General features: G+C 41.9%; 1 protein-coding gene and 2 long non-coding RNA genes across 3 annotated transcripts; 1 reads left to right on the top strand and 2 right to left on the bottom strand.

Moving 5' to 3' along the window:
* Window positions 1-2,818: 2,818 nt before the first annotated feature.
* Window positions 2,819-10,722, top strand: LOC308396279. The gene is made up of 3 exons (XR_013971541.1): window positions 2,819-2,970; window positions 3,848-3,928; window positions 4,419-10,722. It is a non-coding gene; the product is annotated as an uncharacterized lncRNA (long non-coding RNA).
* A 4,912-nt stretch (window positions 10,723-15,634) lies between these two features.
* On the bottom strand, window positions 15,635-27,748 carry LOC308395017 (perforin-1-like; the record flags this gene model as incomplete). The annotated part of the gene is made up of 5 exons (XM_080879672.1): window positions 15,635-16,218; window positions 16,316-16,396; window positions 19,604-19,742; window positions 19,827-19,963; window positions 27,476-27,748. 5 exons carry the CDS (start codon window positions 27,746-27,748, stop codon window positions 15,718-15,720), a joined length of 1,131 nt encoding a protein of 376 aa, XP_080735798.1. The 3' UTR covers window positions 15,635-15,717.
* Window positions 27,749-45,719: 17,971 nt separating this feature from the next.
* Window positions 45,720-47,341, bottom strand: LOC308396277. The gene is made up of 3 exons (XR_013971539.1): window positions 47,116-47,341; window positions 46,689-46,971; window positions 45,720-46,561 (listed from the first exon to the last, which is right to left on the bottom strand). It is a non-coding gene; the product is annotated as an uncharacterized lncRNA (long non-coding RNA).
* Between the last annotated feature and the right edge of the window lie 12,323 nt (window positions 47,342-59,664).

The following is a 59,664-nucleotide window of genomic DNA, read 5'->3' as shown; positions in this document are numbered from 1 at the left end:
ACACCCTATATCAGGTGTGCATAATTATTAGGCAACGTCCTTTCCTTTGGCAAAATGGGTCAAAAGAAGGACTTGACAGGCTCAGAAAAGTCAAAAATAGTGAGATATCTTGCAGAGGGATGCAGCAGTCTCAAAATTGCAAAGCTTCTGAAGCGTGATCATCGAACAATCAAGCGTTTCATTCAAAATAGTCAACAGGGTCTCAAGAAGCGTGTGGAAAAACCAAGGCGCCAAATAACTGCCCATGAACTGAGAAAAGTCAAGCGTGCAGCTGCCAAGATGCCACTTGCCACCAGTTTGGCCATATTTCAGAGCTGCAACATCACTGGAGTGCCCAAAAGCACAAATGGCCTGTAAATGGCCTGTATTTATATAGTGCTTTACTAGTCCCTAAGGACCCCAAAGCGCTTTACATATCCAGTCATCCACCCATTCACACACACATTCACACACTGGTGATGGTAAGCTACATTGTAGCCACAGCCACCCTGGGGCGCACTGACAGGCTGCCGGACACTGGCGCCACCGGGCCCTCTGACCACACAAGGTGTGCAATACTCAGAGACATGGCCAAGGTAAGAAAGGCTGAAAGACGACCACCACTGAACAAGACACACAAGCTGAAACGTCAAGACTGGGCCAAGAAATATCTCAAGACTGGTTTTTCTAAGGTTTTATGGACTGATGAAATGAGAGTGAGTCTTGATGGGCCAGATGGATGGGCCCGTGGCTGGATTGGTAAAGGGCAGAGAGCCCCAGTCCGACTCAGACGCCAGCAAGGTGGAGGTGGAGTACTGGTTTGGGCTGGTATCATCAAAGATGAGCTTGTGGGGCCTTTTCGGGTAGAGGATGGAGTCAAGCTCAACTCCCAGTCCTACTGCCAGTTTCTGGAAGACACCTTCTTCAAGCAGTGGTACAGGAAGAAGTCTGCATCCTTCAAGAAAAACATGATTTTCATGCAGGACAATGCTCCATCACACGCGTCCAAGTACTCCACAGCGTGGCTGGCAAGAAAGGGTATAAAAGAAAAAAAACTAATGACATGGCCACCTTGTTCACCTGATCTGAACCCCATTGAGAACCTGTGGTCCATCATCAAATGTGAGATTTACAAGGAGGGAAAACAGTACACCTCTCTGAACAGTGTGTGGGAGGCTGTGGTTGCTGCTGCACGCAATGTTGATGGTGAACAGATCAAAACACTGACAGAATCCATGGATGGCAGGCTTTCGAGTGTCCTTGCAAAGAAAGGTGGCTATATTGGTGCTGATTTGTTTTTGTTTTTGTTTTTTAATGTCAGAAATGTATATTTGTGAATGTGGAGATGTTATATTGGTTTCACTGGTAAACATAAATAATTGAAATGGGTATATATTTATTTTTTGTTAAGTTGCCTAATAATTATGCACAGTAATAGTCACCTGCACACACAGATATCCCCCTAAAATAGCTAAAACTAAAAACAAACTAAAAACGACTTCCAAAAACATTCAGCTTTGATATTAATGAGTTTTTTGGGTTCATTGAGAACATGGTTGTTGTTCAATAATAAAATTATTCCTCAAAAATACAACTTGCCTAATAATTCTGCACTCCCTATAGTGCACAGAGGTCGCCGACTTTCTGCAGAGTCTACAGATCTCCAAACTTCATGTAGCCTTCAAATAACCTCAAGAACAGTGCATAGAGAGCTTTATGGAATGGGTTTCTATGGCTGAGCAACTGCATCTAAGTCTTACATCACCAAGCACTATGCAAAGCCTCAGAAGCTGTGGTGTAAAGCACACCACTACTGAACTCTAGAGAAGTGGAGGGACAGCAGCACATTCACCACTGTGTTGCATCACCTCATCTTTCAATAACACTCTTTGTTTAGTTGGTTTTGTCATATTTTCTGAAAGGGTTTCTGCTGCCAGATAGTTTGGCATCTCCTCAGTCATTTTTTGCATTGCTTTGGGTGATAAGTCTGGACTCCTGGCAGGTCCATTTGAAACCCTGAGTCTTTCACTAAGAGTCATGCTGTTGTAATCAGTTCAGACTGTTCTCAGCTAAAGCTACAGATAACAACATTTTATCTGTTGTGAGCCTAACATTGCGTGCCAGAACAAAAACACTTGGCCCAAAGACATGGAGCCAGGTCAGGCCAAGTTGGCATATGATTGGCTGAGAGGTAAGTTTGCAGTGCTGGCCGGCAGATCAAATGTAGAAGACTCGGCTGAGTGTGGAGCGAAGGATTTGCCTGTGGTGTGATCCACTGGTGCTTTGAGTCCAACAACCCACCAACAAACCTGAAACGCACTCAAATTCCAGGTTCAACTCGTTAGCAGTTCTACTGGAAGGCAAAATACCTTTATTTTGTTAATATCCTTCCACTTGCCCCAGAACCACTCAGAATGAGATTATGTGTGCTAATAAATAAATAACTTATAAATATAATTAGTACTTACATTCTCATGAACTGGTAAGCCGTTATAAAAAATGCATCCAAATGCAAAGTGAAATTCTGTTTGTGAACTGCAGCAGCGACAAAATTTAAAGTCTGTCACAGGTGTTAAAGTCCAACAGCTGCCTTCGAATTAACTCTTGCATCTGTAGTCCAGATGAAAAAAATCATATTTACACCAATGATAGAGAAGAGAGTGTATTTATTCTCTTTATTTTAACTGTCCACATCAACAAAGCATCATATTTCCTATGACCATTGAATGCACCTCTCAGTTCACCCCACGTGAGGGCACCTAGCTCAGCAACCAATCAGAGCCTACCCAGGCCGCATTGACCCTGTCAGCCAGGAAGTGAGGTGAGGTGCATGGAGCTCCCGGGTTTTTTCTCATCTCAGCAAGAGGAGTGGAGGCATCTGCTACTCAAACCCGGACTAAAGAGAGGAAAAACCCAGAATTGAGAGGAAGGGAAGCCAGCATACTTACCTGCTGGAAGTCTGGAGTCGAGTGGCTGGATGAACAGTGTTGGGTAAGTTACTTTAAAAAAGTAATTAATTACTATTACTAATTACTTAATCAATATTGTATTTAAAATACTTATCTAATTACTGTGTCTGAAAAGTAACTCAATTACTCAATAAGTAATTTAACTAAATACTTATTAAAATCCCCATAAACCTTGAGTGGACAAACAATAGAAATTAAACTCTTTAAATAATAAATAATTTAAAAAAAAAATACGAGTCAACATGAAATAGTTTAGCCTTTTTGCTTCCTGAATCATCTTTATTACATTCTATAAAAAACATTCTTTAATAATTACATTTTTTAGTAAGGAATGTAACTTTCTTTAGCTAAGAAACACAATTCCACAATAACAAATATATTTTTCTGCAACATATCTGAATAACAAAAAAGCTTAACTTAAGAAATGTTATACATGACATATTTCACACAGTAAACATTAAAATTTTTACATTTTCAAAGCAATGAGTAACATATTCATACATAATGTATGTAATCATGTCATGTGATTCAACAAAGTGAAGTTAACTCTGAACTTTGGTTAACAAATAGAATTCCTCTGAAACTTCCTCAAACCAATGAGCACCATATTTCCTGCATGCACTCATGTTTTCCAAAACATTTTTTGTACTACTTAGCTGTGTTGTTTTTGAAAAAGTTGTTGTATCTCATTAATGTAAGTCTCTCAAAGCGTTCACTTAACAGTCTGTTCCTTCTGGGTGTAAGCACAAGATTGCCGAGGCTAAAAAGCCTTAGTTACTTAGTAATGTGTTACACCCAACACTGTGGATGAAGGAGAGAAGCAAGTGTCATTCCAAAGGAAAAAAACTTGTAGAGACTTACTGTTGTGATCACGCTAATGCTAGCTCGGTGTCTCACAGGCTAACCACTCACCTTTCATCCGGAGAGCTGCTGCAATTCCAACACCAGTGTGTGTTGGGCTTTTGTGAAACAGAGCAAAAGTGAGTAACATGTTTCTTAGCTGCTCTAAAGCTAATTTTTGTCAGTTCACTGTGAGTTTAAAGTAACCTAGAGGGTAATCTTTAGTGCATTTCTCTCTGACGAATAGGCCTATAGTGTGGAGAAATTAAGCCCACTGCTTTAATGCCTCTGAACTGAACTCACATGTATATTTTGTTGCTTATTTGCACATAGTTCTGAAATTGTTATGGTGTATTGTATTTTGAATGTCAATGGTTACTTACCATAAGTACTGTTTAATTGATGTTTACATGAATAGAGAAATATTTGAGCAACTTAGATGTTTAGTTCTCATATTTGATATACTTGAAAATTGAATGTTGTACAAGAGAACTGTGAGATTTGATAAGATTTAAGATGTTGATGCAATGAATATGAGGTTGATGCAATATTTTGATATTACATTTTAACCTTAAACAGTGCATCTGAAACAGGCTGATTAGAATGTACATTTTATGACCTGGATTATAGGTCAGGTTTTTTTGGAGAGGACAGAAAAGTCCAAGGACCAGGACGATATTCCGGTTGTGATAGATGGTGAGCCAACCACTTTGAGGACGATCTACCCCAAAGAAGATACACACCCACACACTCATACATTCCAGTTACACTCACAAGGACCTTTGAAGTTGGCTATCGCCAGCTTAACTCTAAATTCTTAAAGGGCCTCAACGAGTACTTTTATTTTGTTTGAGTGTGCACACTATTTATTTTATACTATCTGTACAAATTGGACAAATATCTGTTATACCTCGTAACAATACAAGAGTGGCTACTCAAAAGTTAACATTGTGTCCAGGTCATTATTGCTGCTCAATACTTTGGTTCCATATGAATTTGGTGTCTTCTGATTCTGGCCAGGGTCTTATTACGAGCCCAAGTAATTATTGTGCTGTAATTTACCCTTATACCTTAAAGTTGGTTACACATCACTCAGGATATCCACATTCATTGAATTTTATTTTAAATTTTGTAATAATTTTTGCTGTCTCAAAGTTGCTCTTATTTCTTCTTAGATATTAAAATGTTTTAAAAAATTTAATAACAGGCCGATGAACACTGAACATCTTGTTTAAAAAAAAAAACTTTAAAAAAAAACTGTGTATGTGTCTGTGCCACACTTGCTCTTTCATTTGCACTTGTTAATTGGTCTTTCATTTAAGAATAGGACACATGATCTGATGAAAACGATCGTCATGATTTTGTCTTTTCAAAATCGCCACCATTTATTATAATAATGATTATAATAAAAATAATAAGAAATAAACTTGAAATGTGAAAAAAAAACATATTAATGAACTAAAATAAGAACTAGACTTTTGAAAAATGTAACTAACTGAAACAATTTTGTGAACTCAGAAAGCTGAAAAAAATAAAATAAACGCAGGAAATATTCTTAGTTTTAGTATATGTTAGTTTGATAAAGATTTTATCACAACTTGCCTAATGAGGCTGTCATAAATCCGTTCATTGAGACTTTGGATACAAGACTGCAAGTCAACTGCTTTCAAGATGTAATGTCTGTACTGATTTTTCAAAATCTTACCTGTCACACAAACTCTTCCAAGTCATCCAATAATAAAACACATATCAAACAAAAAAAAACTAAACTGAAACAAGAAAATCCACTTTGGAAACTACCTGAAACTAAACCGAATTAAAAGCAGAAAGTCAGAATGAAATAAATAAAAAATCTAATTAGTAAATACAAAACTTTAATAAGTTGGGTTTTAACATTTCCATTTAGGGAATACTGTATTGTACCAACTTATTGTCATGCGTGAACCATTGTGTGATCAGCTGATAATCAGTCAGCAGTCACTTGTCAAACTCTTTCTATCCTATCTGAAAGTACTAAGTTTATATTTCAGTGATATGAATAAAAAAGTAACTGGAAATCTCTCAGCTATCATCACATGTGATGTAACAGTAGATAGCTGCTGAACTGAGATGGTCGTGACTTTTTCAGTGTAAGAACAATGCAATGCCTACACACTGAGGATCGCCCTCTTTCATTTCTTAAGTGTATTTAACACAATTCATCTTCTGCTTGTGAGAGAAAAGCTACAGGAAATGTGTAGGAACTAAACCCTCCACCTACATCCAGAGGCCACTGTCATAAGAAAAAAATGCAGATTTAAGACATTTTAAGTAGACTAATGTTTCAGACCTGAAATCTATGCAAACAGACCAATTCACCCTCTAAAAACAGACCTTTTTGGAGGGTCTCTGTGTAATGGTTTTCAATGGCCTGATTAGTTAGAAAAAATAATTTGGACCTCACTTCATGCATACATTCATATGCTTCATTCATCATGCATACTTAAATATGTAAAGGGAATGTTACGGCTGGGTAGCCGATGAGTTGTGGCGTGGACCCAAAAGCAGATGCACTGGAGGCAGAATTGAATCTAACACAAGGCAAGTCTTCATTTTGGCCAACAATACACATGAAAATAAACAACAACAAAAACAGAACGAGAACTAACAAAACCTAGACTGGAAGAAAATATAACATGAAACCCAAAAATCCTGATAACACTAACCTTTGAGACACAGTGAGATGGGAAATGACTTGACAATGAACAAAGGGAGACAGAGGACTTACAGTTTTTTCTGATTGCTTAAGCACATTTTTTGTAACTATTGGCTAATTTTGCAAAACTCTTCACACAAATAAGAAAACCTGTCACCCAATAATCAAAACATTGTAGTTCTCTTGCAAAAGCAAACACAGCTAGATTAACTCTTCACACCTTCGTAAAAATAGTGTTTCCGTATCAAACAGTACACACAAGCCATCATCTACTAAGCACACAATGCGCCAACTGCACACTGATGGTATGAATACAAAACACATCTGGCTTTTGCTTTCTCTGTGCACAAGGTAGGCTATGTCAGTTTGAGCTCATACTTCTGTCATAGATCCATAAGCATAGAGGGATCCAAACTTCAAGTACTGGTGTTTATTCAAACACATCAAAACGAACACAAGTGTCTATTTCCAAGTATAGGATTATTTGCAATCGCCATAATGACTATATGGGTTACTTGGTCTGCAGTGAACATGCTTCCTCTGCCCCCAGCATCTGGTCATCTAGCAATTCTGTAAAGTAACAATTTCAGTATTTTTACATCAATGGTATTGGTGTGTTTCTCATTGGCATATGGCAGTGCTACAAATCTTTGTGCGAAGTGACTGTACTAACCGATTCTCATTTCAAGATGTCCTTATGGTACTTGCTACAGTGTAGCGGCTCGAGTTAGGCTGGACCCGTTGGCCAGCTACCCTCAGGGTCATTCCACGGTTGATTACATGGTCCACTATTGTAGCTCTGATGTCATCAGCAATTCTATTTTTTACTCTTCCTACCCTTCCTCTCCCCCCTCCTCATCTTCCTCTTGCTCCTCCTTGTCCTTGTCGTCCTCTTCATCCTACTTCTTCACCTCCACGTCCTCTTCCTCGGCCTCCTCTACTTCTCACTCTTTCTGCTCCCTCCATTGTACTCCGCACACACAGCTTACCTGTATTATAGTGCTTAGGCTGATTGCAAAGTGAACTAATTATCTAAAAAAGTTTTCACATGTGAAAGTGTGCCAGACAGTTGGCAAATTAGTGTTAATGATAGCCATACATGTGTATACTTTTGCTAGGAGTGTGCTGGAAATTTGGTAATTGAGTGTTGTGCAGTGGATTGTGCCTACAGTTTTGCAAAGTGTGTGTTACAAAATTGCAAACTGAGTGCAAAGCAGTTTTTGTGCTTTTAGTTTTGCAAACTCAGTGAGTGGTTTTGCTATAAGTCTGAATAGTTTTAGAGATTGTGCTACAGGAATCACAGTTAGGGTTTAAGCATTCAGAAAAAACTGTAAGTATACTTGTATAGATAGCACATATATACATCATACTATTTCATTTACAGAACTAAAATTAGTTTGTTGTATAAAGAGAATCTTTGAGCTTGATTCAATGGTTAGGCCTCATGAATACAGCTTCGTGGATGAAGCTGTATTCAATCTAGCAAATAGCAGAAGAAGAGGTTGCAACATGGGTTTTCAATTTTGAGTGGTAGTGTGTAAATGATGAAAGCAGTGTGTTAGTTGTGTTTAACTTCTGTAGCCTGTGTGCACCGTTCTGGGTACAAGTGCACCACACTGCTAAATGTGTTTTGTGTTTGAGAATGTGTTTAGAGTTTTGGTAAATGGGAGATTCAGAGTTACAAATGGTGTCCTAACCAGATGAATAATGTTTAAGATTTTGGCAACTGTGAGATTGATTTGATGAATGAGTTTTCATAGTTGACAGTTTAGTTTTCACAATGGGATTTAGTGTTTTAGCAATTCAGAAAAACTGTAAAGTCAGTGAGGAAGGGATTCTTCTGCTCACTTGATGACCTCAGTAAACCTTTTGGATAAGTTTTTTTCTCTCACTTCCCAGATTCAGTGTTTTTCAGTACAGCATATTCATTTTTACAATCATGGTTTAAACCCTAAAAAGTAACCCTTTTCAACAGAGCTTTGGCTATTTATACGATTTGAAACTACAGTTGTCCCTTGCTATAACGCGGTTCACCTTTCGCGGCCTCGCTGTTTTGTGGATTTTATTTCAGGACACAGTGCACTGCGTCCTGATTGGCTGTAGACCAATGTCAATCAATCTCGTGCCGTGTCTCCTGTACAGTACACAATGCTTCCAGCTTGTCAAATTTCCATAAATCTTTGATCGCTAGCAGTATGACTCTGAAGTGCTGTACTGTATGTTTGTAACAAACACAATGTCGACGAAATGTTTTGCACCGCCAAAGGCACCTGGGGGTGCCTTTTTATTTATTCTAGTCTTGGTGTCTACAAAAAAAAGAAAGAAAAAAGTTATTTATGGCCATTCAAACACCACCAAAGGTTTAATGAGCCAAATATCAATTAATCAGAACTCACATTTATTTCTTTATAATCAGCATTATTATAAATGATACATTAAGTCCCTAAATATGACCCATGCAAGCATTGCTAAACTTAATGTTTTATATACTTGTTACAAATCAAAGAACTGAAAAATATACATAAAATATTTGCATGTTATGAAGGCTTTTGCAAGAATGACACACAAGAATGCATTTGTAATCATACTTATGAAGAGGCCTGACCATTTTTACACATAATTCAGAAAATAATCACAAGTGTCTTTAATGAATACACAAAGTGATTTGAATGTGGACCCACCACCAAAATCAAATGAGGATTAAACAAGATGACTGTCTGCCTCAGACTATATGACACATCAAATTAGCTGTAACTCTAAGTGCATGGTATGTGTTAATTTTGTGCCCAATTATTATTCTTTATATATTGCACATAAAGAATGTTATCACCCAACCTGACATGATACTTGATTAAAGATAAGCTACCAGCATTTCCATAGTGTGTGCCAGCCAGAATGCGTTTTCATTGTGAAGATGGTTGGTATTGGTTACAGGTGGATCCAGTCAGGTGTCTGTCACATGTCAGAGTATACTGGACCTCAACAGTGCCGCCTTTTTGAAGTGAGCATCTGATTGTGTTTGTACCTTGAGTCAGGTACTTCACACACGATCCCAGGTGGTCATCAAAGAACACATCCTCGTCCCAGACTTCAATCATCAGAGGCGAGCTTGTTGCCACCTTTTTAAAAAAAAGTCAGACAAAGTTAAACCAAAGTGAAATAAAATTATGTATGTTGTGCCCATTTAAAGTAATGTTTCATTTTATTACAATAATAATTTAAAAGAAAAAAAAACTCCAGAAGGAAAAAATAGCATTTCACCAGTGCTTCATTATTATTTGTCTTTAATATAAAGATATAACAGTGTGATTCTTTTCTTTATCTGAGAAGATAATTATGCAAAATCTTGAAAAAAAAGAGCTTTTTAAAATGTCCTTGGTTTTACTTGTTGTAGTGGATAAAAGTGAGATAGAAGTGCTTTGTACTGACATTTTCCAGAATGTAATTGGTGGTCCAGGAGGGGGAGTTAGATTCGATCACACTGGTCTGGAATTTTTGCGATTGAAACTGGATCTTAACATATCTGTGAAATGGCAAAATGTGGAAAAAGAACATTACTGTATTAGGAGGGATATTATACCCCTTATGTCAAACAGAGTGATTTGTGGCCCCAATAAATGATTTGTGACCCTAGGAAGTAATAAAGGAAGTAATAAAACATATGGTAGCCATAAAATTATTATATTCATAAAATTTATGATATTCATAAATTTGTGATATTCATCAAAATATGCTAGTTCATAGCTCATTAATTTTTTCCCCAAAAATAAATGATTTGATTTTTTTTTATATCAAATAGCATTCTTCATTTTTAAGCCATTAAATTTTTTTTTACTCTTTATGCTTAAAAACTGCCATCTGGTGGTGGGTCAGTGCGTGTGTGCGCACGCGCGCGCCCCCCGTGCGAGTGTGTCTGTGCGCGCTTGTGCGCGTGCCTGTGTCTGGGCCCGTGCTCGTCTGTGTGTGTGTGTTAAACCAGAGTAAAAGTGCTTAGTTAAACTTGTGTTTTTGTAACGTTCAGTATGGCGGGAGATACAGGCTGCATCCCTCATTGGAAAACTTTATTTCAATTTATTTGCATTTGTTTAATCTGAACAAGGAAAATGAGAATCCAAGTCCGATTCACAAATGCTGGAGATCCCCCCAAAAAAACCACCCCAAGCATAAGCGCACCGCGGCTCCCAGCAAAAACCTCCTGAAAAACCCTCCGTCTTTCTCCAAAAACGCACAACAACAGCAAACCCCCCCCCCCCCCCCCCCCCCCCCCAGAATAACTCGATAAAACTCTCGCTATCCCCCCCAAGCATAAGCTCACCGCGGCTCCCACCCAACCCTTAGGCAAACAAGCAGGAAACCTCCAGAAAAAACCCTCCGTATTTTTATCGAAAACACGCGCAAAAAACCCCCCCAGGAATAACTTGTTAGGGGGAACCCTCTATTCCCAAAACTTATATTCGATAACAGGGTAAAAACTCCTGAAAAAATCCTTAGTCTTTTTTCTTCAAACCAGCCCTCTTACTAGCTCCATCTCAAATTCAGCGCACAGCCTAAGTTCTACCTCGCACTGAGCCGCAGCCAGCGCACAATTTTTTCCCTTGTTACTCTCGCTATATCTGCTCCTTATTAATGATTTCGGGCTCTTCGAGACGTGCCTAACTTCGCCCCGCTGCCAATGACATAACAAAAGAGCGGCTCCCCGTGCACCCCGGTTAGCCAATCGCATACAGGTCCGATTTTTATGATCTCTCGCTGAGAGAAAAATATCCGTCTGTCCAATCGGGAGAGATCTGTTCTTAGCGCTAGGTCGTCCCGCTTCTGCCGGCCACAGCTCCATCCCCACCGGCGCTTCTTCTCTCCCGCGACCCTCGGGGAAAAATATTCGTCTGTCCGCCAAGATTTGCTCTCTGCGGTCGGTCCTCATGCTCCTGGCTGCCGGAGCACCATCCCCACCAACGCTTCTTCTCCCCCATCAGGCAGACGAAATTCACGGCGCCTGCTTTTGCGAGCTAAACACGGTCAGTCTCTCTATGTTCTCACTTTTTTTCTAATTTTATAAAAACTATCCTTTTGTATTTAACATAACTCACTGTTTTGTTTTGTTTTGGGGGGGGGGGGGGGTTATCCTCAAATTGTTAGGTCTACTTAAACATCTCAGGAGCAACAGAACAAGCAGCAGGACCAGAAGGATAAGGAGCACAAGGACAAAGCGCAGACGACACCAGCTCGCTTCTATCGCTCTTCGAGCAGTATGTCTCATTGCTGAATTAATTCGCTCATCATATAAAAAGCTGTTTTTTTTTCTTTACTTTTTCAACAACTGTGCTTTTAGATATTCTTGTCACTCAATAAAAATGGATAACCAGGAACATGATATTACAGACCCATTTCTTGCTTCTAGCGTTAGCTAGGTTAAATCAAAATACTGTTCATTCACAGAATACACCTCCACAAAGCGGTGAGCAACCTGATGTGATCAATAATAATAATAATGACCCTTTAGAAATGCTTAATTTAGCTCTAGCCCGATTAGCGCCTAGTGAAAGTGTCTCGCAAAATAGCTCTCAATGTTTGAGTGTTGAGCATGGTGAGATCCAAACAGAGTCAGACGCGGCTCATTCTCAACTGAGTCTGACACAAAACATTTCCTCATCCGATCCGTTTATAGCGCTTAATCAGGCTTTAGCAGCCTTGGCAGAAATCTTTATCTATCTATCTTTATCGCTCATAATGCCAAGAGTTTTGATGCTTACATTATTCTCAGGGCTATGGTTAAGCAAAGCTTAAAACCAAAGTTAATCAGTCAAGGCTCGAAATTGATCAGCTTTACAGACACAGACTTAAACCAGCGCTATATGGACTCGTGCTGTTTCCTTCCGATGCCGTTGTCAGGTATCCCAAAAGGAATGGGGTTTTCAGACAGCATTAAAGGCTTTCCCCCCATTGTTTCAGTTCGAAACAAACATCACTTATCCTCCCCCTCCGCCTATAGTCTCGAGCGTATGACAACACAGGGCAGGAAAGAATTTTACAAATGGTATGATTCAGTCAGCTCCGGCACCTTCAATTTCATGAAAGAGGCCCTTTTATACTGTGAAAACGATGTTGAAATTCTAGCTCGGGGTTGCACATTGTTCAGAAACGGATTTATTGAAGAGACAGGAGTAGATCCTTTCAGCCGCAACACCCTTGCTAGCGCGTGCCTAAAACCTATTTAACAAACTTCATGCCAATGAATTCTTTAGCAATACCGTGCCCTCTAAATTACCATAATCAGGTCAAATCATTTTCCTCATCCTCAATTCATTGGCTCCAATATCTCTCTTACACACAAGGTGTTTTTATCAGACATGCACTCAATCAAGGGGAAAAACAGCTCACTAGTTATTATGTGGATGGGTATGGTCAGATTAACGGTAAAACATACCTGTGGGAATTTTTGGGTTGCTACTTCCATGGGTGTGTTACGTGTTTTTCAAATCAGGCCGATGTTAACCCTCTGTTAGGGGCCTCTTTTTCAGACAGTAACATGGCCGCTCAAGACAGGCTCGCTAGATTGAGAGCTGAACATAATGTGTGTCCTGTTATAATCTGGCAGCATGAGTGGACCAAGTTAAAACGTACTGATGAGAGTGTAATCAACTTCCTCAGACGTTATGATCCACCAGAGCCTTTGAATCCTCGCCATGCCCTCTTCGGAGGCCGTACAAGCCCAGCACAGTTGCGTTGCAGTGTAGCGCCTGGTGAGAAAATTAGATGTCACCTCGTTGTATCCGTTTGTAAATAGCACCTGTCGTTACCCCTTAGGCCATCCTCAAGTAATTTTTCGAAATTTTCAGCACCCTAAAAACTACTTTGGGTTTATCAAAGCGGTTGTATACCCACCCAGAGGACTCTATAAAACAAAGTCAGGCAAGCTTCTCTTTACTCTCTGTCGCACTTGTGCTGAAATGAACAACCAAGAGGGGAAAGACCTTTTTCGTGAAATCTGTATTGGAAAACTGTGTACGTTTCGAACAAGTTTGTTGACAATGTTGTGTGGGTTTATACATCCTTTCAGCCTCTGTATTCTGAGCTTCAAGAGAAAAATAAAATCATTAAATTCATTGAAGGTCTCCCTGATTCTTTTGACGATGAGAGCTTGTTTCCCTCACACCAGAGTCATCTCATTGTACTGGATGATGTTATTTTTCAAGCAGCAAATCATCCAAAAGTGGTCCGGATTTTCACAAAGTACAGACACCATAAAAATACGAGTGTGATGATGTTGAGCCAAAATGTGTTTCTACAAGGTAAACACAGCAGGACGATCAGTCTGAACAGTGTTATTTAAAAACCTCACGATAAATTACAAGTTAATACACTAGCTAGACAAATATGTCCAGGACGTCTGCATTTCATCTTGGAGAGTTTTGAAGAAGCCACGAGAGAACCACACGGATATTTATTGATAGGTTTAACCCCCACCTCTCCAGAGCAACTCAGACTGAGATCCGGGATACTACCGTCAGAACAGCTGTGTGGAAATATTCCAATCACACAATGCCAACATAAGAAGTTGAAATGACATAAGAGAAAATCAGACAAATGGCCAACAGACGTGACGGTGTCAGGAAGAAAAAGAAGGTAATGACTCAAAAAGGCAGCTTCCTCTTACCACTACTCACAACAGTCTTACCCATCATAGCTGATTTAGCTATAGGCGCCATTCGCAAATAAAAATGCAGAAAATGTATCTGATCTCGCCTGAGCAGATCAAATGCTTACATGAAACGCATGCAAATGCTTCTCGACCAAGCATCAGAGACAAAGCCGAGGATGAACTGGACAGTCAAATGAGACGTGTATTGGAGACTCAGGGTCTAAACCCCGATGAGAAAATAAAAAAAGTATAACATGCTTTTACAAAAGTATCTCATACTAGAGAGACAAAAAGTAGATGAAAGCAAGCAAATAACACTAAGGCTCCCCGCTGCGCGTGAAGAGGGACAGAGTGAGAGATCACATGATGAGCGCGACTACCAGCAGGAAGAAAGCGAGGAGGGGGAGCAGGTGGCAAGTGTGAATAAGGTTTTACATGCCGTTTTAACCCACATAAACCCTCGCTCAAAGAGAAACACTGAATATCTAATGCGTAGAATATTAGCATCAAAAGGTCACAGCGGATGGACTGAGGACGGAGAATTGATGCATAGAGAAAAGCCTATACCAGGAAGTCACGTGCTTGACTTGATGAAGTTTTTAGCAAGCTCTTGGACAAGTGTGAAGCCAACAGGCTGGCGTTCACTTGCATGAACTCTGGCGGACCTAAAGCTACCCCTGTCCACTATTGGAAACTTGTCAGCCAGAAGGGAAATAGCAGCGCTAAAAGATTCAAGAGAAACAGGAGAATACCACAGATCATCCGAGGAAGATATTATTGTTAAGCCAAAAAAAGAAGAAAAGCAAGACAATTGCCTTATCACCCACATGGTTAAATTTCTGATGTAATCAAAAACCAAAAATAAAACATTATTATTATGTTTTTAAGTGAATTATCTCTCATGTTTTTTATTTAACAAAAAGCACATGTTACGACTGTTGTCGTAATTATCATATGTAAATTTGAGTGTGCAGGTGCTCCTCCGTGATTGGTGCATCCAGGGTGGCTGGATTGCACCGATTGGCTAAGGACCGGGAGGCAGCGATAAGAAGACACCGCCAGGGACTGCCAGGTCATTCATCCTCAGCCCAACCCAACCGGCAGACCGTTCACTGTGTCACTATGTTGGTTAATGTAAGAGCGTGTAGGGGTGGACCGCCTTTTTGTTTGATCAGTTTTCTCCTGTTTTTGAGAAAGTCCACACACACACTGACCCACCACCAGATGGCGTTTTTTAAGCATAAAAAGTAAAAACTTTTTATGCTTAAAAATAAAGGATGCTATTTGATATAAAAAACTTTTTTTAAATAATGAAATCATTTATTTTTGGGGGAAAATTAATGAACTATGAACTAGCATATTTTGATGAATATCACAAATTTATGAATATCATAATTTTCATGAATATAATAATTTTATGGGTACCATATGTTTTATTACTTCCTTTATTACTTCCTAGGGTCACAAATCATTTATTGGGGCCACAAATCACTCTGTTTGACATAAGGGGTATAATATCCCTCCTTGTGTTAATGTCTATGATTCATCTGTTATGTTTACAGTGGCTTTCCTTTGAAGCTTATCTTGTTCACTACTCACCCGTCAGTCTTGTCCCAAAAATCTCCTTTCAGACCAGAGGCTTGGATCATTGTTATCCTTAGTGTTCCTTTCTGAATCTCTTTAGGACAACAGTTGGAATCCAGGTTGGGACCACTGCTGCTACAGTACGACTGTGTGTTTGATCGACTGATGCTGTTGTCTTTTAAGTACTGCTCTATTGCAGCCTTTAGTCCTTTATTCCGTGCTGACGTTTGCACCAGTTCATACAGTGGTCTTAGAGAGTAGCAAACCACATCAGGTTGATCTATGAGGGTTTTTAGCCAATTCTGGTAGCCCAGTGAGTCATTTCTGGTGAGTGAAAACTCCCCAGTCCAGCCTCTGCCTCCTACCACTTCTGAATAATGACCGTGAAGACCAGAGGCGTACATAACAGAGACACCTTGGTTGTTTAGGACTGAGGCGCATAAGTTAAAAGAAGGACCCAGATTAACATTCCCCAGGCCTACCTTGACACCCAATGACAAGCAGTCGTGTACCTGTGTGAAAGGAGGTAACACTGGATATTGCTTTTGTTGGTACAAAGTGTATGTACATATGTTCACTGCTTTAACCAGATATATGTGCTACACATACCTGGGATGAAGTAAGATGATTCAGACTGGACAAGCAGGTACGTGTAGACGTGACTCGCCTGAACTGCCCTCCAAGATCAACCTGAAAAAACATTTATTAAACATTTTTAAAAAAGGGTTTAGTCCATGGGGCCCGGCCGGGCACAGCCCGAAGAGGAGACATGGGCCCATCCTCCCGCAGGCCCACCACCCGCAGGAGGCGCCATAGGGGTCGGGTGCATTGTGTGCCGGGTGGCGGCCAGGAGCGGAGGCCCTGGCGGACTGACCCCCGGCTGCCAAGACTGGCAATAGGGACATGGAATGTCACCTCTCTGGTGGGGAAGGAGCCTGAGTTAGTGCGTGAGGTTGAGAGGTACCGGCTAGATATAGTCGGGCTCACCTCTACGCATGGCTTGGGCTCTGGAACCAGTCTCCTGGAGAGGGGCTGGACTCTGTCTCAGTCTGGAGTTGCCCCTGGTGAGAGGCGGCGGGCTGGGGTGGGTATTCTAATATCCCCTCGGCTTGCTGCCGATATGTTGGGGTTTTTCCCGGTGGACGAGAGGGTTTGTTCCCTGCGCCTTAGGGTCAGGGAACGGGTCCTGACTGTCATCTGCGCTTATGCGCCGAGTGGCAGTTCAGAGTACCCAGCCTTCTTAGAGTCCCTGGGGGGGGGGGGGGGGGGGTGCTGGAGGGTGCTCCGCCTGGAGACTCTGTTGTCCTGCTGGGAGACTTCAATGCTCACGTGGGTAACGACAGCGAGACCTCGAGGGGCGTGATTGGGAGGAACGGCCTCCCTGATCTGAACCCGAGCGGTGCTTTGTTATTGGACTTCTGTGCTAATCACAGTTTGGCCATAACTAACACCCTGTTTGAACATAAGAGTGTCCATAAGTGCACGTGGCACCAGGACGCTCTAGGCCGTAGGTCGATGATCGATTTTGTAATCGTATCAGCAGACCTCCGACCATATGTTCTGGACACTCGGGTAAAGAGAGGGGCTGAGCTGTCAACTGATCACCACCTGGTGGTGAGTTGGATCAGGTGGCGGGGGAGGACGCTGGACAGACCTGGTGCACCTAAACGCGTAGTGAGGGTGTGCTGGGAACGTCTAGCAGAGGCCCCAGTCCGCGAGATCTTCAACGCACACCTCCGGCAGAGCTTCAACAGCATTCCGAGGGAGACTGGGGACATTGAGTCCGAATGGACCATGTTCTGCGTCTCCATTGCCGAAGCTGCTGCATTGAGCTGCGGCCACAAGGTGGTTGGTGCCTGCCGTGGTGGTAATCCCCGAACCAAATGGTGGACACCAGAGGTGAAGGGAGCCACCAGGCTGAAGAAGGAGTCCTATCGGGCTTGGTTAGCCTGTGGGACTCCGGAGGCAGCCGACAGGTATCGACAGGCCAAGCGGAATGCGGCTCGGGCAGTGGCTGAAGCAAAAACTCGGGTGTGGGAGGAGTTCGGAGAGGCCATGGAAAAAGACTTTCGGACTGCCTCGAAGAGATTCTGGCAAACCGTCAGGCGTCTCAGGAGGGGAAAGCGGTGCTCTACCTGCACTGTGTATAGTGCTGGCGGAGCGCTGCTGACGTCGACTGAGAAAATTGTCAGGCGGTGGAAGGGATACTTCGAGGACCTCCTTAATCCCACTGACACGTCTTCCGAGGAGGAAGCAGAGTCTGGGGATGAGGGGAATGACCCGCCAATTTCCGGGGGCGAGGTCACTGAGGCAGTTAAACAACTCCTTGGTGGCAGAGCCCCTGGTGTTGATGAGGTCCGCCCCGAGTTCCTGAAGGCTCTGGACGTTGTAGGGCTGTCCTGGTTGACACGCCTCTGCAATGTTGCGTGGAGATCAGGGGCAGTACCTGTGGACTGGCAGACTGGGGTGGTGATCCCCATCTTTAAGAAAGGGGACCGGAGGGTGTGTTCCAACTACAGGGTGATCACACTCCTCAGCCTCCCTGGGAAAGTCTATGCCAGGGTGCTGGAAAGGAGAGTTCGTCCGCTAGTCGAACCTCGGATACAGGAGGAACAATGCGGTTTTCGTCCTGGTCGCGGAACACTGGACCAGCTCTTTATCCTCTCCAGGATACTTGAGGGTGCATGGGAGTTTGCCCAACCAGTCTACATGTGTTTTGTGGACTTGGAGAAGGCATTCGACCGTGTCCCTCGGGGTGTCCTGTGGGAGGTGTTGCGGGAGTATGGGGTGTCTGGCCCATTGCTACGGGCCATTTGATCCCTATACAACCGTTGCAAGAGCTTGGTTCGCATTGCCGGCAATAAGTCAGACTCGTTCCCGGTGGGTGATGGGCTCCGCCAGGGCTGCCCTTTGTCTCCGGTTCTGTTCATAATTTTTATGGACAGGATTTCTAGGCACAGCCAAGTGGCGGAGGGCTTTCGCTTTGGTGGCCTCAGAATCTCATCTCTGATTTTTGCAGATGATGTGGTTCTGTTGGCTTCATCGGGTGAGGGCCTCCAGCTCGCACTGGAAGGGTTCGCAGCCGAGTGTGAAGCAGCGGGAATGAGGATCAGCACCTCCAAATCTGAGGCCATGGTTCTCAGCCGGAAAAGGGTGGAGTGCCCACTCCGGGTCGGGGATGAGTTCCTGCCCCAAGTGGAGGAGTTCAAGTATCTCGGGGTCTTGTTCGCGAGTGATGGGAGAAGGGAGCCGGAGATCGACAGACGGATTGGGGCTGCAGCTGCAGTAATGCAGACGCTGCACCGGTCCATCGTGGTGAAGAGGGAGCTGAGTGTAAAAGCGAAGCTCTCAATTTACCGGTCGATCTACGTCCCTACCCTCACCTATGGCCACGAGCTGTGGGTAGTGACCGAAAGAACGAGATCGCAGATACAAGCAGCAGAAATGAGCTTCCTCCGAAGGGTGGCTGGCCTCTCCCTTAGAGATAGGGTGAGAAGTTCGGCAATCCGGGAGGGGCTCAGAGTAGAGCAGCTGCTGCTCCACATCGAAAGGAGCCAGCTGAGGTGGTTCGGGCATCTGACAAGGATGCCCCCTGGGCGCCTCCTGGGTGAGGTGTTCCAGGCATGTCCCACCGGGAGGAGGCCCCGGGGCAGACCCAGGATACGCTGGAGAGATTATATCTCTCGGCTGGCCTGGGAACGCCTTGGTATTCCCCCGGATAAGCTGGAGGAGGTGGCTGGGGAGAGGGAGGTCTGGGCCTCTTTGCTTAGGCTGCTGCCCCCGCGACCCGGCCCCGGATAAAGCGGATGAAGATGGATGGATGGATGGATGGATGGGTTTAATGACTTCTGAATGGTATAAAAAAAATTAAAGGGATGTGTATATTAATTTTATCACCTGGCGAATATAATGTGTGCCGTATGTGTCTATGAAGTGTCTGTACTGGGCTTTGGTTGCATTGCTGTAGGTAGCTGGGAGTCTGGCCACATCTTTACTGAACTCAGCACTGAGAGGAGGGCTGTTGGACACACGGTAACTAAACACACAAAAAAAATACAGATTAATAGACATCAAACTTAAATTTAAAAAATTAGATGTTGTAGTAGTCTTTAAACTCTACCTATAATGTTTACAGGTGATTATATGTGTGCTGAAGGTGTAGCGATCCTCTCTCTTCTTGGTTACAGCAAAGTTGTATGCTGTAGATCTTGTTCCTCCAAACTCCAGGTTGCCAAGCTTCTCAATATCCAGTCCAACCTAAGAGAAATGAAGGCATGAGCTACGTGATTTATATTTTGATTGAAGTGTGATTGTTAGTGAGTGAATTATAGGACCACATTGAATTAAGATGACAACTCACCTGTTGTTCAACTTTTATTTGCAATAGGCCTTAAAAGTACCTTTAATTGAAAGCAGCTAAAAAGCTTGTTACCATAGAGAGTATAAAAGATGCATGTAGCTATTGTGATGTCATATGTTGGTTTATGAAGTCTCATTTTGAAGTGTGCTGATTGTAAACCAGACACTCAGTGACTGACTTGTAATTAACAAGTTGTTGAGCAATGGGTGTGTAGTCCTTTATTGTCATTGTAGAATGTACAATGAAATTGTGTGTGCTCCACACCAACTGTGCACAAATAAAATATAAATACAGTTTTTCTCAAATGTTAAAACACAAAAGCCAATCCTGTAACCCAAATGACCAGTAGTCTAAACACATTTACTAAATGTAGCCACCATATTCCAGTACCATAAACACATGTCACATGAAGACACAATTCACAAAACACAACCCTCTGTACTCATAAATCTAAACACATTTGTCCTTGCTAAAACACATGTTGCAAAACAACTCTGCTCATATTCACAAATGAAAGCCCATGTGATGCAAAATGCTTGCCACAGTCACCAATCTTTGAACACAGGGAACACACCTGGCATCAGTCACTACACACAACGACTCAAAATTGAAGACACCTGTTGCTAATGATGTGACCCCACCTATAAAAGCATAGTTTGGTGAAGATGCCAAACAATCACAATGGATGAAGGCATTCGAGCGTGCGGAAGGAGAAGAGCTGCAGGCCAAAGAGGAAGAGGGGTTGAGATCAGAGGAGGAAGAGGTGAAGGCCTAAGAAGAAGAGGAGTTCGGAGTAGAGGAGGAAGAGAAGGAGGCCAACAAGAGAGAGGAGAAGGTCCAGGTGGGAGAAGAAGACAACCTCGCACCATCATAACAGATGATATGCGAGCAACAGTAATTGATCATGTCATTGTCCATGGCATGACAATGGCTGAAGCGGGACGAAGAGTACATCCAAACCTGAGTAGGTTCACCGTGGCCACCATTATCAAGGCATTTAGACAACACAACAGATATAGTACGCTATTGCTTTCTTTGTCACACTACAGTTTTACAGGCCTGTGAAAGTGGTCTGTTACTTTACATGTAGTTTTACATATAAATCAGTCAATTGACAACACATGTTTCTTTCTTTAGAGCTGAAAGAATGCCACATAGAGGTGGGAGGGTTGCCATATTCACAGCGGCACAAGAAACCCTCATTGCAGATATGGTCCGTGAGAACAACTGCATTAGACTCCGAGAGATCAGAGACAAAGTCATTGCAGATAATGTAAACTTTGAGAACATTGATGCTGTCAGCGTGTCCACAATAGACCGAGTTCTCCGGCGCCAACAGATGAGGATGAAACAGGTCTACAGGGTTCCCTTTGAGCGCAACTCTGCGCGACACATAGAACAACGTTACGAGTATGTGCAAGTACGTATACATCCATGTCCACAGTACAGTTAGTGGACATACTGTGTTGCTTAGTGGCCTACATTACTTCTGGACAATACTGTGCTACCTGATTGACCGTTCTGAACACCTGTACGCTTTTCCATGTTCACAGAGGATAATGCAGTTGGACGCGATGGCCAGACCCCATGAATACCTCTTCCTGGATGAGGCTGGCTTCAACCTCCAGAAACGAAGGCGAAGAGGCCGTAACATCATTGGCCAAAGAGCCATCACTGAGGTTCCTGGCCAACGGGGGGGTAATATTACTCTTTATGCAGCTATGGGTACGGAGGGGCTTGTCCACCGGCATGCTGTCCTTGGGTCTTACAACAAACAACGTCTCCTCACCTTCCTAGAGGAGCTAAAAGACATCCTCCTGGACCGTCAACAACACCATCCTAGGCTAGCACATCACATGTATGTGATCATTTGGGACAACGTCCGCTTCCACAAAACACACCAAATCAGAGAGTGGTTCACCACCAACAGTGACCACTTTTTAAACGTCTGTCTGCCACCCTACTCCCCTTTCCTGAACCCTATAGAGGAGTTCTTCTCATCATGGAGATGGAAGGTGTATGACAGACAAGAGAGAACCTCGTACGGGCAATGGAGCTGGCCTGTGCTGACATCCCAGTGGAGGCCTTCCAGGGATGGATTCGCCATTCCAGGGCGTTTTTCCCGCGGTGCCTAGCAAGGGACAATATAGCCTGTGATGTGGATGAGGTGATGTGGCCCAATGCAGCTCGGCGACATGATGCCGCACAGTGACTGTGTGTAATACTGTAAAAAGACCGTGTAGACAATAAAAAAGACTTCACACCCTGATCATGTTTCCGAGAGTACTGTTGTGTGCGATAGATTCTGTTTTTGCATTGAGTTGTGTTACAGTAGTGTACGTACATGCAGGATGTTTTTATAGATTTATAGTCTTCATGTGAAACTCACAAATCTAAATGCCTAATCCTCTGCAGGGTTCTATGATGATCCGTTACTGTACAGTTTATAAAAATATGCATTGGCAGTTATGAACCAAAGAACCTTCTCACAAATTGAGCATTGTGTTTTCAATTGTTTTTCTGTAGTGTGTAATGCTGTGTATAGTGTTTACAGTTTTGACAGCTTCGAGCTGCTTTCTTGGTGTGGGAGTTTGAGTTTTGCAGTGGGAAGGTGTGGTTGTGTTTATGTAGCTTTAGAGAAGGGTGTTGTGTTTGGACATTGGGGGACCTGGGGCCTGTTCTTCGTACGTCGCTTACTACATCCAAGATCAAATGACACATCCAAGACCAAACCATCGCGCTAACCGTGAGCTCGCTAATCCGGTTCCCCGAACACACCTGCTGTTGACGATTAGTACAGCTGGACGCAGTAATGTGACATCACTGGGTGTCGTAAAAGGGGCTACGCATCGATAGTAGAAACATTGATCGGCAACCCGCTGATTGGTCGGCGAAAATGTCGAAGGGGCGTGCTCGGTATTTTCCGGCAGCAGAGCAAGAACTCATGAGTGAGGGATTTCAGGAGTTTCAGAGTTTAATTAAAACGCAAGAGAAAACTGCAAAGGCTGCAGAAGCAAGGAGAGAGGGCTGGCAGAAAGTTGCTGACAAATCAAACTCGTAGGTAATTTAATAATAATACTAACAATAATGGATTGGGTTCATATAGCGCTTTCCAAGGCACCCAAAGCGCTTTACAATACCACTATTCATTCACTCCCACATTCACACACTGGTGGAGGCAGCTACGGTTGTAGCCAGGCTGCCATATCGCGCCATCGGCCCCTCTGGCCAACACCAGTAGGCGGTAGGGTAGATCTATCATATGACACTATATTGTCCAATATCATATGGCATTATATTATATTATAATATGTTATATTATATCCCCTTTCACATTAGAGCCACAACAGGACCCACAAGAACATGGGAACAAGTAAAAGTGGAATACAGGAGTATTCTACAGAATGGTAATATTTATCTCTTAGATTGCTTTTCGTCTCTTGGCAAGGTAATACTGGCCTGTAATACTCTGTTAGTTTGTTCATAACAGCAACCAAGAAAAGGGCAGAGGAAAAAAAGACAGGTGGTGGTCCTGCACCCCCTCGTCAACAAGTTGGTTAAGTAAATAATACCCTCACGGGAATATCGATATCTCTCAATGAGCACACTGTCACGCTGAGCTAAAGGATCCTGTCTATCCCGCAATATACGCTGAATTCTGAGGACTCTCCTTATCAATCTTGCACCTTCCGCAATGGGTTGGTCGCGTATACGGACAGGACATGGCTGCGACAGGCTTCCCAAATCCACCTTCGCTTTTATAGCCGTGGTCTCTCATCTTGATTACACGAAGTAATTTACAATTACTACTCTGAAATATGAATTACATCTGTAATAATCACATACATGTAATAGAATGTTAATAGTACATTTCCCTTTTTTAGGAAATGACCTGTATGTATCTGTGTGACATCAATAAAAGGATCAAGTGCTGCATTATCTTTAGTTATATTGATGTTATTTATTTATGGTGAAACAGTGGTGGAATATCGCTGTTGCTTTCGTATAAATGAAGCGGACATACCTGCGTGGCCGCGATCTAATCCTGTTTACATAAAGTAAACCTGCTCCCGAGCAGGTTTACGCTTACGGCTCTGTTGCTATGACAGCAAGTCCCGGATGAGCTTCGGGGAACCGAACGATCCAGGATCACGCGAAATCGTCAACAATCTAATCGAGCTAACTTACTTAGCGAGGTACGAAGAACAGGCCCCTGGTGGTAACGTTTGTGCACAGCAAATCCAGCATGTCCAAATTAACACTGTCGGATTTGATTTCAACGCTATTAAAGTGTCTATATGGGTCCACACCAGAGAGTGTTAATTTAACACTTTTTGGAGAGTTGGTACGTTAACTCTGATTTAGTGTTAAACACCAAATCTGTCTGGAGTTGATAATTTAACACTTGGTGTTAAGAGTTTATATATTAACTCTCAAAGAGTATTTTAGTTTAACTACGTAAGAGTTATCTTCTAATTCATTCTAAAAAGAGGGAATTTTACTGTTCTGAACTTCTAGAAATTTCTTTTGGAAATAAACATTTACTAAAAAGATGCAATGGTTTTTGAAAAACATTTATTCTGAACTGTGCAGCACAATTTCAAAACATTTTCTGAAAGATGTAACAGTGTACATGTTCTCACTTTCATTAGAATTTTGTTTATCAAAAGGTCTGACATGGTAAATGCAAATAACAGCATTCTCATCACTTATTTCTTCAATACAATATGTATGTCCTTCATTCATCCCTTTGTGGAACTTCAACGCACTTCTGCTCTCCCCCATATTCCATCTTCACAAGCATATCCTGTGCGGAGATTGCATAAAAATTAGTTGACACTAATTAATGGCACAAATAATCCAGTAAACAATTGCAGCACAGTAAAAAAAAAAAAGAGAAAAAAAAGGAATCCTTTTTGAGCCATTACTTGTGTAAAGTATTTTCCCAAAAGACAAGGACGCAGGCAACAGGTAATACTGAACTAAATGTAAAACCTCAACCTTTTGAATTTTTACTTAAACCGTGTGCACAAAACTCTGGAGGGATCTAAATGCTACCGTAGAATCCAGTCAGGACGTCAGCTACTGCTGTTTGCTCGTGTTTTGTTTTGTTTTGTTTTGTTTTGTTTTTTTGTTTTTTATGGGCGATCGTTTTCAGGCTTCAAGTAGCACCATTATACCAACATTTCACATTCTACACATTGTTTTAGGTGTATTTGACCAAAAGTTTGACTGAAAATTCACATGCAAGCTTTTTTTCAAGGCTGTGGTATTTGCCTGCAAACAATACCTTTCAGCTAGCTAAAGCAGAATGTTATGCTATCACCGAGCAACATGGCTAATGCCTTTCACACAGCTTTGTCTCAACTCCAAAGAGCCACAGAAGTAAAAGCTCATAATAATAATTGAAACAATCTTTGAAAAAATGACTTACCAAGCATGGCAAACAACTCAAATATGTAGTGCAAAATGTTCTGAAACGGCTTCACTTCAGCTTCGATTGGAGCCGTGCTGGGGGCGGAGTCTGTGAATTTACTCTATTGGTGTCATAGCCCCTCTAGGAGTTCAGAGTTAAGAGGTCAAGAGTTAATGTTTCCATTGTAACACCTCCAGATTTGAAATAGAAACACTCATTTTTAACACTCGATTTTAACTACTATCATTTTACACCTCAGAGTTACATTAAAAGAATGTGACTCTGCTTAGAGTAAAATTAACTCTACTTTTGCAAGAAGACTATTAACACCAAAACATTTAACACTTTTGAATTTCCTGTGTGACATGTGTTTTAGCATTTGAGAAACACTGTAATAAGACAGCAGGAATAAATAACAAACAGGAGAAATATATAGTCAAGAGGAATATTTACAAAAAGAAGAGAAAGGCTCACATTGGAGAACAAGTTGCAAAGTTCTTGGAAGTAGTGCCAGCTTAGACCAGCTTATTGTCCATGTCCAAACAATGCATGGTCATGTTGTTGTTGGCATGATGACATTGTTTATATCATTTGAATTATTTCTTTATCTTCTCAAGGTCCATGTCATCGTTGTAAATTGTTTAAGCTTTACATTATTTATGCTATGCTATTTTATGTAGTTAAACTTATTGTGCTTTTATTTTGAAAGTCAAGCTTGCTTACAAGTCGCGCTGTTTCCTTTTTGGGAGAAAAAAGGAGAAAACTAAGTGCGGAGCAAGAATGAGGCCGTTCTTTAGTGAAAGTCACACTAAGTGGAATGGGCTTTAAATACACACTTATAAGGAAACTTCAGAAGAATGGTGACTAATTCCCTTTTTGCAGCATGCAGCCAACGAGGTATTTATTGATATATCTCGTTTTGTTGTACAGTGTTATTTTAGGTGCTGTGTCTTACATTGAGTTTTTATTTTGTTAATGGTGTGTAGTTTTCACGGTGACGTTGGAGAGAAGTCTTCAAATAAACCAGTGACGGAAAACCACTTGCGTCTGCCTTGCTTCGAGGGAATTATAGTCATAGCATTTAAATTATTGATTGTTATAAAAAAAAAAAAACTAGGAGAAGTACTAGTCTCACTCTAAGGACTCTTGAGAAACACCTGACAAGGAAACGGGATTTTTGGGAGAACGAAATGTTTCTTTTTTAAGATCCTTCTACAAGTTAGAACACCTTCTCGTTACTTTTATAGGTTATACATAGACACTGTTCTCACAACCTTCTGTTACTGTGTATTACTGTGCGTGGTGTGTGTGTATGTTATTGCAGGCAATTCTTTCTTACCTAGAGCTACATATTAAAGCAAAAGTGGGATGATTTTCCTCAATAAACAGAGGGGTTCCACACTGTATGATGTTTATATGCCTTGTTACTGTATTTCTCTTCTCTTTTTTTCTTTAAATAATGTCCTTACAATGCTCAGTCATAGGACTTTTTAAAACATGGAGCTAGGAATGATTACAGGACTAGATCAACAGTTTGCAGTAATAGTAACATTATATCCATGTTTCACTCAACATGAATGTTTCCTACCTTCCAGTCGATGCTGCTCTGGTCGGTGTATGTGCTGACCAGTGAACTGTAGAGAAATTATTTTGCTTAATTCCCCAAAATATTCCAGTAGGAAAAAATGATTTGCAATTATTAAATGATTGTTTGATAAAATTAATTAATGTATGCCATGTGGGTGGGATGACATCTATGAATATGTAAAGTAATGTATGAAACCTGTCAGGGCACAATGAGTGATTATGTTTCTAAGTCCTAGAATACCTGATGGAGGTGTGTTCACTGTCCTCGAGACGAAAACTGCAGCGGTTGAATGTACGCCAGTCCAAAGTAGAGACTGGTAGCTGGAAATATAATTAATAACAGGTTTATGGTATGCCAAAGTAATTTTTGACATGTTTTTTATTAATTACTATAATATTTAGTTACTTTCTGCAGTTGGCCGCCTTTATGAGGGTTGGTGCAGAGTGTACAGGTTTTTCTTGGAGTGAGGTAGGTCTTCACATCAATCACATAAGCTCCTTTTCGCTTAAGTGTAACAACATCAAAGCCCTCCCCTGCCAGGTCATAACCAGGCACAAAGGGAGCAGACATACACTGGCTCTGAGTCCCAGTCTGACAAGAAAGAGCAGGGGAGAGGCACAACAGAAAGAGGAGGAGGAGGCTCAGGTAGAGAGTGGTGGGAGTTGAAAAGGAGAGCATGGCTGGGAGAAGGGAGAACAGTTGCTTTATTTTAAGCTGTAATATAATGTATCAAAAAGAAAATGCAAGAAATACTATTTTTGTTTTATTTGGGTTTTTTTTAATCATTCATCTCTCTTAAGTAGATATGACCCGGCTAAGATAAGATAAGATAAGATAGAACTTTATTAATCCCTCGGGTGGGTTCCTCTGGGAAATTCGGTTTCCAAAAGCACAGCACCGACAGAAGTTACAGAGTTACAGAATATTATATATATATACACACACACACACACACACACACATATATAAATACAGAGACAAATATAAATAAAATATACGAAGGGGATAAATAGAATAAATAGGAATAAAAATAAAAATACAAGTGAATTGCACATTTCAAGTATTGAGGTCTATTTGCACCATTGACTATTTACAAAAGTATTGCACAAAGGTATTGCACAGTGAGGTGAAGAGGCTATTCACATTGTCATAATATATAGGATGGCTTCTAGTGATTATTTTAAATATTAATTAATATGCCGCTGGTTTTTTGTTTGTTTGTTTTTTAACAATCACTAACAACTGACAGACCACAGTACGTCAGGCTGAAGGACATCATGTCTGACACTGTGGTCAGCAGCACAGGAGCACCACCGGGAACTGTGCTGTCCCCTCTTCTCTTCACCCTGTACACCTCTGACTTCTGCTACATCTCTGAATTATGCCATATTCAGAAGTTTGCAGACGACACAGCCATCATAGGGTGTATCTGGGATAATCAGGAAGAGGAGTACAGAAGTCTGTTGAGGAACTTCGTCACATGGAGTCACACAAACCACCTGCAACTCAACACCTCAAAGACCAAGGAACTGGTTGTGGACTTCGGGAGGTCCAGAGAAGGTCCACTGCCGGTTCAGATAGAGGGGGAGGAGGTGGAGGTGGTCAACAAGTACAAGTACCTCGGGCTGTGGGTGGACAACAAACTGCACTGGTCATGCAACACAGAGCACCTGTATAAAAAAGCCCAAAGCTGACTGTACTTCCTCAGGAGGCTGAGGTCTTTTAACATCTGCAGGAAGCTCCTGAGGATGTTTTACCAGTCAGTGGTTGCTGGAGTACTTTTCTATGCTGTGGTGTGCTGGGGGAGCAGCACAGCAAAGAAGGACTCATCCAGGCTGGAGAAACTGATCAGGAAGGCTAGCTCTGTGGTCGGCATGAAGCTGAACACTCTGGTGACAGTGGCAGAGAAAAGGACACTAAAAAAACTGCTGGGCATCCTCTGCACACAGCCATAAACAACCAGAGGAGTCTGTTCAGTGACAGGTTGCTTTTCCCAAAGACAAGAACCAACAGACTTAAAATCTCCTTTGTCCCACACGCCATCAGACTGTTTAACTCCTCTCTGGAGGGGAGAGGGAGGGGAAACAGGAGGACAAAGGAGGGGGGAACAAGTGCCTCTTCACTTCACTGTGCAATACGTTTTGTTAATAGTCAACGGTGCAATAGACTTCAATACTTGAAATGTGCAATTCCCTTGTATTCTTATTTCTATTTATTCTATTTATCCCTTTTATATATTTTATTTATATATGTCTCTGTATTGATATATGTGTATGTATATAATATTCTGCTTACGTTCTGTAACTTCTGTCGGTGCTGTGCAATTGGAAACCGAATTTCCCAGAGGAACCCACCCGAGGGATTAATAAAGTTTTATCTTATCTTATCTTATCTTATATATACTCAGAATACTGCATTCCATGTTGAAAGGGTCCATCATTCCATTGAAAGGCTTGTTTCATTAGATCAACAGCTCAAAAAGCTACATTTGTGATATTTATTTATATTTATATTTATATTTATTTACCTGTGCTAACAAATCAAAATGATGTTTGGCATTGGTTGCGTAGTACCAACATTTAATGTGTTTCTGCTAGTTATGTTACTTCACACACAATCAGTAATTTAGATAAATTTATTAAATTAATTTGTTCAGCCTGAGGTGGCAAAAAATCAGCAGGATCATTCATAAGTTTACTGTAAATAATATAAGATTCATTCTTTGATTTGATTTAAAATATGTGTTAAATATTTTTTAAATAAAAAACATCAGATTACCTGTTTAAACCTCAGCAGTGAATGTGTCAAGAGATGGAGATGGTGAGGGTATCATCTGAGGATGTCCTGTGACTGTTCAGGCAACAGCACTTTTATTCTTTGTCCCAGGTCATGTGACCTACACGCGACAGTTTTTGTTTTGTTTTTTAACACATAAGCATGGATGCTGAGAAACAGCATGCTATGAACACAAACATATTTGTGATTTTGGAGCTCTGAAAAATAATGCTTTATTACTTAAAAACAAAAAAATTAGCATTTTGATCACACATTATAAATACATGATAACATGGTATGAGTTTTGATTCCCAATACTATATTTTTGTTAAAAAATATTTTTGTGATCTTTATGTGAAAATCAGAAGGTGCACAAGACATGGTGACAGTAAAAAAGAAAGAACTGTATTGTCACGGAGCTGGAAAGACTCTCATATAAGAAAAAGAAAATGACATTTCACATTCACCCGAGGCAATACATCAGCTAAATTCTTGGCATTCAAATGACTTACAGGAAATGAAACAATCCAACAGGTTAAACACTATTACTCTTGTCTGTGAAGGTTCTCAGTCATCCAGGTCATCGTAGTCTAAGGAGCTTGGAAAGAAAAGTGTCTGGACTTCTTTAAGTTTCTTGAATATGTTTCACCTCTCATCTGAGAAGCTTCTTCCGTTCTAGGGTCAAATGGTCCCAGATTTAAGCCCTGTGTGAGTGTCCCCCCCCCCCCCCCCCCCCCCATGAGGGACAGTGGACCCCCTAATGATCCTCTACCTAATCACATGAGCCAAGGTGTGAAAACAGGTGTTGGTCACAATCAGCCAAGGTTTCGGGTGAGCTCATTGTGAAACCTGGTACCACCCTATCATGTGATTTCCTGAGGTCAGATGGCCCAGGATGTGAGTGGGCGTTAAGGCGTCTGGGAGGGGATCTCAAAACTGGATTATAGATGGCAGACAGTTGGTGTCGTAAGCCACCGCCTCTGTTCAAAGATGGTCGCTCACAGTCGACATAAATGGCTTCTTTTACCCCTCTTTCAAACCATCTGTCTTCTTTGTCCAAAATGTGTACATTGGCATTCTCGAAAGAGTGACCTTTGTACTTTAGATGCAGATGGACAGCCGAGTCTTGTCCTGTGGAGGTGGCTCTTCTATGTTGTGCCATGCGTTTATGAAGTGGCTGTTTGGTCTCTCCAATGTAGATGTCTGGGCATTCCTCGCTACACTGTACAGTATACACTACATTATTAAGTTTGTGTTTAGGAGTTTTGTCTTTGGGATGAACCAGTTTCTGTCTGAGCGTGTTGCTGGGTCTGAAGTAAACTGGGATGTCGTGCTTGGAGAAAACCCTCCTGAGTTTTTCTGATACACCAGCTACATAGGGGATGACAATGTTGTTGCATTTGTTTTTCTTATCCTCCCTAGCTGGTGTCTGATCTTTATTTCTGTGCCTCTTTGCTGACTTGCTGAAAGCCCAATTAGGATGTTTTAAGTGCTTCCTTTACATGTGTGTGTTCCTTCTTTTCCCTTCAGCTTAGAGGAAACATTTTCTGCCCGGTTTTGTAGGGTCCTGATTACTCCAATTTTGTGTTCCAGAAGGTGGTGGGAGTCAAAGAGGAGGTACTGGTCCATGTGTGTGAGCTGCCGGTAAACTTCATTGTTGAGGTTTCCACTCTCTTCAATGCACACAAAACAGTCCAGGAAAGGCAACCAGTTGTCCTTTGTGTCTTCCTTGGTGAACTTGATGTTTTTATCCACAGTGTTAATGTGAGCAGTGAAGGATTTGACTTCTTCTGTTTTGATTTTGACCCAGGCGTTGTCTACATATCTGTACCAGTCGTTAGGTACTTTCCCTTTAAAAGAGCCAAGAGCCTTTCTTTCCACTTCCTCCATGTAAAGGTTGGCTACAATAGGTGACACCGGGGAGCCCATGGCACAGCCACTTTGCTATCAAAAACATTCACTCCTCAGAGAAGAACACACACCTGAGGACAGACAGGAAAAATGGGTGAAGAACTTTTCAGACCGGAATTTCACTAAACCTGAAGTAGACATACAAATACTTTGTTACTGTTTTTAAATTAGATGTTAGTGTTGTCAAAGTTAACATGTGATTAGGTAGAGGATCATTAGGGGGTCCATTGTCCCTCGTTGGGGGAATACTCCCACAGGGCTTAAATCTGGGACTCTCCTCCATTTGACCCTAGAACTGAAGAAACTTCTTGGATGAGAGGTGAAACGTCTTCAAGCAACTTAAAGAAGTATAGACGCTTTTCTTTCCAAGCTCCTTAGACCACCATTACGCTTGTTGACCTTCTGGCATCTCTCTCGCTCTCTCTTTTTTTTCCACATTATCATAGCTACAAAATTGAGAGGTAATTAATTTTATTGCATTCACCTTATCATGGTGAAGGGGTTTGAGTGTCCCAGGGATCCCAGGGGCTATGTATTTTGGGGCTTTTTATCCCCTAATATGGTCTCCCATGGTAAATTGGCCCTGGATGTAGGACCAGACAGAGAGATTCAAAAACCCCTGTGTGTGCAAGAACTAGGGAACAGCTACCCCTGCCAGGGTAATCCAGGGTTACTGGGGCCCCACCCTGGAGCCCACAAAGGGTGCCTGAGGGCAAGCATCTGGTGGCCAGGCCTTAGTCCATTGGGTCTGGCCGGGCACAGCCTGAAAAGGGGGCATGGGCCCATACTCCTCTAGGCCCACCATACACAGGGGAAACTGTAGGGGCCGGGTGCAATGTGTTTTGGGCGGTGGCCAGGGGTGGAGACCCTGGCATACCAATCCCCGGCTACCAAGACTAGCGAATTGGAATGTCACCTATCTGGTGGGGAAGGAGCCTGACTTGGTGTGTGAGGTTGAGAGGTATGGGCTAGATCTCTAATTCAATTCAATTCAATTCAATTCAATTTTATTTATATAGCACCAAATCACAACAATAGTCGCCTCAAGGTGCTTTATATTGTACAGTAGATCCTACAATAATAGATACAGAGGAAAAACCCAACAATCATATGACCCCCTATGAGCAAGCACTTTGGCATGGTAAATGGTAAATGGCCTGTATTTGTATAGCGCTTTACTTAGTCCCTAAGGACCCCAAAGCACTTTACACTACATTCAGTCATCCACACACTGGTGATGGCAAGCTACATTGTAGCCACAGCTGCCCTGGAGCGCACTGACAGAGACGAGGCTGCCGGACACTGGCGCGACCAGTAGGCAACGGGTGAAGTGTCTTGCCCAAGGACACAACGACTGTTGGAGCCGGGGCTTGAACCAGCAACCTTCCAATTGCAAGACGAACTGCCAACTCTTGAGCCACGATCAAGATCGTGGCGACAGTGGGAAGGAAAAACTCGCCTTTAACGGGAAGAGACCTCCGGCAGAACCAGGCTCAAGGAGAGGTGGCGACTGGTTAGGGTGAGAGAAGGAAAACAGGATAAAGACATGCTGTGGAAGAGAGACAGAGATTAATATCAGGTACGATTCAATGCAGAGAGGTGTATTAGCACATAGTGAGTGAGATAGGTGACTGGAAAGGAAAAACTCAATGCATCATGGGAGTCCCCCAGTAGCCTATGCCTATTGCAGCATACTCCCACCTCCGGTAAAGCTTTGGCAGCATTCCAAGGGAGACTGGGGGATATTAAGTCTGAATAGACCATGTTCAGCACCTCCATTGCTAAAGCTGCTGGATTGAGCTGCGGCTGCAAGGTGGTTGGTGCCTGCCATGGTGGTAATACCCGAACCAGATGTTGGACACCAGATTTTAAGGGAACCTTCAAGCTGAAGAAAGAGTCCTATCGGGCTTGGTTAGCCTGTGGGACTTCGGAGGCAGCCAATAATTACCAACAGGTCAAGTGGAACGCAGCTTGGGCAAAGGCTAAAGCAAAAACTCTGATATGGTCGGAGTTTGGAGAGTGTTGGGTTTGATTTTAATTTGGAATTAATAGAAACTTTAGTTTCTTACTGATTGAATAATTACTTAGAAACCTGCAGCTATACCAGTATAAAGAAATGTGCATGGGCAGCTGTAGACACGAAAACTTGCACCTGATGTCAGTCACAGCCACCTCTTAGCTCAGTGCCTACAAAACAAGCAGCTTCTCCCCACCAGTTTTAATCGGTTAGATATTGCACATTCTCATATAAAACTCTGAACTGCCAGGGGAGTTACATTCTTTTGGGAAGACTGAGTGCTCTGGATGTTGTAATGCTGTATTGGTTGACACGCCTCTGCAATGTTGTGAGGAGATCAGAAACGGTACCTTTGGATTGGCAGACCAGGGTGATGGTTCCCATATTTGAGGAGGGGGATGTTATAACTATGGGGGAATTACACTCTTCAGCCTCCCCGGGAAAGTCTATGCCAGCATGCTGGAAAGGAGAGTCTGTCTGTTAGTCAAACCTCAGATACCTTGGTATCTCAGGGTCTTGCTCACGAGTGAGGTGAGTGGGAGATTGACTTTCCCTTAGAGATAGGGTGAGGAGTTTGGCCATCCAGGACGGGCTCAGAGTAGAGCCGCTGCTCCTCCACATCTAAAGAAGCCAGTTGAGGTGGTTCGGGCATCTGACAAAGATGCCTCCTGGGCGCCTCCTGGGTGAGGTCTTCTGGGCATGTCCCACCGGGAGGAGGCCCCGGGGAAGACCCAGGACTGGAGAGATCATATCTCTCGGTTGGTCTCGGAATGCCTGGGTGTTCCCCTGGACAAGCTGGAGGAGGTGACCAGGGACTGAGAGGTCTGGGCTTCTCTGCTTAGGCTGCTGTCCCTGCTCCAGATAAGCAGAAGAAAATGGATGGATGGATGATCAACTTTAGCCTAAATACTACTTTAATACTTTAAATTATTTCAGCTTAAACCATTAAAATAATACATACACAAATAATAATAAGAATAATGTAATACTGAATATATATCAGTCTCTTTGTTTTAATAAATGCATCTGCTGAATAATAATAAAAACAGTATGTGTGTGTGGGCAGGTGTATACTCCATGTTTTCTTCTTATTTAGCATGAAAAGATTTACAATACATTCAAAAGCAGAAACCAACAGCAAAACAGAAAACGAAAGTTGTTTTAGGCAGGGAACAAACTTGCATTGACGCATTTTTTTCTCGAGCGCACATCAACCTATTATTTACATTTCAAGGTGTCCATCATCAAGAGCAGGTTCACAGTGATGTGTGACAGAAGAGAAGTTGTCAATCTTTTCTGCCATTTTACAGTCATCTTATTGTCAGGCATATTATTGGTTGTCTGATGAACCACTGGAAGTTTAGCCTTAAAGATGAACCTTGCTTCAGTTTTGCTGTATTTGGCTGAATCTCAGCTGACAGTATGGCTCTGCATGCTTCAGAGCCATCCTGGTACTTATATCAGCAGTAAAATCTCATTACACTGGCAGCCATATATGTCCATGGTAGAGCCAATGTCAAACATGGTCACACACTGATGTCTCTTTGGGCCTCATATTTAAAATTACAGTAAAAAGGTATAAAACTGTCATTTATCATTGAGTAACAAGGGAACAAGCCCCACCTGTCCATGAACCTGTTTTACTGTCCACTTATCCACATAATGTTGAGTCTGAAAATTGAGGAGTACGTATACAAATGGCCGTAATTACTGAACTTTTAATGTAATACTTTTTTAAAAATCCTTTGAATTAAAGCTGAAAGTCTGCACTGCAGGCAAAACAAGAGAAACTGTTTTTTTGTCCAACAAATTATGACCCTAACTGTAGATGAAGGCATGAAAAGACAATTACAAAATACATTTTTTGGTGTGGAGTCCAAATACATTGCCCTCTGAAAATTATGATAAAATAAAGCAATGGCAAAGTTTATACTAAGATTTTGTCATAAGCAGTGATAGAGAGGCAAGCCTTTGAACTTACTATGCTTTAGATCTAGATTAGATTAAGCTTTAGCCTTCAAACTGAGAGTGGAAAAAGAATTTATAGTATCTCAATCGGCTGCCCACTGCTTCACTGAGTGAATGGAGAGGGGAAATTCCCCCACGGGGATCAATAAAGTATACATTAATCCATTACTTTTTGTTGAAAGCTACAATGCAACTATATATTTATGCAAATCACAACATAAGTTCTGTAGAAAACTGATAATAACTCCAGAGAACAGATAGCTACGAAGCAATCCTCTTAAATTAATAAACTTTGTGCTGTGGTTAAAACCCTCTCTCTGAATATACCAAAACAGTATCATTAGGACTGAAAGTCACATGATAAATGCAAATGGAATCTGGACAGGCAAGAACAGTGCTTCATTTATCTGAAATCTCAGGCATTCAAGATGTTGGGAGTTTGAAGAAAACAGGAAGTTACTGTAAAAGGTGATGAATGACATCCTTACACAACAATACGCACTGTACTGCTACTAGACCATTCAGAAAGAAAACGAGTTTACATGTCAGTCAAGAATCTTTCTAGTTGTCTAGTTATCCCTTTATTGTTTGAATTACAAGACAATGAACAAAATAATGCAGATAACCAGAACATTGTGTGCTTTTGGATGAGGCCACATGACTGAACTCATATGCTAGCAGCTTACCAAGTGTTGGGTCTGCGCTTCCACAGGCCCCGCTAGTTTAGAAACTTATTCCTCATGAAGAAAGCAAGACAATCAGTGATCGATTGTTTGTACTTGCACAAGGGAGGCCCCACTTCGAATCCTATCACAAAATGACCCCGACTTAGGCCTCCGCTCGTTGCCTTTTATTGAAAACACAGTTACAACACACACAACAGTTTACACAAGTTGGGAAATCGCCACAGAAGAAACCTCTTTGGACCTCAGGACGTCCTGTGTTCAGGTCCTGTTTTCCTGTAAACCTGACCAAACAATCCAGCCAGATACAGACCCAGCCCTAGCCCTGTTCAGTGCCTTCTGTCGCTGCAGGGGGACCAACTAGAGCGCCACAAAGGAATGCTCCAGCACATTTCCAAGGAACAGAGCTTGCTGCTTCATGGAAATGAAAGGTATGTTACAGGCCCGCACACCCTTAACAACAACAACCTTTATTTGTCACATACACAGAGTACAACATGTAGTGAAAGTGTGAGTGCCTGTGTCTGAGCTGCGGACAGGCAGTAGATGTAACCGCATTGGGCTTGTTGTGTTGTTGTTTTTTGTTTTTTTGAGCATCTAGCCACCCATATGGAAAAGATAATTATCAATCTTATAAAGTTTGTATCTGTCTTGTGTGAAACTTGTATGATAAGCATATAAGAGTGAAAACAGACATAAGATCCCATGAAAAATTATATGATGAAACTTGTATGTTTTGGATACTTACTAAAAGAATGTATGAAAGTAATGAGAAAGTGGCCACTTTCATGAGTAAATCATATAAGCCTTATATGATTTACTCATGAAAGTGGCCACTTTCATGAGTAATCACATATAAGTTTTTACCATTTCTTTTCCATATGGGCAGGACCCTTACTGGACACCGAGTGGGAATCAAACTTGCGAATCCGGTTCCAAAGGTGTATAGTCTTACCACTACACTATCCAGCTCCTCTGTCTCTTAGTGCCGTCGTTGCCGCCAGCCGTCTTCCTCCATTGCCACCTACCCCAGAGAAGTTTGCAGGTGAGTTAGATCAGCGGTCCCCAACCCCCGGGCCTCGGACCGGTACCGGTCCGTGAGTCGTTTGGTACCGGGCCGCGAGAGTTGAGGCTCAGGTGTGAAATGTATGGTTTTCAGGGTTTTTATCGGTTTTCGGCGTTATTTTGTTATCGTTTTTATTGTTAACTCGGTTTTCCTGGGTCTTTTCATGTGAATAAATCTTCTTTTTTTTGGTACCGGTACTAGTTTTATTTTGTTGTATTTATCCGCGACACCGTAAAAATAATGTCGGGCATAAACCGGTCCGTGGCGCAAAAAAGGTTGGGGACCGCTGAGTTAGATACAAGTGGAGGATTTCTTACCCAATTTCCACTTGTTTTTCACCAGCACAGCAAGCACTATTCATCCGACAGTGAAAAGATTTCCTTCATAGTGGAGCTACTGACTGGATGCCAATAAAATGAGCACAAGCGGTATTAAAAGCTCACCCTGACTAGTCATATGATGATTTTCTAACAAAATTCCACTGTTCTTGATAAAGCTTGTAACCCCACGCAGCAGCACACAAGATGTTTACTCTCAAGCAAGGTAAGAGGCGCATATCTGACTTCTCCATTGGTTTTTGGATTAGATTGGGAGACAGGGAAGGAGGAGAAAGCCCTTTGGGGGGCTTTTACTTCATAGCCTAACTCACGTCTTAAGTCGTGAGTTAACTGTCAAGAATTTACCTAGTTCTCTAATGTCCATGTGCATTAGAATGGATGACCACATGCATGAATATGGCAAACCAAACTACGGCTAACAGCAGCCTAGTGGGGGATTCTCATCGAGCGTTCGAGCCACTTCAAGGGAACGGAGTCCAGGAGGAAGCGAGCCAGCAGATGAAAAAGAGCCAGAGAGGGAGATTATGAAATGTTGCATTACAGACTCCCTGGCTGCTGGGATAATTTGTCCGTCCACTTCCCACTCAGTGTTGGCTTCCATATAGAGAAGAAAGACAAGCCTCTCAATCTCTGTATTGACTTTCAAGGGCTAAACAAGATCACTGTTAAAAACAAGTAGCCCCTGCTGCTGTTGTCTTCAGCCTTTGGTGAACACCGTGGGTCCTTGTAGTAACTCAAACTTGATTTACAGAACTCATAACATCTAGTCAGGATAAGGAAGGGGAATGGAAAATGGACTTTAACACTCACCTCAGATATTTTGAGTACCTGGTCATGCCATTTGGACTCACTAACGCCCCTGCATCGTTTCAGGCTCTGGTCATGATGTCACAACTTGTATAGTGGATTAGATTTTGTAGGAGATGTTCTGTTCATGCATGGTGTCTGTGAACGCAGCATGAACATTTACTCTTCCCTTAGCTGTCTAATCAGAAGCTGGTTCTAAGGAGCAGCTGTGGCCTACTCAGTGACTCCTGGCATTTGGCACTCATTCCTTCCGTAGCCATATTGCTTAACTATTTTATTGAAGTGCTTTTTTTCCCTTTTTTCTTTTTAACTAGAGCAACATAGTGGCAGTGAATCTCATTCTTTTAAGCAATGTTTGTTACTAAAGTGTTTTAATTAAAGGTTATGTACTGCAAGTCCTGCCCCCTAATTTTCTTTTCTTCAGCTCTATATTATTTGTAGTTATTTTAATAAACTTTTTTTTATGAAATTGATTTGCCATGCCTCTGCCTGTGTTTTCTTTTCAGACAAGAAACAAGGGTTTTGTTTGTTTGTGTGGTTGTTTTGTTTTGTTTTTGTTGTTGTTTTTTTTCTTGAAAATCCTTTTTTTGCAGTGCATCCGAGAAGCTTTTTGTATCTTATGACCAAGTGGGAGAAGTCACAGATTTTAAGCCCTATTGGGAGTGGTCCCTTAAGAGGGTCGTTGACCCACTGTTGATTGGGTGCCTAATCACACGAGCCAAGGTGTGAAAATGGGTGTGGGTTATTATCAGCAGAGGTTTCTGTCAAGGTCAGTGATACAGCAGGCAGAATGAAGGACCTAAATTGCATGACTCGTAAATGGAAAAGTAAACTCAAGGAGGCAGCTTTATTGCTGTACATGCAAGAACCAACCACTAAACACTACATACTGAAAACTAGAGACTGGGACCAAAACAAGACACTAGGAGGTAGGAATAGTGAGAGGGAAACGAGAAGCTCAGAGATAACAGTAACACTAACACCTGAACACACAGCAACATGGGGTAATACAAAGCGACAACAGACAGAGGAAAACACAGGGCTTAAATACAAAAGGGAGCAACGAGTGGATGGGGAAAAAGGAGGGAACCACAGCTGGGACTAATAAGACAAAACGACACAGGGAGGAAGCAAAACTGAAAACACTGTGCATGGGACACGAGACTTTCAAAGTAAAACAGGAACCAAGAGACCAAGAGAAAGAGGGAATATGGAGACAAGCATGATTAAACATAGTAACAGAAACCTAAAGACTAGGCACTAAGAATATAACACATGGATAACAATAAGGAGAGCCAAAACCATGAATAACATTAAATCAAAGAATATAAATTAATCAACAAGCAAAACACTGGGTCACAGACCCAGTACCGCAACAGCTTCAGCTGAAACCTACAAGACCTTGCCTCACTCTGTCATGTGACTTATTGAGATGAGCTGACACATGGTCTGAGTGGGCGTTGAGGCATCTGGGAAGGGATCTCAAAACTGGATTATAGGTGGTGGACAGTTGGTGTCGTACGCTACCCCCTCGTTTCAAGGATGGTTGTTCAGTGTGGACATAAATGGCTTCTTTTACTCCTCTTTCAAAACATATGTCTTCTCTGTCCAAAATGTGAACATTGGCATCCTCGAAAGAGAGACCTTTATCCTTTACATGCAGATGTGACCTGTATCACTTCAAAAGAACTTTATAAGAACGCTAATGTAAGTAGGTACCTGAAACTTTGTTAAATTTCTATTGAATGTATTTTTCCCCTAATTTTGTTTTTATTTTTTATTATTGAACTAATAAAACTGAACTAACAAAAATGTTCCTACTAAAACTGCTTCTATGAAGATACACTGAAACTGTCATGCTGAAAAGGTGTAAGCTGTTTTGTCACACAGAGTAATTATATAAGGAATTTGGGTCACACAGTTTCACTTTCTTTTTCACTCTTGTGTGCCTGTAGGTCTGTTCAACTCATTAAATCTTCAACCTGTCCAACAAGATGCTTCACGTTGTTGTAGAATCAGTGAAACTGTCCCACTCAATATACAGGTTAATACACTGTGGGCTTGCAGTTGCACTGTTGAGTATTCTGTTAGTAATCTTCATGCTGGCTATGATATTTTCTTCATGTTTGTTTAACTGTTATGATGCTGCTCTGTTGGCCACGACTTTCCCTTGAGAAACTTTTGGGTTGCTTTTGAAATTCCACCAGTCCCAGGTTCACTGGCAGCCATACATGCCAATGTTATGTCAGTTTATTATTATTATTGCATTTGTTAAATTGACAATAACTGACACACATACAAGTGACAGTGGCACAAAGGCGATAACAAAGTAGGGAAAATAAAATGAGAAGTTGAGAAACAGGCAGAAATGGCCAGGGAAAGCAACTACAAATAAAAACCAGGAAGAGGACTCAACAAACACACTGATGACAAAGAAAGGCAACGGCAGGGAGACACAGGGAAGACAAGAAAAAACAATCAAAACTCAAAATAATCACAACAAATCTGGGACTATGACAGTGTGGTTTTATTTTTGCACAAATCAGGCAGTGCTTGTCAGCATGTCTGACTTATTAAAGTTTAAATTTATTTTAAATGCATTGACAATTATGCTAAAACACTTAAACCTGACATATGTCAAAACAGCAATGGTCCCAAATGTGAGTTTTTCACAGTAATATATATATTTCTTTCATTTTGTAAATGTCTCACATCCGACTTTCACAATTTATTGGCAAAAGAATTAAAAGCATAAAGCTTGGTGTGCAGATCTTTATTTGACATTGTAGCTATTAACAACAGTAATACCACCAAATATATTGCTTGGATATGTGTTTAAACTGTAGTTGAAAAAGCAAGAAGTGGATATTTGCAGGTAATTTTACTTGGATGAAAGCTTTGTTCCAGCTTAAAAGGGGCAGTAGATGACACATCAGCTACTATGATTAAAATTAGTAAAGCAGTGATAGTTAAATTAAGCACACTGCAGGGTGAGTTTTAACACAGTGTGAGAAGTGAGGTTATCCAGCACACCTAGATTAGTCTTCTTCCCAATTGAAACTGTTCAACTAACAAAACTGTTCCTGCTAAAACTAAAAAGATACACTGGAAACTGTCATCCTGACAAAGCGTACATTGTTTTGTCTCAAAGAGTAATTATATAAGACAAATTGAGTCACACAGTTTAACTTTCTTTTTCTCTCTTTTGTGCATAAGCCTGCAGGTCAATTAGAATGTCATTAAATCTTTAACCTGTTCAACAAGATGCTTCATGTTGTCGTAGAATCAGTGAACCAGTGCTACTCAACATACAAGTCACTACACCGTGGGCTTGCAGTTGTACAGTTCAGTATTCTGTTTGTAATCTTCATGCTAGCTATGATATATTCTTCAGGTTTGTTTAACTGTTATGACGCTCCTCTCTTCTGTTGGCCACATCTTTCCCTTGAGATACTCTTGGGTTGCTTTTGCAGTTTGCTTTATGGCATTATCCATTTGCACTGTGAAGCCCAGTCCAATCAGTTTTGCAGCATTTGGCTGAATCTGAGCAGAGAGTATAGCCCTGTACACCCTGCCGCCACACCATCAACAAGCAACCAGACACAGGTTTACTGGCAGCCATACATGCTCATGCTATATCATTGCCTCCACCACATCTAACAGTTGATGTGGTATGCTTCAGATCATGAGCTGTTTGTCACTTTTTCCATAATTGCCTCTTCCCATCATTCTAATTTTAGTTTAATCTGTCCAAAAAAGATTTCCAGAACAGCGCAGACTCTTTCAGATGTTTCTGGCAAATTCTAATTTGGCCTTCTTGTTCTTCAGTGGAACCAGTGGTTTGCACTTTCCAGTCAAATTTATGAATGATTATTTTGATTGTAGACCTTAACAATGATAGTCCCATTTCCTTGACAGGGTTCTTGACTTAATTTGTGAAGCTATGTTTTTAACCATAGAAGTGATTGCAGAAGTCAGGGGTTTAAATAGATAAGACAGTTACTGCTTGTAATTGCTTAAGAGCTTCTAATGATTAACCTTCAAGCTGTAAGACTGTGAAGGTGTGATAACTCTGACTCATCTTTTAAAACTTACTAAATTATGGAAAAAAAACAATTAAGTTGTTACAATTATGAAATAAAACATGTTTTAAAAAATTTGGCACCACTGAGCTTTCTCTATCTGTTGAGCGCTGCTATCTTAAGAAGAATCATTTAATCTGTTCTCCAATACAATAACATTATGCTTTGGCACACAAATGATATAAACAGAAAATCTTATAGGAAAACTTAAAGATAGTAGTCCTTTTGAAGAGATGCACATACCAACAAGATTTTTTTTTTAAATTAAACCTCAGTCATATGAAACTGTTTCATTGGCACGATTGCTTCAACGGTTAATAAGAGCTTATGGTCTTAAAGAATAATATGGAATACTTTTTCAATTTAAGTGTCAATTTATAAAATAATAATGCAATGCAGGCTTGAAGCTTTGTTTATTAGGGTGGTGGACACCAATAATGTAAATGGAATAAAGGACTTTCTTTGTGTGCGCTTGATGATGAAATAGAAAATTACAACATGTGAAGTCTTCCTGTCAAGATGATGTGGACTCCAGAGTCAGTAAAGACAGGACCCACTCTCCCACTTTGAGAGCAAAGAAGGGCATCTTCAAAAGGCTTCTACATCTGACCTAAAACATAAACACACATGTATCTATAGCCATTTTTTGAAACCTTTTATATAATATAAAATCTTAGTTAGATCTTTGTTTGACATTTATTAGCTTTCAGCTAGTTTGGGTGGCCTCATGACTTTCACTTTTCAGAAATATATAATAAATATAATGTGGGACTGCTCAGTGGCTGGCAACTAAAATGCTTTGACATCCTGTGAAAATCCAAAATGGAGATACTGAAAACCATCTTAAAAGCTGTGGAATCCTAGGGTACATTTGTATCACAGAGGATGTTTGTTATGACATAAATGTCATTCCATGAAAAGGGCTCACATGATGACCGCCCTGTGATACTTTCAGTGAAAAAATAGAATTGTTTTTTGTTTACATGACATTTCAAAATCAACTATATCTATTTGACAAATACTTCTTCAGTGTGCTCTTAGTTTTTGTATATGATGCGTGAAATGTTGTCCATTGCAAGAATGGCAAATATTTTGCTGTTCCAATCATATTTTTTAGAGAAACACTGTAAAAGCCTGTGCTAACTTTTGCGTTAGAGTGTTTATCTCAGGTTGGTGATATTACTGTAGGCTAAGAGGAATATCCTATATGTGCACTGCAGGCTGCAAGCCTCCTTTGACAAAAAGTTGTGTTTACGAGTTGAGTAAGACAGTACATAGAATTAACAGAATTTAACGGATTGTCAGGTTAACAGTGAAAAGAGCCTAGGTCCCATTTAAGCAAAGATGTAACGTATGACTGAGCACACTCATGTTGTTATAATGTGTGTAATATTTGTAGGAGCTGGTCTCCTCAAAATGACTGTTGAATGAGGAATTCTACAAATGAATGTACCTGTTATAAAGTGACCCATCCAGTCAGTCTGTTAGGACCTGTGGTTAATGAGCTTCTGTTCCATGCTTACAGACATTAGTTGTCTTAATGTTACTTTAGCAAAGCTAAATTAGTTTTAGGGTTGTAGTAGCCTGGTTAAAGAAATGATTTCTATGTATTCTATCAAAGGCGTAGATTTAGCATGGACAGAAGGGACATGTCCCCACCAATATCCAGCGATTATTGAATTGTCCCCACCAATAATTTGGTCTCTTCGAGTAAAGAAAAACAAACCCGATAGAGAGAAAAAAAACTATCTTTCAACGTCTCATTCACCCAGCGGTGCAGAAAGAGATAAATAAGTTCTCTACTGGAGTCCTACCTCATGTGACAAATATGGCCAATGTGATTGGCTGAGCCTTTCAGGGAGTTCTGTTTAGTTTTAGCAGCGGCAAGCCTGCGCTGGAGGATGGCAGCACAAAGGAAGAACTGGGATATAAGAAAGTATTTTTCAAAGAAACCTGCAAGTCACTTAAAGCCAAGTAAGCTCTGCCATGTTGTAGCTCGGACAGAGGTGAAGAGGCAAGGTCACAGGTGACTGACTCATGATTTGGTACTATTGATTAACTAGTATTTATTATCATGACAACTGTTGGGCTTCTGATGTAATTTGACAAAGAATCTGAATTGACATGTCTCACTTTTTATATGGAATATGGCTGAAGTAAACTAAAGTCTAAAACAGCGGTCTCCAACCTTTTTTGCGCCACGGACCGGTTTATGCCCGACAATATTTTCACAGACCGGCCTTTAATGTGTCGCGGATAAATACAACAAAATAAAACTAGTACCGGTACCGAAAAAAAAGAAGATTTATTCATAACACACCTGAGCCTCAAGTCTCGCAGCCCGGTATCAAACAACTCAGGGACTGGTACTGGTCCGAGGCCCGGGGGTTGGGGACCGCTGGTCTAAAATACTTAGTCAGTCATTTGTTTAATAGTAATTTAATAGCATATGTAGGCAAGTATATTTCTCCTTTTTTTAATCAAGCAGCAAAGACAAAAGGGAAAAAAAAATAAGAAGCAGGGCAGGGTTCGTTGGTTGAATCATCCGTCCCCACCAATGTCAAAACCAAATCTACGCCCTTGTATTCTATTGTTAATTCTCTTTTGAATTAAATAACAAAGGAGTTACTAAGATTCTTGACTGGCAAGTTAAACCTTATCTAACCATTGAGACAGGTGTGTCTGCATGAAAAAAAGAAAGTGAAAATGTTTTACGCACAGTACAGTTTACAGTACACTACATACATACATAACAAGTTCTTGTTTGAATCCCTGAATTTTCAGATTACAGTTTTTCTCGATTGCTAAAACACATTTCTTGAAACTACGCCTCATATCCTCACAACAGTAAACACAAATCCATAACATCTCACTCAATTTCCCAAACATCCTATTTCCAGGTCAAAATGAAGCTCTACACCCAAAACTATTCACTCCTGCTGAAAAACCAAACTTTGCCCTCAGACATCAAACACAAGCCCTCAAAAACACATACACTACAACAGAGTTTTGCACACTGGTACAATTAATTCAAAACAATAGTTCCAAAACAAATAGGTTGCTTATGGTTCTCCCCTTCAAAACCCTTGTCACATGATAAACACAAAAGACGCAACCAATGTATGTACAGTGGCACATTGTCATTCATGTACTATACAGTACAACACACACCAGAAACATTATCCCACCTCAGCATCTTGTCTTTGGTCTGGGTCAGGCCAGAGAATCTCATCCACATCACAGGCTATATTGGCCCCAGCCAGGCAGCGGGGGTAAAATCCTCTTGCATGCCTGATCCACCCCTGTCATGCATCTACTGATATGTCTAGGCAGGCCTCTTCCATGGCCTGAAGGAGGTGAACACGGACATAAGGTTCTCGGTCATACACTTTCCACCGCCATGCCGAAAATAACTCCTCTATCGGGTTTAGAAAGGGAGAGTATGCAGGCAGAAAGATATTAGAAAACCTTGGGTAAACCAGTCACGAACCAGAGCAGCGCGATGGAAGCTGACGTTATCCCACACAACAACGTAGTGAGGCTGCTCTGGCTGTGCTGGTTCCCTGTAGTCCAGCTGGAACATATGTTGTCTTAAACCATCAAGAAAAGCAAGGAGAAGCATAGTGTTATAGGGTCCTAGTACGGCATGGCGGTGGAGTACCCCTCGTTGGCTGATGGCTGCGCACATAGTGACATTCCCCCCACGCTGACCAGGGACATTTACAATAGCCCGATGGCCAATTATGTTCCTCCCCCTTTTCCTTCTTTTGGTCAGGTTAAAACCTGCCTCATCCACAAAGATTATTTCATGGGGAACAGGCCGTCCTTCAATCTCAAAGATTCTCTGCAAAACACATAACACAGTAGAGTCAATCGGTACCCTGAACCACAGTTCAAGAGTGCTGAAATGGCAGCATAAACTGCCATGCTGTGATGGTACACAATACTTTATACAGTATCAAAACTCATACCTGAACATATTCCACACGTTGGTTTTTCACTCTGTCAGAGTTTCGTTCGAAAGGGACTCGGTATGCCTGTTTCATCCGGAATTGATTCTTTCGGAGGATGCGGTCAATTGTGGAGAGGCTGATGGCATTTATGCCTCGAAAAAGATGATCATCCTCAATCACTCTCCTTTGAATCTCTTGCAGGCGGATTACATTATTTGCAATTACCATGTTTACAAGTTCCCTCTCTTGCTCCTCCGACAAAAGCCTTAACCTGCCTCCACCAGGTGGTCGTCTCTGTGTCCTACAAAAATAGAAGCACTCATTACTGTAACTGTCACACATTCATTTTACAGGCAAATAATGGAAACATACTGAAACTCAAGACACATAAGTTCAGTAACTTAAACGTTACTGTACAAAGCAGTCTTACTGCAAGTACACCTACCTGTTTTCCTCCCTGAAGGTTCTGATGATGGAGGCAACAGTGAAGCGACTCAAATTTGGTTGTACTCGTTGCCCAGCCTCCCTCATAGTCATCCCATGGACAAGGACATGGTCAACTAAAGTGGCTCGAATTTCATCCGAGACTGACTGTCTTCTTGCCCTTGCTCTTCCCCTTCCTTGTCGCCGTCGTTCTCCACCTCCACCTCCTTCACCACGTCCTCCTCCTCCTCCACCTCTCCCTCCTCCTCCACCACCTTCCTGTTGTCCTAGACCACCTCCTCCTCCTCTTCCACCACGTCCTCCTCTTTCACCACACCCTCCTCTTTCACCATGTCCTCTTCCTCCACCACGTCCTCCTCCTTCACCACACCCTCCTCTTTCACCATGTCCTCTTCCTCCACCACGTCCTCCTCCTTCACCACGTCCTCCTCCTTCACCACGTCCTCTTTCTCCACCACGTCCTCTTCCTTTGCATCTCTTTGGATCCATTGTTTCAAACCTGAATGAGCTGACTTTGGCCCTTTTATCTATCCATCGCAGGTTCTGATTGGTGTGTGCTAAATTTTGACTCCTGTGTTTCCACCTGGTTAATTGTGTGCTAATTGAGCTCAAGCTATGCTGACTTAAGTTAACATTATTGCATGCTAGTGCTTTCTAAATGACTACATGGTGTAAGCACTGTAAAATGTAGGGATTTGTGTGTAGAGTTTTGCAGTAACAGTTCACCAAATTTGAGTCATGTGTCAAAGCAGGGAATAGTGTTTATAGTTCAGGGAAATGGGTGAGCTTTTTGAACAATAGCGTTACGGTTTTGAAATTTTAGTTTAGAGGCCTGGTTATAGTGTTTAAGCAATCGAGAAAAACTGTAATAATGCACTGAGTTATTCCTTCCAGAAGTTATTGCATTTGTACAAGACAATTGCAGATGGGATGGCTGTAGTTCAGGAGGTAGAACAGGTAATCTACTAATCTGAGGGTTGCTGGTGTGATCCCTGCCCAGGGCAAATCTGTCCGATTTACAACTTAAAACACTCATAAATATTGTGTTTTACATCCGATTGCCCCAAGGCCTTAGGACATCCTCCACACTATGCACTTGAACATACAAAAGTGATGAGCACTTGTTTTCATTCAATTTTGAGTGTTTTAGTCAACCTTGTGTTGTGTGTACCCTGTGGTGTTCTCGGTCAAAAGTGACCACCATAGGAAATGAATGGGAATCCACCCCCCCATACCACCCTTTGGCCTCTGACCCCCTGAATAATAATAATAATAATAATGGATTGCATTTATATAGCGCTTTTCGGGACCCCTCAAAGCACTTTACAATACCACTATTCATTCACTCTCACATTCATACACTGGTGGAGGCAGCTACAGTTGTAGCCACAGCTGCCCTGGGGCAGACTGACAGAGGCGAGGCTGCCATATCGCGCCATCGGCCCCTCTGGCCAACATCAGTAGGCGGTAGGTGAAGTGTCTTGCCCAAGGACACAACAACTGAGACTGTCCGAGCCGAGGCTCGAACCGGCAACCTTCCGATTACAAGACGAGCACCCAACTCTTGAGCCATGATTGCCCAAATGTCGCCAAAATGACATCTTTCATTTGGTAATTTGAATGACCAAATGAAAGACCCACTTTACCACCTACTGAACGACACACTGAATGGCCCACTGAACTGAATTTGGTTGTGAAAAATGTTTGTTATGCTAATTTAAGAGCTGTTAAAACAGACCGGTCAATTTTGACCAGGAACTGCAGGCGGTCTATCCTTCAAGCTTGGGTCCTCCAGCAGAGGCCTGGGCGCTTGAGGGTCCTGCGCAGTATCTTAGCTGTTCCTAGGAGTGCGGTCTTGCTCTTCTGGACAGAAATCTCGGATATTGTTCCTGGGATCTGCTGGAGCCACTCGGCTATCTTGGGAGTCACTGCACCGAGTGCTCGCATTACCACTGGGACCACTGTTACCTTCACCCTCCACATCTTCTCAGGATCTTCTCTGAGCCTTTGGTACTTCTCCAGCTTCTTGTGTTCCTTCTTCCTGATGTTGCTGTCATTCGGCATCGCTACGTCTATCACTACGGTTATCGTCCTCTTCTTGTCTACCACTGCTATGTCCGGTTGGTTAGCCACCACCATTTTGTCCATCTGTATCTGGAAGTCGCACAGGATCTTAGCTCGGTCATTCTCGACAACCCTTGGGGGCGTCTCCTGTTTGTACCTCGGGACTTCCAGGCCATACTCGGCACAGATGTTTCTGAATACTATGTCGGCCACTTGGTTATGGCGTTCCATGTATGCCCTGCCTGCTAGCATCTTGCACCCGACTGTTATGAGCTAGATTGTCTCAGGGGCATCTTTACACAGCCTGCACCTCGGGTCTTGCCTAGTGGGAAGGACCCCAGCTTCTATGGATAATAATAATAATGATAATAATAAATTCCCAGAAAGCTGGATAGAAGAAGAAGATCAAAGTGGGTGGGCAGAAAAGGTAGTGCTTAACAGGTCAGAAAGGTAAGGAGGTGCGAGGTTATGAATGGGATCTTGTGCTCAGAGCTTGTTCCTGTGCTGCCATGATTAGTGCATCTGTGCTGTCTTTCAGTCCAGCTTTGTCCAGCCACTGGTAGGATTTCTGGATGTCAGCCACTTCCTCTATCTGCCGGTGGTACATACTGTGCAGGGTATGTTACTACTACTTTACTACTCATACAGCTGAGAAAAGTTTGGACAATGACTCAGTTTTCATAATTTTAGCTCGTAGAGTAGCTGAGGTGCAGCTGTAATTTGACAGGCTGTATATTTTAATAAGTGTTGATGAATTACAGCCATTTTTATGCACTATTTTAAACAGAATTTTTTTAGGGTGGTCAATACACCTATTGACACCACTATGTTTTGTTTCCAGCTTTGAACCTGTATTTAGGCCTCCAATTCACCGCTTATGGAGTTTTGCAGTTGTTGTAATTGTGTAAAAATTTTTACAATTTCTGTTCTAAAAGTTTTTGAGTTTGAAATGGTCAACTGAAAATGCTCTGTAGTTATTTTTAATTTAAAGTCAAGCCAGTCATAAATCAGCACACCCACCAGTGCAGAGAAGAAATAAAAGCTGTAGGTAAACTGGTAAACTGCATTTTCAAAAAGTCAACACATCCTCAAGATTGATGTGTAGCATAGATCAACTCTTTCATACTGACTTTTTAAAATTTCTTCATAAAAAATAACTATACAAATGGAAATATTTCATTATTTCCAAATGAAAACATTTTATTATGAACTCTTATGAACTCTAATCCTCTGTAGATTAATATACAATATAAATCAACTAGTCTGTTTATGATAGGGTGACCAACCGTCCTCTTTTTTTGCACTTGTTGACTTGTAAAAGCCTATATGACATTTTTTATTTCACCATTCATGAATGAATGAATGAATTCATGAAGTGCACAGAGAAGGCATTGTTTAAATATGGTAAAGTTTTCTTTAAGTAAACAGTATTATTAAAGTTCTTCATGACTGGACCAAGTGTCCTCTTTTTTGGAAATCAAAATATGGTCACCCTACTTTATGAGCACTATTAAGATTTGTAAATAAATGAATAATAAACTTATCAAACAAAAAAGTAAAAGAATTTCAAGAAAACATTGACAACAGACAGCAGATACAGTAGATGTGTGTTTTTTCCCTGTGGTCTGCAGGTTCGGGGCTGGAGAGCTGAGTGATGGATCAACAACAGACATAACAAAAGTTAATCCACTAGTTAGCTGCACAGAGGAACCACAAAGCATAAAAACTTAGCACACTCAGCACACTGCAGCTACAAGCATGGTGGGCAATATAGTTATAAGACTCTTTTAGATTTACACTGCATGATAGCAGCAACCTAAACTGTTAGTACTTCCATTGCTGTACAGCAAACAATAACTGTTTATAATTAATTCGACAAACTTTATTTTTCAAATTGTGAACAAATATGGTTTAAAGCAGCTGTCACTGCCACAGTGTAACTCTCAGTACGCATTAACCTGAAGTTGCCATCAAACTGACCAATCACATTAGGACTCCGTCCTTTATTGGGCTCCGCCTCCAGACCAATGACTGCTCCAGACAGTCAAAAGTGAGTTGATTCTGCAAGCAGGATTTCTCTCCGAGTGCAGAGAGCTACCTGTGAGAACATGAAACAGCAGCAATGCATGCGATAGCTTCTTTGTGCTTGGGGCTGCTGAGTTCTAACCGCAAGGAAATGTGTAGGAATAATGTAAATCCTCCACCTACATCCAGAGGACGCCCTTGTAGGAAGCAAAATGCAGATTTAAGACATTTTCAGTGGTTTCGTGTTTCAGATCTGAAATGTGTGCTTTAATTCTATCTTTTATATCTTTTATATACAGTCTGATACAACAAACCATTTCAGCCTCTAAGCCTCTGTATGTAATGGTTTTCAATGGCCTGATCAGTTAGAAAAAAATACTATCTTTGGACCTCATTTTAAATTTTAGGCCTATGCTAGTTAAAAGTAGTAAAGAAGATTACATGTTGTAATGCATGCTTAAATATGTAAAGGGAACAGTTATAATTTGTTATTTTCAAGGGAGAAAACAGCTTGTGAAAGAGGTCAAGCCTGTTTAATTTGAATTTATATTCAATATTTACTGCAGAACCATCAGTACATGTACATAAAACACACACACACGCACACACACACACACACACACACACACACACACACACACACACACACACACACACACACACACACACACACACACACACATAGTTTGAGTAGAAAATACTATGACACCTAACATTAGAGACAACATTTTAAAAAAAGCATTATATTCTACTGATGGACACTTGAAACTAGTATTTGAGACCATAAACACATCAACAACAGTAAGTTTCCTTACTTACTGTTGTCACTATTTCAAGTGGTCATTTTCTGATAAATTTCCATACAGTCAGAATTCATATTCAATCCAGAGCATCCTTCTTATTGCACGAGGCTGTAACCATCGAAAACCTTGAATCTGTCCATTACCATCCATGTTGGGAAGCCTAACAGTGACACCTTGTGGACAGAAGGTTAATCAACATCATATGGCTGGTTGCTCTTTAAGCTACAGCAGCACAGAGGCCGGTTAAGCTTGAAATTCACGCAGTCGAATTGCATTATTTAGTTATAAGTACACACACACACACCTATGTTTTCAGTAAATGTTTTCAAGCAGTACCATGGAGAAATTATTTTTCATTGTCCCCTTACTGAGACAAGTATACTTTTTACCTGTTTTCTTCTCTGAAGGTCCAGATTATAGTAGCCACGGAGAACCTGCTTAGGTTTGGTTGCATACGTTGCCCTGCCTCCCTTATAGTCATACCATGCACCAGAACATGATCTCTGACAGTTGAATTTGCATTTTACTAGGCTTATATACTGTTTACTAATTGAGTTCACTGATTGGACACGTGTTTTCAATTTTGAGTGGTAGTGTGTAAATGATGAAAACAGTGTGTTAGTTGTGTTAAACTTCTGTAGCCTGTGTGCACCATTCTGGGTACAAGTGCACCACACTGCTAAATGTGTTTTGTGTTTGAGAATGTGTTTAGAGTTTTGGTAAATGGGAGATTCAGATTTGCAAATTGTGTCCTAACCAGATGAATAGTGTTTAAAATTTTAACAACTGTGGGATTGATTTGATGAACGAGTTTTGGTAGTTTACAGTTTAGTTTTTACAATGGGATTTAGTGTTTTATCATTTCAGAAAAACTGTAGATTGATGCAATTCCTTAGCAGGTTTGTAGTGAAGGAATTCCATGCTAGCGATATAGCCTTAAATCTTTATTCACGATCTAAGTGTTTCCTGTTCTTGATCACAGAAACCACACCACCCCATCACATCCTTCTACACTATGCCATACCTTCTTGTACCATCAATCTGAATGTAAATAAACCACACCTCTTACAATCTTCTCCCTGGATGTCAGCCTCTCCTTCTGACCGAGGATAACTATTTTAGCACAGCCCAGCATTGAATTGACAAACACCAATCTGTACAGTCAGAGTAAAACAAAATTTCAGTGCTACAAGATAAAGTTCAGGGAAAGTTTTTTCATGGTTCAGAGGCTGCTCAGCAGAGGATCATTCAAAGATGAAATGAACTGTTATAGTTTCTAACTTTGCTAGATAGTGTGTGGAACAAACCTCCTGACAAAAACTGCCAGAAATCTTAAAAGTCAACCAAACACACACAAAGTGTCAGGGCTGTAAGCAAAAAACAAATCAGACTGTGCCCCCCAAAAAGCTATTAACCCGTGTGGTTATTACAGTAAACACTGCATTCTTTTCTCTGTATGTTTTACTTTATAAACTGATTTATTGTGAGAAACAAAATAAATGTTAGACTCAAGGTGTGAAAGAGAACTGTGAAAGCTTTTGTACTGCAACGGTTTTAAAAGAGTACTTGAACTGTTCATTGACTGAGACGACTCTCAGTGCCCCCTGACTGAAGTCTCTCCTCATGCATGGGAAATAAAGGTGTTGTTTTTTTTAATGGCTCATCATGTCTGGAGGCTTTGTTAGTGAACTTCCACAACAGTTCAGTGACATCACGAACAGGATGGTCCAGTGTTCTCACTGAAGGACGGCTCTGGGACGGCTGATCACCCCGAGATAGCTAAACGCTTCGGTCCTGCCGGCTGGTTAAAGCAAAGAAAAAGGCGGAGTTGCAGGGCCGTGTTTCAGAGACCACCAAGATCATCTTGACAAATCGAGGGGAAACTCCTGCAGAACAGTGAGCTGTATCTACCCTATATACAAGTCACGAGAGTTTTGTGCCTGGCCGAGGGGGAAGCAGCTGCTGACTCCAGAGTTCGAGTCTCCGAAGGGAAAATCCTGGGGTTCAAGTCCCCAGGCCTGTGTTTGGTTCTGGTCCATCACAGGGGACAGTGGTTTGAGTCCACTGTTGATAATTATTTCTGCATACTACAGTGCGTGAAGTGATGGTTTTTTATTACTTTTCTGCTGGGAAGGGAAGAAGCCCATTGGAGGGGACGCTCTGAATGTAAATATGGGATCTAGATCCAGTAAGGCGGCAGACATTCCACCGGGCGGCCAAGGACAAAACTTAATACTTGACAGTATGGTTTAGAAATGTGGGTTTGGGTGTATGAAATATGTTGTTAAGTGGCAAAAAGAAAACGGGTTTCCTGAAAAAGAATCGCTGTGTCAGGGCTCTGTGTGCGGGCAGGCAGAGATGAGGATCCAAATGCAGGACTCGAACACAGAATTGAAACTCAAAAACCTCAGCTTTATTGCTGGCAGGAAAACAAACATGAAGTGATGATGGAACACTGAGACCAAGGACACACAGGCATAATCTGATGGTACGACGCGACACCGAGCATGGGAAAACACAGGGCTTATATACACAGGGTAGTAACGGGGGAATCGGCAACAGGAGGGAGACACAGCTGGGAGAGATCAGGGCTAACGAGACAGGGGGAACAAAGCTGCACACACTAACATCAGACAGGAACAAGAACCCTCAAAGTAAAACAGGAAACAAAACACACTTTACTAAGACACAGACTAGACAGAGACAGACTTGACACTGACCAAAGGCTACTAAATGATAATCATAATCACAACAGTATCAGATCATAAATCATAATATAGAAAAACACCAAGATAACTGAAACACCAAGTACCAGAGAAACATAAAGGAAAATCCATGATGCAAAAGTACCAAAACATAATGAACTCAAAATACTGGGTCCAACGGACCCAGAACCGTGACACGCTGAGTTTTAACCAGTTAAAGAAAGTAGAGGAACAGTTGCGGGAAGAGGAAGAAAAGCTGTTAAAGAAAGGGAAAGTTAAGACGGTAGATTTGTGTAGGGTAAGCAAGGAGAAAGAATGTTTGAAAATGTGGATGATAGAAGCAGAAAGGAGGGAAACGAAAGCAGCTTTGAAAGAATTGCCTAGAGAAGTGCATGTTAATGAAAGAGAGAAAGGAAAGGAGGCTGACGCGGTGTCCACCTCAGCGCCTCTTCCGTATAACACGGAGAACAAATCATTTCCCTGTTCACGCACAGTTTGTGCATCCCCTTGTGCTCCTGTACAGGCTGCTTTGCAGAGCTTGAAAGCTGATGCCGACCTGGACTCCTTTCCCCTTAGATCCAGGGGCGGATCTAGAAGGGTGGCATGGGGTGGCAAGTGCCACCCTAAAATGCTCCCTTGCCACCCCAAGTGCCACCCCAGTTTTGCATATGACAGTGTTGTTTATTAAAATAAGGTAGCATTAACAGTTTGAGCGTAGTTACAGTCAACAGTGAATATAAATGCTAAAACTGAATATATTGCATAGTGTTCCCCCCTGCACCAGTAACAAATGGTTCAGCCCATAGCAGGACCAGCTTTTTTCTTGTTTTCAGTAACAAGCGATGCTTATGATTGTGCCAAAGCACATTTTGAACAACACCATGGGAATTTCGGATTTTACACAGGTGGTTGGATGTTAACTCTCCGTGGTCCACGGACACGCTCCACCTCCAAATCACATGAGTGATGTAAGCTGACATAGCAACAAGCTGCAACCACACTGAGTCTCTATTTCAGCCCACATTGAAAGTTCAGACTTCAATGTTTTTAAATTTTAATTACAGGCCAGTAAATCCAGAGTTATGATAATAGATATAAGTCATACTTCTTTCTAAACACTGTCGTCACGTTTTTGTGTGTGTGTGTTTTAAGCATTTTCTAAGGACAGCGTGAAAACAGTAAAGAAAGGGAAAAAGCCACCGCTTTCCTGTTGGTGGAAAAATGTACCATGTCGACCAATTTTTAAAAAAAAAGTCAACACGTGGGATTTGATTGTTTAGGAAGAGGGAAAAGTTTTGGGAGTGACGGTAATGGCAGACAGACAAAGCAAGCGAGTGAGAGAGAGAGAGAGAGAGAGAGTTTTTAGATGTGGGAGATTTGTGACGTTTAGTGTGGAGTGTATACTTAGTGTGTTGTGTTGTCTTGTGTAGTTGTTCTGTTGTGTAGTCATTTTGTTTTGTGTGTCAGTGAGGGCACTAATTAATGTCACAAAGGCACATTTGTGGATGTGACATCACAATAGTCAAGCTTTTATACTCTCTATGGTAGCGAGCTTTGTAGCTGCTCTCAATTAAAGTCACTTACTGACAATCACAGTTCAAGTAAAAACATAACAAGTCTAAATTAATCCAAAATGAAGAAAAGGAGACCATGAGCTGCTCCAATAACCCAACCAATTAGTGGTGATATTGTTATAAAATCTGGTCTGAAGCCCAGAATAGATTTGTGAGACATGTCTGGAATAAATCATGCAAAGTAAAGAAAGGTAAAGTGAGTTAGCATAGTAAAGGCATTAGTAATAAGTTAATATTTAGCAGGTATCAGATTAGATTATCATGCTAAAATGTACTTTTAGCACACACAGCTGGATTCGATTTAACGAAGACACTCATTTCCATTGTTTATACTCACTTTATTAGGTACACTTTGCTAATAATAGCCTGGATCCCAGAACTACCTTAATCATTCATGGCATAGATTTGCCCATAAGAACCCATGCCCCTGTACACATTGAGGAAAGGTTCTGTTGAAGTTTCAAAATTGACTCTCCCAGTTTTCCTGACAGTAAAAATGGGTCTTGGCTCTTATTGGTTAAACAGGGTGCTGGAAATGTTCCTCAGAGGTTTTTGGTTCATACTGACATGACAGCATCACAAAGTTGCAGCAGATTTGTCAGCTGCACATCAATGATGTGAATCTCCTGTTCCACCACGTCCCATCAGGCTCTAGTGGATTGAGATCTGGTGACTGTGGAGACCATTTGAATAAAGCTAAATCATTATCATGTGCAAGAAACCAGCTTGAGATGAATTGAATTTTGTGAGACAACACATTATTGTGGAGGCAGCCTTCATAAGATGGGTACACTGGGATCAAAAACAGATGAATCAGAATCAGAATCAGAATCAGAATGGGGTTTATTGCCAAATGTTGAGCAGGGTTACAACATTAGGAAATTGCTGCGGTGCTTCAGTGCAAACATGGTGTCATAAATAACACTTAAATAGACATGGAAAAAATAAAAGTAGGGATAAGAATTAAAAGTGCTACGTGGAAAGATATGTGCATGAGATATACATGAGATATATACATGAGAGTAAGAATTAAGAGTGCTACGTTGAAAGATATATACATGAGTGCAGGTGGTGATCAGTGCCAAACATGGAATGAAACAGTGAACACAGCGTAGGGTCATGTGTTAGTGGCGGGGATAGTCATATGGTTATTGTTCATGTGTCCAACAGCAGAGGGGAAGAAACTGTTCTTATGGCGAGAGGTTCTGGTGCGAATGGACCGGAGCCTCCTGCCTGAGGGGAGCAGGTCAAACAGACTGTGACCAGGGTGAGAAGGGTCAGCTGAGATCCGAGCTGCACGCCGCAATGTCCTGGAGGTGTACAGGTCCTGCAAAGATGGGAGTCTGCAGCCAATCACCTTCTCAGCAGAGCGCACAACACGCTGCAGTCTCTGTTTGTCCCTGATAGTGGCTCCAGCGTACCACACGGTGATGGAGGAGGTGAGGATGGACTCAATGATTGCAGTGTAGAACTGCATCATCGTCCGTGTTGGCAGGTTGAATTTCTTCAGCTGCCTCAGGAAGTACATCCTCTGCTGGGCTTTCTTGATGACGGAGGTGATGGTGGGCTCCCACTTCAGGTCCTGGGTGATGGTGGTACCCAGGAAGCGGAATGAGTCCACAGAGGTGATGGGGGTGTCAGTCAGGATGATGGGGGGGAGTGGGGCTGTGTGCTTCCTGAAGTCCACAATAATCTCCACTGTCTTCTGGGCATTCAGCACCAGGTTGTTGTGGCTGCACCAGGACACCAGACGTTCAACCTCCCTCCTGTAGGCAGACTCATCCCCGTCCGAGATGAGTCCAATAACGGTGGTGTCATCTGCAAACTTGATTAGCTTGACAGACTGGTGGGTGGAGGTGCAGCAGTTGGTGTACAGGGAGAAGAGCAGAGGAGAAAGAACACAGCCCTGAGGGGAGCCGGTGCTGATGGTCCGGGAGTCCGAGACATTCTTTCCCAGCCTCACATGCTGCTTCCTGTCCGTCAGGAAGTCAGTGATCCACCGGCAGATGGGATCAGGCACATTCATCTGGGAAAGCTTGTCTCGGAGATGGTCTGGAAGGATGGTGTTGAAGGCAGAGCTGAAGTCCACAAACAGGATCCTGGCGTAGGTTCCTGGGGAGTCCAGATGCTGCAGGATGAAGTGTAGGGCCATGTTGATGGCGTCGTCTACAGACCTGTTGGCTCTATATGCAAACTGCAGGGGGTCCAGGAGGGGGGCCGTGAGGGTCCTGAGATGGGAGAGAACTAGGCGCTCAAAGGACTTCATGACCACAGATGTCAGAGCCACGGGTCTGTAGTCATTTAGTCCAGTGATCCTAGGTTTCTTGGGGACAGGGATTATGGTGGAGGACTTGAAGCAGGCAGGCACATGACATGCCTGCAGTGAGGAGTTGAAAATGCCAGAAAACACTGGGGCCAGCTCGTTTGCACAGTGTCTGAGGGTGGCAGGAGACACGCCGTCTGGGCCGGGAGCTTTCCGAGCATTCAGATTCTTAAACTGCTTCCTCACATCTGCTTCATGAATATGAAGAGTTGTGGTGGGAGGAGGTGGTGTGAAATCCTCTTTTGTGTGGGGTGAGGAGGGGGGTGTTGTAGGTGAACGGTTTGAAGGTGGTGATGGCTCTATGGAGGGGGGAGAGGTGGGGGAATTAGTGTCCAAAGTGTCTCTATTGTTGGGGCCGTTGGAGGTGTGAAGGCTGCCTGATGGCTCGTCAAAACGGCAGTAGAAGTCGTTAAGGGTGTTGGCCAAGAGCAAGTCATCAGTGGAGTGGGGGGTTTTAGGCTTGTAGTTTGTGATATTCCTAAAACCTTTCCACACAGAGGCCGAGTCATTCTCTGAGATCTGCTGCTGCATCTTCTCAGAGTGCTGATGTTTAGCAATGTCCACTTCTTTAGTGAACCTGTACTTGGCCTCTCTGTAGCAGTCCCTGTCTCCGCTTCTGAACGCCTTACTCTTTTCCAGCCACAGCTTTTTGAGTTTAGGAGTAAACCAGGGTTTGTCATTGTTATAACTCACCCTGGTGCGTGATGGCACAATGCTGTCCTCGCAGAAGTGGATATAGGAGGTGAACCAGGGTTTGTCATTGTTATAACTCACCCTGGTGCGTGATGGCACAATGCTGTCCTCGCAGAAGTGGATATAGGAGGTGACAGTGTCCGTAAACTCGTCCAAGCTGTTAGAAGCAGCCTTCATTGTGTCCCAGTCTGTAGACTCCAAACACGTGCGAAGCTCCTCCACAGCCTCGTTGCTCCACAGTTTTTTAGTCCTCACGACAGGTTTGGAGAGCTTCAGCCTCTGTCTGTATGCGGGGATTAGGTGGATCATGACGTGGTCAGAAAGTCCGAGTGAAGCGCGGGGCATCGCGCGATAGGCCCCGCT

The sequence above is a fragment of the Rhamphochromis sp. 'chilingali' genome, assembly GCF_963969265.1.
Source record: "Rhamphochromis sp. 'chilingali' genome assembly, chromosome: 4".
Lineage (NCBI taxonomy): Eukaryota > Metazoa > Chordata > Actinopteri > Cichliformes > Cichlidae > Rhamphochromis > Rhamphochromis sp. 'chilingali'.
The sequence above is the reverse complement of the archived record's forward strand: the minus strand, read 5'-3'. Positions and strand labels throughout refer to the sequence as shown.